At 38.0% G+C, this 72,089-nt stretch overlaps 1 protein-coding gene and 1 pseudogene across 1 annotated transcript; both read left to right on the top strand.

The window, feature by feature from the left end:
• Positions 1-25,115: 25,115 nt before the first annotated feature.
• On the top strand, positions 25,116-53,078 carry LOC121434676 (zinc finger protein 239-like; the record flags this gene model as incomplete). Its single annotated transcript, XM_041633600.1, has 4 exons — positions 25,116-25,259; positions 48,148-48,208; positions 51,953-52,002; positions 52,272-53,078. Coding segments are annotated over exons 1-4 (1,062 nt in total), but the record flags the coding sequence as incomplete, so codon positions are not given.
• A 163-nt stretch (positions 53,079-53,241) lies between these two features.
• LOC121434675 lies at positions 53,242-60,616 on the top strand (annotated as a pseudogene).
• Positions 60,617-72,089: the final 11,473 nt, after the last annotated feature.

Raw genomic sequence — 72,089 nt, 5'->3', positions numbered from 1 at the left:
AAATGAGTAGGCCCTTCCCTGAGAGAAGGGATGTCATCATTAGAGATAGACTGATGGTGCTCATATACATATGCTGACTGCTGAGACCTTTAACATGACACATAGACTTAGTCAATGGTCTCTTTCTCAAATCACTGAGCTGACATAACTGTGTTAGGCAATATTGATCATATCTGCAGAGGACAGTTGCCTAATTGCAAATTCAATGTTCCTTGACTCAAGAAAAGCTTCCCAGTCAGGACAATCATGCATTCTGCTCTGTGTTCATTCACTTGACAGTAATTTAAACATGGAGGGAAATTATAAACCACTCCCAGTACCACAATTGGGCCCTTTTTATAATGGTGGCTCCAATAGCTGATTGCCTATGCTGTGCCCCCTGCAGTGTACATAATAAAATATACCTCCTATTGTGGTCTGAAGAGAAGGGCTGCTCCATATGCAAATCCTTTCCCTGTTAGTGCATTGGATAGTCAACTACATGACTCAAATGCATAATTTTAAAACTGTGAGGTGCTGCACTCATTTAAGAATTTTGAAGGTGTAATGTAGGGGACACCCAAGGTCATTGCCTTGGAAAGCAAAAAACAGGGACTGAGGCCACCTGAGTCAACATAAGAGAAGTTGTCTGAGAAACAATTTTTCTATCAGGATGGAAATTCAGCAGTTCTAGAATTAATATGACTTTCCCCTGAGAAAACACTTCACACCCTTAAGAGATTAATTTTAAAAAAGTCTCTTTAATGATGGCATGCATCAATCTCTGGCCACTGATCAAGGGGAACCAGGTTAGACAGATTTTGCATTTAATATATGCTGTTATCCTTAAGTATCCTTTAGGTTCATGATCCAGATTACACTTTGAACAATTGAAATAGAAACAGGCAACTTGCCAGTCTAGACATTTAGGGGAATGGTAGAATTACACAGCAAAAATATTCCCAGAATATTTTAAGTACACCAGGGACATGTTACATCAGTTCATTCTGAACTAATAATGAAGGACATGGGGGATGAGAAAGACAGGACAACTAAAAGGCAAAAACATAGGGTGGGGATGTATTGCAGAAGATACGTCCCATGCCTAGTAAGCTTCTGAAGAAAAATAGCATTTTGCAAGGTGGTGGTGGCACACACCATTAATCCCAAGACATAAGGGAAAGAGCCATGAGATTCTCTATGAGTTCAAGGCCTGTCTGGTCTACAGAGTTCCGGGATGTTCAGAAATGTCCCAGAGGATCTCTGTCTCAGAAAACCAAAAAATAGAAGACATCAGCTAGCATTTTATATACTACTTCCAGAGGAAAACTGAAAAAATTTTATAAAGTCAGTAGAAAATATCATCCAATGAGACAAATTTAGAAGGAGGCTAGTCCAAAAATTCTACACAAGGGGAACATGGGGTATTTCAAAAACTTTGTTTAATGCAGAGTGGCCTTGGTACTGATATCCATAGCTCTGAGTTGGGGTCTCCAGAGCTGAGGCAACCCCTCCACAAAGTCCTTAGCACCAGACCAGACCATTACCAGCTGCAAAGAATATTTCTGGTTTTTGAGAAGAATCTATGTTTGATTATCAATACATCAGGTCATTAGGGAAACTCACAAGGCTCAGGTCCTAGGCTGTTTCTAGATCTTCCAAGAGTATCCCTCCTCCCTGCCTGAGGTCCTAAATGGAAGCCTTGATTGATCAGGTCAGTCATTCACACAACAATGCTTTACATTTCAAATATATATCATTTGGTGTCATATTGCCCATTTGGCAGAACTGTGCTTTTCTCAAAAAGGAAACTGGAACTTTTAGACACACCAGGTCTTAAGGTTGGTTGTGACCCTGTAATACCTCCTTGAGCAGCTTGGTAAGAGGCTTGTTATTTGATATGTGGATGGGCCTAGTGAATTTTTTTTAAATCAGTGATATCTTCTTTGAAATGGTTTGGATCGAAGTGTCTGGGCAATCATGGTGACCAAGCATCTAATCTCTACCAGCCATGATTAGCATATTCTTAGCTTTTGGGTGTTTTAGACACAGTCCTCCCTCAGCTAAATTCTACTTTGTGAGACTTAATTACTCACTAAGCATTGGTAAACCCTTTGTGTCACCAATTCTTCTCTTCTGCATTATGGTATAGTAGTGGCTTCTACCCAACACATAAGAAGCCTTTGATAACTTCCAAAAATTTAAATATAAATTCATATTATTATTAAGTTGGGGGCATAGCCCCAGCCCCTGGCCTGGGAGTTGCTTTGCTCTGGACTCCTAATCCCAGCTTGTAAAGTCCTGACCCCCAACACAGGGAAGGGTCAGGACCAGTCCTACAGGATATTTAAGGGGCCTCCTAGAGGAGGAACAGGTGGTTTGGGGGTCTGCATGAGCTCCTTGCTGTCCTGTCTCCCCACCATGCGTTTGGCCACCTGAGATCGTCTTACTTAATAAAACGATGGGCATTTTGATTTGGTTTGATTTGACCAAATTGGATTTCTTGTACCAGTGGGGATTCTCTTATTCTTATCCATTATATTTAAAGGCTATATGCAACGGGTTCAATATTGAAAAGACACTGGTGTATGTAGGCCTGAGTTTGTTTCCATGGATGCAACAAGCCTGTTGAAGTTGACTAGAAAGGTGTTTGTACACACAGCTTCCTGTTCCCAATATTTTAAGCAGATTAAGTCAGAGTAAAGTTATTCAGAAACCTGCCCCTAGGCCCATGAGTGAGCAGGGACCACGTGGGACTTAACAATACAGAGAATATGGCGGCAGTTTCTCATCCAGATCCCGGGAGGACACACCATACTGTTTTCCGCACCTCACCCTCTCTTGTTCCCACCAGGAGTCAGCATTTCCCTGCTCACCATGTTGTCGTTCTTCAGGTCACCAAAGCTCTCAGTTCATCATCGCCAAGCAGGAACGACTGCTCCACAGGACAGGAAAGCACTGCTGCCAGCTCCCCTTCAAAGTCAAGCCTGAAGGCGGCTGCCCGGAAGAGACCTGCCCTGCTTTGACTGGCAGGTCACCTGGAGGGTATGATTGGCTAGTGAGCCCTGAGTGGAGGAAACACCTCCCATAGAGCTACAGTGTACTTAAAGAGACAGCATATGGATTCCTGGTCATTCCTCTCACCCCATCAAAAATTCTTTTCCAGTTCTGAGAACATATGCATGACTTGTCCCTGGCTACAAAAGCACTCACTGTCATCTTTTTGCACTCCATAGGAACTTTTCCCTTTACCTCCTGGATGCAAAGTAGCTAGCTAGTTTGTACAGTTTACCAAGCTAGCTGGGTGGAGTAATTTCCTGTCCCACAGGGAAAAGGATGCCCAGAATATTAACAACTAGAGAGAGTTTTTAAGTTACAAAAGGAGATGCTTGTTCTGTGGATTCATGCTGAGGTCAGATGAAATGAAGGTACTTTTAACATGGTTTTCACAGGATTTTCCAAGAGAAAAAAAAAAAGAAAAGCAGGAACTAGATCACAAACAAGATGATAGGTCAGGCCAGGTGTTGTTGGTGCATGCCTTTAATCCCAGTTCTAGGAAGGAGGCAGATGCAGGCAAATCTCTGTGAGTTCGAGGTCAGCCTGTTCTAAAAGAGCTAGTTCCAGGGCAGGTTTCAAAGCTATAGAGAAACCCTGTCTCAAAAAAAAAAAAAAAAAGATAGGTCTTTCCCACATTGAAAAGCTGGATGATGGCTCCATTGCTTTATGGGTTTTATTCCTAATAATAAAAGCAACCTCCAGGCAAATGAATAATAATAAAGAGGGTAGTATTCATGAAAATCTGAATACATAGAGATAATGGAGCTAGGAAAATTGTCTTCACAAGCACCATTGTTAGCTAGCACATCTCCCTCCAAGATCGGGTGAATAAAATATACAACTGCAGCTTTCAAGATTCTCGACATGAACAGTATTGATAGAATGAATCTCACCATTTAAGTAGGAAGCGGGCTTATCATAATGTCTCACAAGCTGTGATCCTGATCACCTAAAAATAGCTGCTACCAATGGCAATTGAAGAATCCACTAGATTACTACTCAGCCTCTTGTCTAAGATCAAGTGAAGCATTCAGTTGTTTTTCAATCCATGAGACTCGATGTCTAAGTTGGTTTTCAGTATTCACCAAAATTCCAAAGAAGTGGACTCTAATGCTAGTAAAGAAATGAACTTGGTAGGCAGAGGTAGAGTAAAGAAGCCAAAATAAGAGAATTTTCTTCTTCAGTATACTTTATATGTGACTGCTGATACCAGATTGTGAGATCCTGGTTAAAGTTAGATCATAGTCTTTGTATTATTTGGGTTTATTTTTATTTATTTATTCAGGTGATTTTTATGGCAGGGTTTATCTGTGTAGTTCTGAAACTCATTCTGTAGGCCAGACTCGTCTCAAAATCAGAAAGTCCCACTGTCTCTGCCTCTCGAGTGATGGTGTTTAAGTGTGCACTGACAACAAGCAGCTAAAGGTCAGTCCTATCATCTCAAGTTTTCCCGATTAATGGAGGGTTTTCCCATTTCAACACCTTTAAGTAAAATCTCTCAGGTATATTCAGTTCTATGTGTATTAATTAATCCCAGATATAGTCAGTTTGACTACCAATAACAGACATCTCAAAAGCTAAGACAGTAGAAATGAGAAAAAATCTAGCGTGCATGAGACAGGAAGAACAAGGGAGTAATTTTCAAGCAAACTCTTTGTCTGCAGTTCTGAAGCCATATTTGTACTTCAGTGATGGGGCTGGAGAGATGGTATTGTGGTTCAGAGTACTGATATCTCTTCAAGAGGAACTTGGCACAATTTTCTGTACCTACATGGAATCTCACAACTATCTGTAGCTCCAGTTCTTGATGACATGACACAGTCACACAGACATGAATCCAAAGCATAAATACACATAAAATAAAAATAAATAAATTTAACATATGGGATGAAATTCAACATTACTTTCCAAATGGAGATATCTTATATTAGTATCATCCGTACTTAATGAATTTTCAGATATATGTCTGTAATGAATTATTAAAATTCTGTGAGTCCCCAGCAGCTTGCTGTGAGATGCTCACGGTGGCAGATAATGGGTCCTGGGATGGCACACAAGATAATGCGGCAGTTCTTCGATGAGGCATATGGGTGGTGGGTGGGAGACAGACAGATAGACACACCATACAATGTGGAGTTGGATATTTATATAGTGATTATCGAAGAGAGGGGAGAAGGGGAGGAGATGAGAGAGAGAGAGAGGAAGTGGAGAAGTGGGGAAAGGCAGTAGTTGCCTCTTCGAGAGAAGGACAGAAAGAAAAAAGAGGGGCTAAGACTTCAAGTAGGAAGGGAGTGTGGATGGCTCATCTCTTAAAGAGATAGAACATTACATTCTCATATCTTTTTTATAATAAAAGCAGGAATCATGGATGTAGGGATAGAATAAACATAAAATTTTGGTGTTCCTTTTGGGTGAATGTGTATATTGCCTCTAGGCTTTACTAGCTTTTGATACTATGAAACCCTGAAGAAAGAAATCTGCAATCTGTATGGAAAGAATCCGGTATTACTGGACGAGTTGGAGGACAAAAATTGCTGTCCTCTAGAAATGACATCGCTACTGCATTCATGAAATATTTGTAGTTGTTACCTGCTTAAGACCTTAGGAAGATCAATCCAACTAGGTCAGTCAGCATTCCAGCAGATAGGGGGTGAGGGAGGGAGGAAAAATAGGGAGAAAAGAGAGCATGCATAAAAGTTGTGAAGAAAATATAAATTAGATACATTGTGTCTACTTATGGAATTTTCAAAACAGATACAAGTCAAGAAATCTAAATTTTCTGGAACAGAGGAGCAGATCTTGTTCTATTAAATTTATTATTCCACATTATTCTCACTCCTGTTTCCCGATACATGAATCCAGTGTGACATGCATGCTAATCAAGTGTTCCAGCACTGAGTTAAACAGCCAGCTGTGGCAGAAGTCATATACAATAATGTAAACCCTGAGATATAATTTCACTTTTATGAACTAGGATGGCTTTTCCTAGCAGTAAACTCACAAATTAGAAAACTTTGTCCCAAATTTGGTTCAGAAAATAAGCTCTTGCCGGGCAGTGGTGGCGCACGCCTTTAATCCCAGCACTTGGGAGGCAGAGGCAGGCAGATCTCTGTGAGTTCGAGGCCAGCCTGATCTACAAGAGCTAGTTCCAGGACTGGAACCAAAAAAGCTAAGGAGAAACCCTGTCTCGAAAAAATATATATATATAAAAAAAGAAAATAAGCTCTTGTATTGCCAGCACTGGTCTGCTGACCTCACACTGTTGAGAGCTTTTCTGAAGAGATTCAGAAAGTAGATTTTGTACATGTTGATACAAAGTGAGATTCCCAACACAACTGAAAAGCAAAAGAAAGTGCTACCAGCCAGCAAGAAAGACTGAAGATCTCCTCAGAAATGACAATCAGAAGAAATGGGATTGTTGGGAAAAACCACTGTGGGAAGGTGGAAGCCACTGTGCTAATCAAGCAGGTGGTTCTCACTCTACTAAGTCTAGGACATTAGGAACAGGAAGTGCCTCAGTTGCTAGAAGGTAACTAACTTGCCAGGTACTCCAAGGAATGCAGACTCCTGAGGCAGGTTGGACATTGTCAAAACTTTCTTAGACTCAGAGAATATCTGGAATATTGGAGAGTGCAGATGATACCTCAGCACCAGATAATTCCTCAAGTCCCCCCTCATGATTTCTGGTCAAAATACATGCACCTCATAGATAAGATAAAAAGATACCTTGCCAATAAGGAAAAACACACCTCGAAAATATAAGCACCAAAGAGGAAGAAAATAAGACCAAAGAAAGAATTAGCACTGAAAACATTAAACAAACTGAAGACATTGAAACATGTGCGATTGGCATATCACAGTGATTACACTAGATCACTCATCCACAACCTACTAATAAATCAGCATGAAAGAAAAGGCAAGGAAAGAATCTAAATCATGATATGGTGGTACACACCTTTAGTTTTGCTACTTTGGAGGTAGACTTAGATTAATTTCTGTGAGTTTGTGGTCAGTCTTTTCTACTCAGAAAGGTCTGGGACAGTTAAGTCTACATAGAGAGACAACGTGTCAAAAAAAAAAGAAAAGGAAGAAAGAAATGTTTTCAGCTGATTGCTACAATAAAGGTATAACAGGGGAAATCCAAAATCCTACAATGGATTGGGTGCATGTGTAGAGACACATATAAAGAGCAGTTGACCAATTCAGAAGGCACAGTTGAGGAATACTCCCAAATGAAAAGGACTGTAATGACTGGGCCTGTAAACTCAGCCCTTGGGAAGTCAGGCAAGAAGAGGGCCAGGTGGACTAGGCCAAACATGGGCACATAAAATAAAGAAAAAGGAGGAGTGACAGGGAAGTGAGATGGAGGAAAGTAGTTAAGAAGGAAATAAAGAAGGATGATAAAAGAAAATGAGAGTTCGAGGCCAGCCTAGTCTAGAAAAGCTAGTTCCAGGACAGGAACCAAAAGCTATGGAGAAACCCTGTCTCAAAAAGAAAAGAAAAGAAAAGAAAAGAAAATAAGAGGAGAACTGGAAAGGAAGGAAGACACATAGGCAGAAAGATAAAAAAAGGAAGAAAAGAAAGAGACAGAGATAGAGAGGGGGTATTTGTTCAGCAGGTAAGCTGTTTGCTGTAGGCAAATGCTGATTTCCATTGCTGACACCCACATTGTGGACAAAGTTTAGGTTGTGCTCTAACCTTCCCACATAATACAAGTTGTATTATTCTTGGCTAAACTGTAGAGAAGAATTTTAGGATATGCTCTGTTTGACTGATTGGACATTAGTTTGTACAGTGCCTGTCTTTGAGTCATTATGAAAAACATTGCCAAAAACCAATAAACAACAACAAAAACTACCAATATTTCTGCTTGATGTGTTTAATCATGTTTCCCTTTTTTGGCCTTTCTTCTAGAAAAAGAGGTGCAGAAACTATGGTATCTCTTTGGTTTATGTATTGGAGAACTACTAGGCTCTTTTGCAAAGCAGCTGCCTAATTTTCCAACACAGAAGCTGTGCATAAATGTTTTGGTACCCTGGAATTCAAAGCAAGATCTGTTCTTTTTTTAATTATAGCAGTGCTAAAATAAAGGATTAATGAATATCTCCTGAATTTCCTTTCTTCCCAATGAGTAAGGACATTGGACATTTCTTCAAGTACTTATCGATAATTTTTGTCTTTGAAAAATTGTCCTAGCCGGGCGGTGGTGGCGCACACCTTTAATCCCAGCACTTGGGAGGCAGAGGCAGGCGGATCTCTGTGAGTTTGAGACTAGCCTGGTCTACAAGAGCTAGTTCCAGGACAGGCTCCAAAACCACAGAGAAACCCTGTCTCGAAAAACCAAAAAAAAAAAAAAATCATCCTAAATCCTCGTGTGAAAATTGTACTACCTATCTTTCTGCAAGAGCTTTGCAAGTGGAAGGCCTTGTCAGATAAGTTCTTTGAAAGCACCTTCTTCCATCCTTCATGTTGTTCTGAGCTGCCGTTTTACTTTTAAAGATGTCTTTAAATATCCCCTGGAACCTTTCTTCCTAATATTATGAGGGATTGGTATTGTTTAATTGTTGAGTAAACTGACTAGAAAAGTGACTGGCCTCCTTTTTCTATTGTCAAGTCACCCTTTTTATTGAGGATAAGTTAGCCTGGTTTGCTCCCCACTGCTGTGAAACAACATGCCCACAAAGTACATGGGGAAGAAAGAACTTATTCTAAGTCTTAGAAGCAGGAGAAGATGCAGAGGCCATGGGAGTGCTGCTTACTGGGTTGCTCCTCAGGGCTTGTTCAATCTGATTTCTTAAAGCACCCAGGGACACCAGACCAGCAATGAAAACACTCACAATGGCCTGGGCCCTCATGAGTCTTATTCAAGAAAATGCCCTACGGAATTGTCTACAGTTCATCTGGTGCAGGTGTTTTCTCAATTAGGTTTCTCTTCCCAGATAATTCTAGCTTGGGTCAAGTGGATGGACAAATAATCAGAACAAAATTCTTCTCAGAATTTCTATTTTCTCTGGGTGAGTTTGAGTGTGTACAGAAAGCTTACATACATGTGCATAAGTGTGATTGTGAATGCTGGTGTATGTGCACTGCAATTGTTACAGCTCCAGAGGGAAGGGTATCATGACTTGTCAGGAAGTCAGGCTATACTTCAAAGTGTTACAACTCTGGCAGGAGTATCCTCAATTTCGGGGGAGTTCAGATATACCTAAAATTGTTATAGCAATAGAGGTAAAGGTATTTTAACTTCTCAGGAACTCAGGCTATACCTACAGTTTTGAAGGTAATGTAACCTGGTTACATACAGTCACAAGAAAAAAAGTGTCCTGAATTCATGAGATGTCAGGCTATACCTGAATCTGGGGTCCTGTATGGGATGGTCATTCACAAAATAAGACAACCCTGCTTTTCTCCGAGAGAGAGCCATTAGAGCTAATTTCCTCTATGCTTCTCAGAAAGATTCACAGCAGAAATATCCTTTTAATCTCAACTACTCCCCAAGTAGTTATTATTTATGCTTCACTCTGCTAAGGAGAAACCCTGCAGAAATGGACCAATCTGCTGCTTATGAAAATAAGTTATTATTTGGTTATGCCACCCTGTTGGAGCTTCCAAGAATAGACTCTGATCTTTGTCAGCAAAAGATCTTGACACAAAATTCCTTCAAGATTCATCAGCGAAGGAGGAATCCAGGAAAGTGGCTGACTCAGGAAGAGTGGAGAATGGCAGTTCCCAACTGAACATGAGCAGGGGCTTTTCTGGAGCTCCTTAGGAAGGGATTTTTCCAGGGAGAAGATTTTTAGGGAGGAAATTGGTCAGGTTTCAATCTCCTTGAGCTTAGACAATCTCAGATTGGTTAGATTTCATAAAATTGGGAATTAGATGGTTTTATATTCAATGGTTGGTTGGTTTTCCTGCATAGGGATTGTTTAGTTTTATGTTCAGTTGGTCAGAGGCCAATTTGGTTTTGGTTCCAGGACCAAAGTGTATCCTTTGGCTCCAGTTTTATGTCAGGTTGTGTTCCTTTTGTTTTGCTTTCATGGTTAGGGTGTGTTTCTTTCTCTGAATCAGCTCTCCCCTCCCCTTCTACCTTCTCTCATGATCTGCGTGCTACCAATTTACTCATGAGATTTTGTCTTTTGCTACACACCACAGACATTAGATCCATGAATGACTCTGTTAGGGTCTTCTTTGTTGTCTATGTTCTCTGGGATTGTGCCTTGTAAGCTGGTTGTCCATTGCTTTATATCTAAAAGTCATTTAGGAGTAAGTACATTATTTGTTTTTCTTGGTCTGTTAATTTATTTTATAAAATATTTTATAGATCCTGCCATTTGATGGAAATTTCAAGAGGTCATTATTTTTTTCCACTGTGTACTACTCCGTTGTATAAATGTACAACAATTTCTCTATCCATTCTTCAGTTGAGGGGATGTTTCCAGGTTCTGACTATGACAAATAATGCTGCTGTAGATACAGATGAGCACTTGCCCTTGTGGTAAGATCGAGCATCCTTTGGGTATATATAAAAAAAAGTGTTATTTCCAGGTTGTTTCTTCATATTTTTTTCTTTTCCTTTTCTTTTTTTATCTTTTTTGATTTTTCAAGGCAGAGGTTCTCGTAGCTTTGGAGCCTTTCCTGAAACTATCTCTTGTATAGCAAGCTGGTTTCAAAATTACAGTGATCCACCTGTCTTTGCCTAAAAGGTGCTAGGATTAAATACATGCACCACCACCTCCCAGTTTGCTGCCTAATTTTCTGAGAAATCACCATATTGATATACAAAGCCACAGTACCAGTTTCCACTCCTATCAGAAATAGAGGAGTATTCACTTTATCCCATAACCTCTCCAGCTTAAATTATCATCAGTGTTTTGATATTGGCTATACTTAAAGATGTAAGATGGAATCTCAGAATTGTTTTGATTTGCATTTCTCTAATGACTAAAGATGTTGGGCATTTCCCTAAGTGTCGCTTAGTCATTTTAGATACATTTGTTGAGAGTTCCCTCTTTAGGTCTGTACTCCAGTTGTTACTGGAATTTTTGATGACCAATTTCTTGAGTTGTTTTTAAGTTTTGGAGATCAATCCTCCGTCCAATGTGCAGTTGGTGAAGATCTTTACCAATTCTATAGGCTGCCATTTTCTCTTGATGATGTGCTCTTTGCTTTAAAGAAGCTTCTCAGTTTCATGAGGTCCATTTATTAATTGTTTCTCTCAGTGTCTGTCCTACTGGGCTTATATTTAGGAAGTGGTCTCTTGTGCAAAGCATTCAAATGTACTTCCTACTTTGTATTCTATGAGGTTCAGTATGTTTTTTTTTCTATCTGTCTTCCTGACGACCTTTCCCATAATTATGTCCCCAACTACTAAGGGAACTGTTAAGTACAAGTGAACTCATGTGAATTTTGTCTCTTCATGCCTGACATGTTTGACTTTATGGTATCCATTAGTCTCAAATACACTGTTGAACATTGTACATTTTCATCTTCTACAAGATGTTACAGATATTACTCTATGATCCTTATTCTGCAACATTGGGAATGGTGTCTTCCATTTATTTTCTGATTTTAAGAACATAAGTATTTTTCTTCTAAAGATTTACAATCTGATCATGGTTTTCAAAAGAATAATATTATGGTCTTATTGATTTCTTTATTATTTTTCTGTGTTATATTGTTTGTTTCTGCTCCTTTCTTCTTCCTTGCTACTGTAGAACAGGGCAAGGCAGGTTAGGCCAGGAACAGAGGTGGGTTTTTTTTTTTTTAGCACTGCCTTGCTTTTACATAACAAGAAATTAAAAATACCTCAGGAATTCCCTATCTCTAGATTTTAGATCACCTCAGTTCCAACTCTATATCCTGACATCAACATGACTTGAGTTCCTAGGATCCACCTCTATGTGTTATGGAAGAGACTCGGGTTCCTTCTGTAGTCTCTGACCCATCCTGCACCTCTATGTGTTATGGGAAGAGACTCGGGTTCCTTCTGTAGTCTCTGACCCATCCTGCACCTCTATGTGTTATGGGAAGAGACTCGGGTTCCTTCTGTAGTCTCTGACCCATCCTGCACCTCTCAGTGCTCACACCCTTACCAGTGCTTTAGCCAAATCTTCTTATAGTCTGGTGAGCTTGGGGAACTCCAAATACATAAATCAAAGTTTTAAGGTTCATCTGCTCATACTTCTCAGCTCGCACAGTCTCAATCCCAGAGCATTCTTAGTCATTTTCATTGGGTTCTCACCCTGGAACAGTTATGCTGCTATGGAAAATCAGGCTGAGTTCCAGGGACAACTTCCAAGGTCAGTAGACTGTGATAATTGAACATTGCTTTTTGTGTTTATGATAATCTTACAAATGTCCTGTTAAGAAGCAAACTTTCACCTGACTGCCATCAGTGTTTCTCATACAAATTGGGTGGCGAATGTGACTAAATTCCAGGGAATATCCTGATCTTATCATAAATAAACAAAAACATGTTGCTCAGTATAGAATGTAGAATAGGATTCAGAGTCCTTAAGTAGGAGGCAGATGTGTATTGGCTTTTCTGAACCTTCTAGTTTCTCTGCAGCTGCACCTGTGATACTTTGGAGAAGACCAGTCTACCTTCTTTGGGACAGACATAACTTTGTAGGATACTCAGCTATATGTGATTCTTGAACACTCAGTGTGTGCTCTATCATACTAACAAGTTCAAATGTACTGATATTTCAAAGTGTTGTCCAACAAAGTGAATATTTCTGATCTAAAGAAATCAAACCATATCCTCAGCTAGGCAGTCACTGTGATTCACAGCAGCACAAATCATCTGGTGTTCTCTTCTCCACTTTGGCTTGGTCTAGGATTTTAAGCTGGCATCAGTGAATGTTAGATTGATCTTTCATTTCTCCAAGACATAAGACAGTTTGGAGCAGTAGGAATGAAGTGTGCTTCTGCCCAATAATGTGCCATTTACTTTTTCACCTCTGTGATATAATTTACTGACATCTGGAAATAAAGAATTTCAACACAAAAAAGTCTCCAGTAGATCTCACTTATAAGGGACATCTTATGATTAGTGATTTAAGTGGGAGCACACAGACCACTGTGAGTTATGACACTGTCGAGCAGGCTAAGCAAGACAGCAGAGCAAGGCACTAAGCAACATTTCTATACCTTAGTTTTTGCTGGGATTTCCTCAAGGATGGACTGTGATAGGGAAATTGAAGTCAAATAAGGCCTTTCCTACTCAAGCTGCTCCAAACATTGTGGCTGTATCACAATAATAGAAAACAAACTGGCATGGGTAGAAGTGAGATCAGACTCACATTTCAAGCAATTTGGCAGCCATAACAGATATTCAGAGAGAAGAAATATGAATAACTTCAATGTTGAATTTATATTTTGCTTGCTAAGTGTATTAACTTTGATTACTAAACTTTGCAGTAAAGAGGGCACACAGTACTTAAAGGATCTCAACTGAATCAAGCTGTCTCCTTAATGATCATGTAGTGCAATATTGGAGAATATAAGAAGTTTCTCCTTGCCTATCCACTTTTCAACAATTATATACATTTCTTCTAGTTTTCCCTTTGCTTTCTTTCTTTTTCATTCTTTCATTTCTTTCTTTTTTGTGTATGCATGAATCTTTTCAAATATAAAATTAAACCTTAAGATAAATCTAAAATAAATTGCTGTGTTGGTTCATTTACAGTGCCTGTGACTAAGATACCCATGAGAACAACTCAAGGACAGAAAGTGACCAGTGGTTCATTAGGGCCAGTCATTGATCATGTCAATGCAGAAACACAACCCCACCATGAAAAAGATAAGAGATGGTTCATTCTAGAGAAAAATATGATCAGTTTCCCAGGTAAAGGTTCACCACCTTCCCTTCTGCAAAAATGTAAGTTTTATGAAGTTTTTTAGAAACAGAATAAAGGACATTAAGATACTTTTAAAATACTTTGGTGAAACTGTGGCTATGAGTCATGTATCTTAGATAATACTTTGGAAACCTCTGTTCTAGGCCATTGGATTGGTAGAAATAAGGGTTTGTAAACTAGTACATTCCAAAGATTTCTATTTACAATTAAAGGATATTAAGTAAGAAATAATGGTGGGTAAACAATATCATGGTTTGTTTAAATAAGAATTTCTCAATTGGTTTATATATTTGAATACTTAGTTCTACCAAGGATTGGCAGTGAATGGGAGGCAATAGGTGTGATGTTGTTAGAGTGGGTGTGGCCTTGTTAGAGGAAGTTTGTCACTAGTGGCTGGCTTTGAGTTTTAAGAGCCCTACCTAGGCCCAGGGTCTCTATTTTCCTGCTAGCTGCAGAGCTGGACATAGAAATCTCAACTTCTTCTGTAGCACCCTGACTAACTGTATGCTTCCATTTTTCCCACAATGAAAATAATAGACTAAACGTCTGAAACTGTAAACAACTCACAATTAAATGTTCTTTTATAAAATTTTATAAAACAGTTCCCATGGATCTTGTGTCTCTACACAAAATAGATCACAAAGACAAATGGCTATTAAAGGTGCTAAACATAATCAAATAATCAAATGTAAAAGACAATCAACTGTAAAGTAGAATTATGCTCTGATCCCATATCATTCAAATGGCTTTACAGTCACTGAAGTGCTAATCAGTTAATTAGACTTGTGGAAGGCCCAGTAGAGGTGTAGATTTCTTCTGGGTTCAGTTGTTCACAGTTGCTTAGTCCTGTGCCCTTGGGCAAAAATCACAGTGCCTGGATCAGGTTGTTGAGGAATTTCTTTATGACATGGAGACCAGAAAACAAAAAGAATACTGAAAGGACAAGGAAAATATATAACTTTCAAGTCACATGTCCAGTGGCTATTCCTCCACCTAGAATAAAATGATCCCACAATCCCCAAATTGTGCCACCATCTAGGAAAACCAGTCATTAAATTATGAGGAAATTTCATGTTCAAACCGCAACAATAGCAATACACTCCTAAACTCCACATTTAGACTTCATAATTGATAGGTATTTAATGTTTGTCTTCTCATATATCAATCTGTTTATCTAATATCTAACCATCTGTTCATATTGTTTTTATACCATGCTTTTTAGGAAATATCTGTGGAGCTTTGGGTGTTAAAGAACTGTGTGTAAGAATTGGGTGTTTGATTTTGTATCCCTGTACCCATATAAAATGTCAAGTTGTGGATGGCTATGCCTGTGATCCCAGCTAAGGTAAGATGTAGAAAAGAAGATCCCTGGGATTTGTTGATTAGCTAGAGTAGGAGAATCAGAGAACTCCAGTGTTAGATCCTGTCTCAAAATGGGATATAGATAAAGAGAGAGAGACAGAGAAAGAGAGATGGAGATAGAGAAAGAGACAGATTGAGGAAGCCCCTTCATATCAACTTCTGGACTTCACATACACCTATTACACAGCACTTGGGGACCCAGACTCTAGGTTACATGGAATTGTATCAAAAACTAAACCAAAACCAAACAGTGAGGACAAAGTCCTGGAATTGAGTGGGGCTGAGAAGACAGGTGAGCTTGTCTTGTGAGCTTAGGGAACTCAATTTGAGGCCCAGAATTCATGCTGAAGAGAAAAAAATTATGGCCACAAGGACTTTTGACACAGTACTGTGACATGGAGAATAATGGGTATCTAGGGCTTGTTTGGCAGCTAGCCTAGTCTACTTGGAAAGTTATAAAGCAATCACAGACCCCATCTCAAAAAAAAATAACAAATAAGTTTGGGAAAATCAGAGAAATAACACCAGAGTTTCTCCTCTGTCTTCCACACATACACATGTATACACAATTGCACACATCCATACATCTCCACAAATATGTATACACACTCATGCACAAATATACACACAAAGTATATACACTGGCACATACATATACATACAAATCATTACTAACTTTGCTTGTGTAGCTTTCCAAATGTTTATTTATTCTATTTTATATTTGTAATATAAACATTCCCAGCTATTGGGTAGGTTTTACATAAAAATGAAGTCATAGTTTCATGAGTAGCCAGGTTTTGAATATTTGGTAAGCCAAATCCCATTTCCTAGTAATTTTATTGTATACTCTAAAGATTTGTCACTCAAATTGGTTGAATAAAACACTGACTGGCCAGAAGCTGGGCATGAGGCAGAGGGAGGAAGACATGAATGTGCCATGCTGATAAATGTTCTACCAGTGGAAGATACTAAATGGGGAATATGGGTTAACTAAAATGTAAGAGCAGGTTAGTAATAACTATGACCTTTTGGGTAAGCATTTTCAATTCTTAAAATCTTAAAAGCCTCTGTGTGGTAATTTTGAGCTGACAGTTAAAGAAAAAATGTCTGTTCACAAATGGCATTCCAATGTGTAGCCAGATTTCCACATAAAATCTGAAATAACTTGGAAAAAATTCTGAACGCCCAAAAACATAGTCAAATGCAGCATCTTTGTAATGCCTTTTCTTTGGCAGGCTATGTTTTCTAGCAGTGACCAGAGGCTTGCCTCCTTCAACCAAGGGCTTTATGACATTAGCAACAAATCAATCAAGCAGCTCTCTTAAGAGAACCTAGGGGAGAGGGGGAGAGAAAAGTGAGAAGGGGAGGATGTGGGGAACTTGGGGAAACGGGATGATTGGGATATAGGAGGGTTGGATAGGGGAGCAGGGAAGCACATATCTTAGTTAAGGGGGCCATCTTAGGGTTGGCAAGAGTCTTGAACCTAGAGTGGCTCCCAGGTGCCCCGGGCGATGTCCCCAGTTAGTCCCTTGGGCAGCTGAGGATAGGGAACCTGAAATGACCCGATCCTATAGCCATACTGATGAATATCTTGCATATCACCATAGAACCTTCATCTGGCGATGGACGGAAATAGAGACAGAGACCCACACTGGAGCACCGGACTGAGCTCCCAAGGTCCCAATGAGGAGCAGAAGGAGGAGGAACATGAGCAAGGAAGTCAGGACCATGAGGGGTACACCCACCCACTGAGACAGTGGGGCTGATCTATTGGGAGCTCACCAAGGCCAGCTGGTCTGTGACTGAAAAAGCAAGGGATAAAACCGGACTCTCTGAACATGGCAGACAATGAGGTCTGATGAGAAGCTAAGGACAATGGCACGGGGTTTTGTTCCTACTTCATGTTCTGGCTTTGTGGGAGCCTAACCAGTTTGGATGTTCACCTTCCTAGACCTGGATGGAGGGGGGGGAGGACCTTGGATTTTCCACAGGGCAGGGAACCATGACTGCTCTTCGGACTGGAGAGGGAGGAGAAGAAAAGTGGGGGGAGGGGGAGAGGGGCGGGAAGAGGGGGAGGGAAATGGGAGGCTGGGAGGAGGCAGAAATTTTTTTTTCAATAATAAAATAAAGAGAGCCTTTTCTTTGGTGGGCTATGTTTTCTAGCAGTGACCAGAGGCTTGCCTCCTTCAACCAAGGACTTCATGACTCAACATTAGCAACAAATAAGCCGCTCTCTTAAGAGATCCTAAGTTTACTGTTTGTGTGTCTTCTTTCTCTATCTGACCCTAGAGCACAGGTCAGACACCTTCTGGCTGCTTTCCCTATATTTCTGTAAATCAAAGAATGTGTGGAGCCTAGATTTGATTATCTAGGACAGACACCCACAGTTGTCAAGGTCATGCATTTGTTTGTGGCTACAGCCTACCTGTGGTCTGTTATTCAACATGGCTGCCTCTTGAATAGTTTCTGGGAAGCATTACTGGGAATTACCTCCTACTTTTTCCCGGAAATGTCCTTTCTTAGTCAGTACACTGATACTTGGTTACCATGTACTATATCCTATAGAAATTTACCATGAAGTTATGGGGCCAAATATGATTACTGACTTATACTGTGGAATATCTTTTACCCATTTTTAATTGTTTCAAATTTATTGAAAGTTCAAAATGATGAATTAGTTAAATGCATGATGGTTAATTGTGGTCTATAAAGAAAAGTAGGCATAAGAGAAATTTATGATGTGTAAGCATACAAAAGTGATTTTATTTATTTATTTTTAGTTTTACTGTGGCCACTAGGTGGTGCCAACAATAAATGAAAACTATGTAGTTGTTCTTGCTGACCAATCAAGAACCACCCACAGCCTTTGTGGTACATGAATGAACAAGTGCATATATCCAAGAATGTGTGCACATGAAAGAAATGATTTCACTAATCCTAAAATGTAACATAAAATGTAGTTTTGCTTATAAAGACATTAAGGAATTTGAAGCACTCTGGTAAACAAGGGATTGAAGAAAGACAGCAAGAACTTGCAAAGGCTTGCAAGTCAGCTGGTAGTCTGAAATGACTGCATAAGAAAGCTTCAAGTGGAGTACCGCAAAAGTTTTAAATGCAGGTGGAAATGCAATCAGCTGAAACATGTTTGTTTATTAAACATGGGGAATGTTATATCTCTGTACAATTCAGCAATGTAAAAGTTAAATTATACAGAAAACAAACCCAGGCCATTTTCTTGTGTTCTCTTCCACTAGTTTGAACTGTGGAATATTACAGAGGTCCGTGTTCATTTAATTCCAAAAGAATGCTCTTGTTTCTCTTTAAGGAGAAATACCTTTTGAGTAATTATTTAATAACATGAAAATATAAGTAATGTTATAATGTTTTGCTATGCTAATTATGTATTAATCATATATTAAGAGATATATTAAAATATTAATTCTTTAAGCAGTATGCAAAGCAAAAATGAAAGTGTTACTTTCTAAGGTTGGTTATTTCAACAAAAGAAAACACTCAATTGTCTAAGATTATCACATTTTTGTCAAAATACAATTTATTGTCATAATTTAAATTCATACAAAACAAGGCAACCTATTTCTTCACTTTAATTTTACTTTTTGTGTAGTATGACTCATTGAAAAAGTTCTCACACTAACCAAATAAAGCATTTTTCTGCATTTTATGCCATAGTAGCACATTTGCATCTAATCTCCATAATAATCCTTGCTTTAAAAAGCTTGATATTTTTCCTCTCCACATACCAACTAAATGAACATTAGAAAAACCATTTACCAGTGATTGCCTCAACTAGATTCATTCTTTGTCTTTCATTTTACATTGCTACCTTAGTTAGATTCTCATTTTTTATTGCTGAAGCTCTCACTTCCACGTGATTTATGAGAGCACAATAGTGATTAGAAACAAATGAGAGAAATAGGTGGGTTGACATACCCTAAGCTGTAATTACATTTTTTTTATGATGGACACAGTACTGACTGTGACAGTCCTTTAGGAGTTCATGAGCTTTTGACCATTGTTATCATCCTCATTCATTTGTTAGCACACTGGCCTCATGAGACACAAAACTTTTTCTCCATAAGTGAACATTTAGGTTGATTTTATATTTAGAACACCATAGCATGAGAATCCAATACTTCTAAATTCTTTTTTTTTCTAAATTCTAATTCCATTAATATGGAAAATATACTGAGGAGATTGCTGGGATTTATAGTAATTTATGTCATTTTATGAGTACTACTCTGTATATAATGAAGACACATCAACACATGGATATAAAGAGAATGTCTGGGCATGACACTTTACTGTGTCCCCTATGGTAATGGTGCTGGCCCATGGGAGTATTATGTCCAAATGAACCTGAATTCATACACTAAATATGTGTAATTTTACATCAACTATAACAATGCAGCATGCTGTTACTTAATTTTAGTTGACCTACTGCTATCAGAGTTTATTTCCCATGATACTACACAATCTCATGTCATATTTAGATTCATTATTAAATCCTGGAACACGCATTATTTTCACTGTTTGTCTTCTCATTTAAATCATACTAAGAGTTGGATCTTTTAGGTGAAAATAACAATGTATTCTTTGTCACTATACCATTCTATACTGCAGTCTTCAATGTCTCTGTCCATTATTTTCCAAATGAACACTCAAGAATATTTAGAGTCCTGGGTACATGGCCTAGGTCAACACATGAATGAACAGAAGCACAGTCTACCATATGGTCCATCAAACTCCCAGAAGATCTGACAGCACAGCAAACCTGCTCATCCTATTCAGAAGGCAATGTACCTCCACTTCTCATGGCATGACTTATGGTCTCCTTCACTTTTGCCCAGAGCATCATAAGAGAAGAAATCAAGAAAAATTCAAAAATCTACCTCCCAATGTTGCCCTGTAGAATCACCCAGCTGGGCCTCGGGATAATAGCAGCCCCCCTACTAGATGAGCAGAGATTAAAGATTAGATTGTATAGGCCTTCGCAGCTATGACCTTCCACCCTAGGGAAAGACTCTCATCAATAAAATATGTATTTTAGTAGGAACTCTTCCAGTCTCTCAGTGCACTTCCTGTTCCTCCTCCAAGATACAGTTTTCCTTGTGTGCATTTTTCATTACAGACTTGATGTCCTTTGAAGACAGGTAGAGGTATCACAACTTATAAATTCTGCTGCCAAACAAAGGTCACATTAACTGCTGTTAAAGCAAAAAGAAGCCATGAATTTGAAAACAATGAAGAGTCTATGGAAAGGCTTAGAAGAAGAATAAAGAAGGAAATTAAGGAATTGTTATCCTCAAAAATTATTTTAAAAAGTTGAAATAGACTTTATGGCCATATAGTCCAGAGTCAAAACATTTATAATAGAGCACACCAAGTTTCAGTCATTTTCTCTCAGAATGTTCATCTTAAACCTGTAAAATACCAGTTCTTTTAGGCACTGCCATACCATTTTATCCAGTTATATTTTGTTCAAACTAGTGTATTATCTGTAATTGGGTTCCATATTAAGTTCCCTTCTTAATCCAGATTCTAGATTTCCTGGTCTGTGGATGTGAGAAGTGACCAGTCAGGACATTTATCAATTACTCCATGATATTTCATGTTTATTCCAACAAATAAAGCTTCTCTGGAGATAAGAAGTGGGGGGTAACCACTAGTGAACCAGAGGTTTAGGCAGTAAGTGGCTCATGCCTTTAATTCCAGCATTTGGGAGATGAGGACAAGAATTTAAGATGGGTGGGGACGGGATCTCTTCCCTCATTAGATCCAAAAGTTTAGAGATCTAAAAAGTGAATGTGGCTGTTGGATTGCTTCTCTGTTCTGACAGCTTTTACCCAATATCTGACTCAGGAATTTTATTAATAATACTAATTAGGATCATGCTTCAATCAAACAAGTTAACTGCATAATTTTAATGTAGCTGCTTGGTTTCATCTGTGTTCTGTCAGTTTTACCCCAATATCTGAATCTGGAAATTTATTAATAATACTAATTATGATCACACTTCAATCAATGTAACTACATATTTCTAATATGCACTACTTTCAAAACAGGGGAGTTTTTATGCTCCTTCATGTCTATGCCCTTTTAAACTGGGACAACATATGCTTTAAATTTGACCATTGAACTCAATTCTTACACGGGATCTACTGGTCTATTATTTCTTCTCACTGCCCAGCTAAGGCCTAGCCTTGAAGCAGTAGCAAGATTTTTTTTCTGGCACTGGGCAGAAGAAGCAGGATTATGAGTTCAATGGAATTATTAACTACATAGTGTAAGGCAAGCCTAATCTACAGAAGACATTGCTCGAAACAGAAATAAACAATCAACATACTTGAGAAAAGAAGAAAGAAATTCTTATTGACCTGGAAACAATGGGAAACAGAAATAGGGTAAGGATGAATTTAAAAGAATTGAAATTTAAAAATTGAAACTCATAATTGCTTTAAAAAAAACAAACAGCTGGTTCTTTGAAAAAAATCAACAAATTGACAAGCCCCTGTCCAAACTAATAAAAAGGCAGACAGAGAACAAACAAATTAACAAAATCAAAAATGAAAAAAGGAACATAACAACAGACACTGAGGAAATTCAGAGAATATTAGGACATACTACAAAAGCCTGTATGCCACAAAGTTGGAAAATGTAAAAGAAATGGACCCTTTAAAGATAAGTACTATATACCAAAATTAAATGAAGACCAGGTGAACAATTTAAATAGACCTATAAGTTGTAAGGAAATAGATGTCATAAAAAACCTCCCTACCCAAAAAAAAGCCCAGAACCACGTGGTTTTAATGCAGAATTTTACCAGAATTTCCAAGAAGAGCTGATACCTATACTTCTTAATATGTTTCATATAATAGAAACAGAAGAGTAATTGCCAAACTCTTTTTATGAAACTACAGTTACCCTGATACCAAAACCACACAGAGACTCAACCAAGAAAGAGAATTACAGACCAATCTCACTCATGAACATCGATGCAAAAATTATCAATAAAATACTGGCAAACTGAATCCAAGAACACATCAAAATAATTATCCATTATGATCAAGTAGGCTTTATCCCAGTTATGCAGGGCTGGATCAACACAAAAATATCTATCAATGTAATCCATCATATAAATAAACTGAAAGAAAAAAACCATACGATCATTTCATTAGATCCTGAAAAATTATTTGATAAAATAAAAAACCCCTTTATGATAAATGTCTTAGAGCGGATAGGGATACAACGAACATACCAAAATATAATAAAAGCAATACACAGCAAGCCGACCGCTAAATTCAAATTAAATGGAGAGAAACTCAAAGCCATTCCATTAAAATCAGGAACAAGACAAGGCTGGCCACTCTCTCAATATCTCTTCAATGTAATGTTTGAAGATCTAGCAATAGCAATAAGATAACATAAGGACATCAATGGGATTCGAATTGGAAAAAAAGAAGTCAAATTTTCATTATTTGCAGATGATATGATAGTGTACATCAATGACCCAAAAACTCTACCAAAGAACTAATACAGCTGATGAACACCTTCAATGATTTGGAAGGATACGAGATCAACTCCAGAAAATCAGTAGCCCTCCTATACACAAAGGATAGAGAAGCAGAGAGGGAAATCAGAAAAACTTCACCTTTCACAATAGCCACAAATAGCATTAAATATCTTGGGGTAACACTAACCAAGGAAGTGAAAGATCTATTTGACAAGAAGGTTAAGGCTTTGAAAAAAGAAATTGAAGAGGCCACCAGAAAATGGAAGGATCTTCCATGCTCTTAAATTGGAAGAATCAACATAATAAAAATGGCAATTCTAACAAAAGCACTCTATAGATTCAATGCAATCCCCATCAAAATCCCAACAAAATTCTTCACAGACCTTGAGAGAAAAATAATCAACTTTATATAGAAATACAAAAAACCCAGGATAGACAAAACAATCCTGCACAATAAAGGTCCTTCTGGAGGCATTACCATCCCTGACTTCAAAATCTATCACAGAGCTACAGTAAAGAAAACAGCTTGGTATTGGCATAGGAACAGAGATGTTGAACAATGGAGTCAAATCAAAGACCTGGATATTAACCCACAAACCTATGAACACCTGATTTTTGACAAAGGAGCTAAAAGCATACAATGGAAGAAAGAAATCACCTTTAACAAATGGTACAGGCATAACTGGATTTCAACCTGTAGAATAATGAAAATAGATTCATATCTATCACCATGTAGAAATCTCAAGTCCAAATGGATTAAAGACATAAATATAAACCTTACCACACTGAAACTTATAGAAGAGAAAGTGGGACGTAGACTGCAACACATGGGCACAGGAGACCACTTCCTATGTAAAACCCCAATAGCACAGACAACAAGAGCAATGATGAATAAATAGGACTTCCTGAAACTGAGAAGCTTCTGTAAAGCAAAGGACACTGTCATTAAATCAAAAAGGAATCTTGATGAATGGGAGAAGATCTTCACCAACCCCACATCAGACAAAGGTCTGATCTCCAAAATATATAAAGAACTCAAGAAACTAGACTTTAAAATTCTAAATAACCCAATTAAAAAATGGAGTACTGAACAGACACAGAATTTTCAACAAAAGAAGCTCAAATGATCAAAAGATACTTAAGGTCATATTCAACTTCTTTGGCAATCAGGAAAATGCAAATCAAAACAACTTTGAGATACCATCTTACAACTGTCAGAAAGGCTAAAATCAAAATCACCAATGATAGCCTATGCTGGAGAGGATGTGGAGTAAGGGGAACACTCATCCATTGCTGCTAAGTATGCAAACTTGTGAAACCACTTCGGAAATAAGTGTGGCAGTTTCTCAGGAAATTGTGAGTCAACCTACCTCAGGATCCAGCAATACTACTCTTGGAAATATACCCAAGCATACTACAAAAACATTTGTTCAACTATGTTCATAGCAGCATTATTTGTATTAGCCAGAACCTGGAAACAACCTAGATGCCCCTCAATGGAAGAATGGATAAAGACAGTGTGGAACATATACACATTAGAGTACTACGCAGTGGTAAAAAAAAAATAACACCTTGAATTCTGCATGCAAATGGATGGAAATAGAAAATACTATCCCGCCGGGCGATGGTGGCGCACGCCTTTAATCCCAGCACTCGGGAGGCAGAGGCAGGCCGATCTCTGTGAATTCGAGACCAGCCTGGTCTACATAGCTAGTTCCAGAACAGGCTCCAAAGCCACAGAGAAACCCTGTCTCAAAAAAAACCAAAAAAAAAATACTATCCCGAGTGAGATAACCCAGACCCAAAAGGATGAATATGGTATGTACTCACTCATTAGTAGACTCTAGCCATCAACAAAGGACATTGAGCCTATAGTTTACAAGCTTAGAGAAGCAAAATAATAACTTGAACCCAAAGAAAATCATACGTAGATCCTCCTGGAAATCGGAAGCAGACAAAATTGCCAGGCAAAAGTTGGGAGCATGGGGGTGGGGGTGAGGGTGGGATGGGGGAAAGGAAGAGTGGGAGAGAGAAGGGAGAAGGGAAGGTTTGAGGAGAGCTTGGTGGAGTGGGAGGGTTGAGATGAAGGAAGGGTGGATATAGGGGCAGGGAAGAAGATATCCTCATTAAGAGAGCCATTTTAGCCTCTTTCGGGACTTGGCTCCAAGATGACCAAAAAAAGGAGAAACAACGGTCGTGCCAAAAAGGGCCGCAGCCATGTGCAGCCAGTTCGCTGCACTAACTGAGCCCGCTGTGTGCCCAAGGACAAGGCCATTAAGAAGTTCATCATTCAGAACATCGTAGAGGTGGCTGCCATCAGGGACATGTCTGAAGCAAGTGTCTTCGATGCCTATGTGCTCCCCAAACTCTATGTCAAGCTGCATTATTGTGTGAGCTGTGCTATTCATAGCAAGGTAGTCAGGAATCGATCCCGGGAAGCTCGGAAGGACCGAACACCTTTGATGTTGGTACCAGAGTTGCTATAAATGACTGCTGCTTTAGGGGTTAAATATTTTGTTAGTGGAGATACAACCAATCCACTAAATTATGATAAGACTTTCTGACTGGATAATAGGTAAATATAGTTGGGCTATATTCAAAATTATTTTATTACCAAAACTATATCATTTGTTTTACTGGAAAAAGGAAAATGGTTTGTTTTTACTGCTGGATCATGTTTTGTGTAGTAAAGAAGAAATTCTTTGGTCAAATTGTAATCTTTGTATATCAATGTTAAGATTTCCTTATTTGTATTATAGTAAATCAATGGTTTTGAGAAAAAAAGAAATGAACAATTTTCTGAATAGGTATCACATACCATAATTAAATCAAGATCAGGTGAATAATTTAAATCAACCTATAACCTGCAAGGAAAGGGAAGTCATTCCAACCAAAAAAAAAAAAAAAAAGCCCAGGGCCAGAGAGTGTCAGGGCAGAATTCCATCAGAACTAAGACCCAATAACAATACTCCTCAAAGGGTTCCACATAATAGAAAGAGAAGGAACATTGCCAAACCCCTTTAATGATGGTACAGTTACACCTCTACTAAAACCATGCAAAGATTCAACCAAAAAAGAAAATTACAGACCCATCTCCCTGATGAGCATAGATGCAAAAATACTCAATAAAATACTAGCTAAAATCTAAGAACACATCAAAAAATCATCTACCATGATGAAGTCAGATTCATCTCAGAGATGCAAGAATGGTTCAACATACAAAAATTTATTAAGAATCCTGCCCTCTTTAAGTTCCTTTCCTGACATCCTTTAGTAGTGAACGACAATATGGCAATATAAGCCAAATTAACCATTTTCTCCCATTAGTACTCTTGATTGCTAAGACTTTCCAGAATCCCTCATTGGCTAGGGCCACCCAGCTGGGACTCACAATATTAACAGCTTCTCTACTGGAGGATCAGAGACCAAATGACTCAGACAGCACAATCCATCCAGTTCTTCCCTCCCAGCCCAGCAGACAGGGCCCCAGTTTAAAAACTTTGTATTTAGTACACATTATTCTACTCCCCTAGATCACATCCTATCCCACATCCAAAGTACAGGGTCCTTTGTGTGCACATTCCATTGTACACTTACTTCCCAGTGCAGCCATCCCATTGGCTCAGAGATGGGAAATCCTGAAGACAAACACAGGTCACATTCATAAAGTAACTATTGTTATTGTGCATCTGTGGTTACTTTGTAACTGTTGTTAAAGAAAAACACACCATAAATTAGAAAACAATCCAGGCATATTTGGGTTTGGAGGCAACAAGGAGAATGTAAATATAATGTGGATTTCATCTCTAAAATTATTTTGAAAACTTGAAATAGACTTTATGGCCATGTGCTCCAGAGACTAGGGATTTGTGTTAGAGCACATTAAATATTTCTCATGTATTTTCTCTAAAGATGAACAACTTAATGCAGAAAGGTAACAGTCCTGTTAAGCAGGGCCACAACATTTCCCCCAGATTTTGTATTTTAGATGAGCTACTTTAAATATAGCAATTAGGTTTAAAGATAAGGTCAGTTTCTTTCCCAGATTCTTGATTGCCTTGGTCTGTGGACTGCAAACAATGGTCAATCTGGACATTCATGAAACATCTACAATTGACTACCTGATTCCACAATGCTAATTTCAACTACTGTTGAAGGAGGAAAGCTTTCGCCCTCAGTACAACTTCTCCCTTTCTGAACTGTGTCTCCACCAGCTTCATGTTGGTCAATGACCTCAACTCTTGCACAGGTCTCTCTTCTTCTAAGTCCCCAATAAAGGCCAGAAAGATCAGCAGACACTCAGTAACTACTCTACATTTCTTCTTCATTGACAAGTCAATGCCAAACCTGTAAGAAGTTGCAGGACTGTTTTCCCAGCACTGGGCAGCAGAGGCAGGATTAGGTGTTCAAAATGATTCTCAATTATATAGTATGAGGCAAGCCTAAACTATAAGAGACAAAGAAATCAATAATTAACATCACTTGAGAGAAATAAAATGCAACTATTAATGACTTGAAACATTGGAGGACAGAAACAGAGACAAGAGGAGCAATACACTTAAAAAAATATCTGAAAATTACACCAATAAGATTTTAAAATGATAAAAATATTGCACTCTTGAGATTAAATAAAACTTTCTATATTGACTTTGAAACAGAGTTGGCCTTTCTATAGGAGAGGGAATGTCACTAATAAGAGATAGATTAATGGTTTCTATATACATATGTTGGCTACTGAGATCTGTAACCTGACACATAAAGTTAGTCAATGGCCTGTTTCTCAAATCTCTGAGCTGACATGACTGTGTCAAGCAAGATCAACCATGTCTGCATAGAATTGTTGCCTAATTGCCTTTCCTGGAACTAGCTCCTGTAGACCAGGCTGGCCTTGAACTTACAGCCAGCCTTTGCCTCCCTAGTGCTGGGATTAAAGGCCTATGCCAACTCTGCTCAGCCAGGAACATTTTCATAATGGTGACTCCAATCCTAGGGTAGGGAAGTCTTGCAGATGCCTAGTAAACTTCCTAGGAAAAACTGCATCTTGCTGGGCATTGATGGCACACACCCTTGCTGCGCCAAGTGATCTCTTTGAGTTCAAGGACAGCCTGATTTACCCAGTGAGTTCCAGAATAGTCAGGACACTCCTAGAGACAAACCTTGTCTCAAAAAATTTTTTAAAAGGAGAATAGCATCTTGTATAATTCCAAGGGAGAAATGAAAGATATTAGAGAATTATAAGTACAAATTATCACATGAATTTAGGAGGAGACTACTCAAACAAATCTATACAATGAGAACACAGGGTATCTCAAGAACTTTACTATGAGCAGAGTGGCCATGGGACTGATAACTAAATCTCCATATGGTGGGAAGAGTTGGGTTCTTAGAATCTGAAGCAACCCCTCCACAAAGGCCTTGTCACCAGACCATTACCAGCTCCCCTAAGCATATTTCTGGTTTTAGAGAAGGAGCTTTGTTTTATTATCAGTAGATCAGATCCCTAGGGAAACTCAAAAGGCTTAGGCACCAATCTATTACTAGGTCTCCCAAGATTGTTCTTCCTTCCTCAAGAGGGCATAAAAAAAAAGCCTTGATTGATCAGGTAACTCCTCCAGACAACAATGTTTTGCATTTCAATTATATGTCACCTGGTGTCATATTGCCCATTTGAAAGAACTGTGCTTTTCTCAAATAGAAAACTGGAACTTTATACCACATCCTCTGTTCCTCCCCATCTGGAGACAACATTCCCTTGCTCACAATGTTGCTGTTTCCCAGCTGGTCAAACCTCTCAGTTCTTCAACTCCCAGCAGCAACAATTACACTGCAGCATAAAAAACCACTGAAGGCAGCTCCTCTGCAAAGCTGAGTCTGAACATGTCTGCCCAGAAGAGGCCTGCATGACTTAAAGGGCCTGATTAGCTAATTCGGTCTGAATGAAAAAAAAAACACTGTCCACAGGGCTATAGTGTGCTTAAAGACACAGCACAGTGGTTCCTGGCCATTGCTCCCACCCCAGTCAAACATCTTTTCTAGAAGGGCCAAGATATGTATTTCATAACACTTATCCCTGGCTTCCAAAAGTAGACACTGTCATAATCTTGCACTCCATAGGAACTTTCCCTTTTTCTTCCAGGACACAATGTGGCTAGCTAGCTTGTACAGTGTACTGTGCTGTGCTAGGTGGGTGCAGTGATTTCCTGTCCCACGGTGGAAAGAATGCTCAGAATATTATTAACAGCTAAAGAGAATTTTAAGGTAATAAATGGAGAAGTTTGTGCTGTGGCTTCATGCTGAGATCAGATGAACTGAAGGTACTTTTTATGGTGTTGGTAAAGTTATCTTTTAGAATAAGAATCAAAATTGATAATTGACTTTTCACAGTGTCATCCACTTGAATTTCAACTAAAACCTTATGGTACAGTATGAACATGCCAGAGGCATTTCTTTCCATCATTTGTTTAATTTACAATTGTTCCTACATGATTTTGAGGAAAGAATGTCACTAAATGTCTTTGCTTTTACATTGTGATTATCATTAAAGTGGATTTGTTAATTGAGCATGCTTAAGGAAAGGGAGAACATTGCATGAGCATGTTCAGACTCCCTACGTAAAATCTCCATGCTTCATTCGTTGAGGAAAAACAATTTTGAAAACAACTTTATAAACATTCTTTATGCCTCCTACAGGCAAGAATTTTTTCTCATTTCATCTGTCTTGGCTGTTGAAATGTCTGGCTATTTTTGGCAGTTAAAATTGACTACACAAAGAATTGATTATACCTGAGGAGATTTTACTTAAAGGTTTGAAATGGGAAAATATTCCTTTAATGTGTATAGTTTGAGATGATAGGATCCACATTAAGCTGCTTGGTGTTTGTGCACACTTAACCAGTGAGCTATCTCTCTCACTCATGTCTGTGTGCAGTTTTAACACCATCACTCATGAGCAGTGGGATTTTCTAAATTTGAGACCAGTCTGGCCTACAGAATGAGTTCTACAACTACACAGAAAAATCCTGTCTTGAAATCACCAAAAAAATAAAAACGAACCTGAATCCAACAAAGACTATGACCCAACTTTAATCAGCATCTCCCATTCTGGTAGCAGCAGTCACATATAAAGTATTTTGAAGAAGAAGAAAAGTCTCTGTTTTGCCTCCGTGCTCTAGCTCTGGCTACCAAGCTCATTCCTTTACTAGCATTAGAGCCTACTGCATTGTAATTTTGATGAATACTTAAAACCAGCTGAGTCACAGAGCCTTGGGGGCAGAACAACTACTAGAATCTTCACCTGACCTTAGACAAAAGGCTGAGAAGCAAGCTATTGGATTCTTCAATTGCCATTGGTAGGCAGTTTTTCTTAAGTTACCTGGACAATAGCTTGTGAGACATTTTAATAAGCCTACTTTTTACATACATGGTGAGATTCATTCTACAAATCCTGTTCATGTAGAGAATCTTAAATACTGCAGTTGTATATTTTATTCACCTGACTATGGAGTGAGATGTGCTGGCTAACAATAGTGCTCATTCTTTCTAGCTCCATTATTCTCTACATATTCAAATTTCCATGAACACTATTCTTTTTATTATTATTCATTTACCTGGAATTTGCTTCAAATTTAAGGAACAAAACCCTAAAGCAATGAGCCATTATCCACCTTTCTGATGGGGGAAAGACTGATCATCTTGATTGAGATCTGTTTCCTGCTTTTCTCTTTCCTGTTGTATAAAATCCCTGTGAAAACCATATAAAAAGTACCTTCAGTTCATCTGACCTCAGAAATGAAGCCACAGAACAAATATTTCATTTAGTAACTTTAAAACTCTCTTTAATTGTTAGTATTCTAGGCATCCTTACCCCATGGGACAGGAAAATGCTTGATCCACCTAGCACAGTGCACCCTACAAGTCATATAGTGTGCTGGAAGAAAAAGGGAAAGTTCCTAGGCATGCAAGAAGATGACATTGATTGCTTTTGTAGCCAGGGGCAAGTGCTATTGAAATGTATATATTCTCAGATCTGGAGAAGTTCTCTATTAGGGGCAATGGATTGCACAGGAATCAGTATTCTGTGTCTTTAAGCACACTGTATCCCTATGGGAGGTGCTCTTGTCACTCAGGACTCAGTAGCCAATCATGCACTCCAGGTGACCTGCCAGTCAGAAGCAGTGCAGGTCTCTTCCTGGGAAGCCATCTTCAGTCTTGGCTTTGAAGTGGAGCTGGCGCCAGAGAATTCCTGTTCTCGGTGCAGTTGCTGTTGCAGGGAGACGATGCACTGAGAATTTTTGCAAAATGGAGAAGCCCAACATGGTAAGTGAGGAAATGCTGTCTCCTGATGGGGAGGAGCAGAGGGTGAGGTGCAGAAAACACTATGGTGTTACCTCCATGGGTCTGGGTGGGAACCTGCCATCATTCTCCCTGTATGTGAAGTCCCTCATGGTCCCTGCTATCTCCTGAACCTAGGAGCAGGCCTCTGAATAACTTTGTTCTGTGGCTTCATCTCCTTAGAGTATTGGGAGCAGGAAGTTGTGTGTAAAAACACTTTCCTAGTCAACTTCAACAGTGTTCTTGCACTCATGGAAACAAGTTGCCAAACTCAGAGAAGCCTAGATTCTCCAATATCTTCTCGGTATCGAGCACTTTGCATTTAAGCTTTAAATATGATCTGAATTGAGATTTAAATTTGTAGAGGTTATCAAAGGCATCTCATGTGTTGTGTAGCTTTCCACTACTGTACCATAATGTTGAAGAGTAGAATTGGTGATACAATAGATTGACCAATGCTTAAAAAATAATTAGTCTCACAAAGTAGAATTTAGCAGAGGGAGAACTTCATGTAAAACACCCAGACTTTAAATATATGCTAATCAGAACTGGAAGAGATTAGAATGCCCTGGTACACATTGTTTACCAGGATTGTGCAGATATTTGACTCCAAACCATTTCAAAGAAGCCATCACTGATTTAAAAATAAAAACTCACTGCCAGGTAGTAGTGGTGCGTGCCTTTAATTCCCACACTCTGGAGGCAGAATCTGATGGATTTCTTTGAGTTCAAGGCAAACCTGATCTACAAGAGTTCCAGGACAGGCTCCAAAGCTACTGAGAAACACCTCGAAAAATCCCCGAGTACAGGGATTAAAGGCGTGCTGCACCACTGCCCGCCTAAGATGTTATTCTTAAGAAGCTTACTAGACTTGCCTGGATCTTCTGCAACACCTCCTCACCTTATCTTTTTTATCTTTTACTTGTCCAGTCCAGTCTTTCTTTTCCCTTGTGATCGTCACCTTAGAACCCTGTCTGTAACTGGTAACTGGCATACTTAAGAGAATATTCTGAGAATACTTTTGCCTAAATATTTAGACTGGCAAGTTTCCTGTTTCTATTTCAATTGTTCAAAGTTTAATCTGGACCATTATCATAAGGGATGCTTATGGATAACAGCATATATTGAATGCAAAATCTGTCTATCCTAGCTCCCCTTGAGCATTGGACAGAGATCAATGCATAACATCATTTAAGAAACTTTTCTTTATTAATCTTCTAAGTGTGTATTGTGATTTCTCTGTGGAAAGGCATATTAATTGTAGAAGAGCTGCATTTCTGTCCGGATAAAAATATTGTTTCTGAGACAACTTCTGTTATTTTGACTCAGATGGCTTTGGTCCCTGTCTGTTGCTTTCCTGGACAATCTTGAGTGTCCTCTATATTACACCCTCAAAGTTCTTAAGTGACTGTACCCATTCACAGTTTTAAAATTATGTATTTGCCTGGCATTGATGGTGCACTCGGGAGGCAGAAGCATGCAGGTCTCTGTGAGTTTGAATCCAGTGTAGTCTACAAGAACTAGTTCCTGGACAGGCACCAAAGCTCAGAGATACCATGTCTCAAACAAAACCAATAAAATAAAATAAAAATGCATTTGAGCCATGTAGTTGACTGTCCAACACAGTCACAGGAAAAGGATTTGCACATGGAGCATTTCTTCTGTCCTCAGACCACAAGAGGAAGAATAGATTATTGTGTGCACTGCAGGGGGCACAGCATAGGCAATCAGCTGTTGCAGCCACCACTATGAGAAAGGGCCTGATTGTGGTAGCAGGAGAGGTTTGTAATTGCCCAGCATGTGTAAATTAATGTTGTGTGATTGTGTGGGTGTCCAGATTAGGAAGGTTATCTTGAGTCAAGTAACATTTAATTTGCAATTAGGCAACTATCCTCTGCAGATATGATCGATCTTTGTTTATTGATATTTACTGAGCTCTACAATTTCTTTGCTTCATTCCCCGCCTCTCCACTCCCGCTTCAACACTCTCCCAAGGTCCCCATGCACCCAATTTACTCAGGAAATCTTGTCTCTTTATCCTTTATTCTTCCCATGTAGATTAGATGTTTGTCAGTCTCTCTTAGCATCCTCATTTTTGTCTAAGATCTGGGATTGTGGTTTGTAGGCTGGCTTTCTTTGCTTTATGCTTAAAAACCACCTATAAGTTAGTACATGTGATAATTGTCTTTCTGTGTCTGGGTTACCTCACTCAAAATAATGTTTTCTAGATCCATCAATTTTCCTGCAAAATTCAAGATGTTGTTATTTTTTTTCTGCTGTGTAGAACTCCATAGTGTAAATGTACCACACTTTTCTTATTCATTCTTCTATGGAGGAGCATTTAGGTTGTTTCCACATTCTGGCTATGACAAACAAAGCTGCTATGAACATAGTTGAGCACATGTCCTCGAGGCACGATTAAGCATCTTTTGATTATATACCCAAAAGTGGTATTACTGGGTCTTGAGAAAGGTCATTTCCTAATTTTCTGAGAAATTGCCACACTGACATCCAAAGGGACTGTATCAGCTTGCATTCCCACAAGCAATGCAGAAGTGTTTCTATTTCCCCAAAAGCTCTCCAGCATAAGTTGTCATCAGTGTTTTTAATCCTGGACATTCTTTCAGGTGTTAGATGGAATGTCAGAGATGTTTTGATTTGCATTTCTCTGATTAATGATATTGAACATTTCCTTAATTGTCTTTCAGCTATTTTAGATTGCTCTGTTGAGAGTTCTCTGTTTAGGTCTGTACTCTATTTTTTATTGGATTATGAGTTCTTCTGGTGTCCAATATCTTAAGTTCTTTGTATATTTTGAAGATCGGACCTCTGTCTGATGTGGGATTTTGATCTTTTCCCATTCTGTAGGCTGTCATTTTGCCTTGTTAACCTGTCCTTTGCTTTACAGAAGCTTTTTAGTTTCAGGATGTCCCATTTAATTTTTCTTTTAGTGTCTGTGCTACTGCGGTTATGTTTAGGAATTGGTTCCCTGTGCCAATGCATTCAAGTGTACTTCCCAATTTTTCTTCTGTAATTTTCAGTGTGGCTGGCTTTATGTTGAGGTCTTTGATCCATTTGGACTTGAGTTTTGTGCATGCTGATAGATATGGGTCTATTTTAATTTTTCTACATGTTGATATCCAGTTATGCCAGCGCCACTAGTTAAATGTGTTTTCTTTTTTCCATTTGATATTTTTTCGTTCCTTCTCAAATATCAGGTGTTTAAAGATATGTGAGTTGATATCTGGGTCTTCTATTTAGCTCAATTGGTCCTCCTGTCTGTTCTAATGACAATACCAGGCTGTTTTCAGTAATGTATCTCTGTAGTAAAGATTGAAGACAGGGATTGTGATGCTTCCAGAAGTTCTTTTATTGTATAGGATTGTTTGGCTATCCTGAGTTTTTTGTTTTTCAAATGAATTTGAGTGCTGTTCTTTTGAAATCTTTGAAGAATTTTGCTGGGATTTTGATGGGCATTGTATTCAATCTGTAGATTGCTTTTGGTAAGAAATATGATCGATCTTGCTTGACAGAGTTATGTCGGCTCAGAGATTTGAAAAACAGTCCATGGACTAACTCTATGTATTCGGTTACAAATCTCAGCGTGAACATATGTATATTTGTACCATCAATCTACCTCTTGTTAATGACATTCTTTCTCCTAGGGAATGGCCTACTCCTTTTTAAAATCAATATAGAAAATTTTATTTAATCTTAAAAGTGCATTTTTTTTGGTGTGTTGAGACAAGGCTTCTCTGTAGCTTTGGAGCCTGCCCTGGAACAAGCTCTTGTAGACCAGGCTGGCCTCAAACTCACAAAGATCCACTTTCTTCTGCCTCCTGAGTGCTGGGAATAAAGGCCTGAGCCACTACTGCACAGTTAAAAGTGCATTTTTATCATCACTTTAAAAATCACTTTTTGGTTTCAGTTTCAAATACTTTCTTTAAGTAAATTGCTGCTGTTATCTCTATTTGTTTCTGTTTTCCAAGGTTTCTAAGTCATTGGTAGTTTCATTTCATTTCTTTCAAGTTATGTTGATTTCTATGTAGAGCAATGTCTCCTATACTTTAGGCTTGCCTCATGCTACATAATTGAGAATTATTTTACACACCTAATCCTGCCTCTGTTGCCAGTTCTGGGAAGACAGTCCTGCAACTCCTTCCAGGTTTGTCCTTCTCTAGTCAGTGAGAAAGAAAAATAGAGCAGTTAATGAGTGTCTGCTAATCATTCTGGCTTTTATTGGGGACTTAGAAATGAAGAGGGATTGGTATAAGAATTGAACTTATTGACCAACTTTGAAGCTGGTGGAGACACAGTGCAGGAATTGAGAGGTTGGCCTGAGGGTAAGAGCTTTCCTCCTTCAACTGAGATTACTTATGTGGAATCAGGAGGTCAATTGTGATGCTGTATGATTATCCTGATTGACCATTGTTTGCAGTCCACAGACAATGGTAATCTAGGTATGGCACTTACCTTATCTTGAAATCTAGTTGTGATATTTACAATAGTTCATCAAAAACAGATAATCTGGGTAAAATGTTGTGGCCCTGCTTAACAGGACTGTTACTTTTCTGGAATAAGGTGTTCATCTTTAGGGAAAATACATGAGAAATATTTATTGTGCTCTAATAAAAATCCTTAGTCTCTCGAGCACATGGCCATAAAGTCTATTTCAAGTTTTCAAAATAATTTTTGAGCTTAAAACTGCATCATATTCTCATTGTCTTTGCTCCCTCCGAGCCATAACATGATCCTGATTGTTTTCTAATTCATGGTCTGTTTTTGTTTAACAACAGTTACAAAGTAACCACAGTTACACAGGAACAGTGATTCCTTTATGAATGTGACCTGTGTTTGTCTTCAGGATTTTCCTTCTCTGAGGCAATGGGATGGCTGCACTGGAAAGTGAGTGTGCAATGCAATGTGCACACAGAGGACCCTGTACTTTGGATGTGGAACAGGATGTGCTCTAGGGTAGTGGAATAATGTATACTAAATACAATCTTTTTAAACAGGGGCCCTGTCTGCTGGGCTGGGAGGGCAGAACTGGAAGGACTGTGCAGTCTGAGTCATTTAATCTCTGATCCTCCTATAGAGGAACTGCTAATATTGTGAGCCCTAGCCAATGTGGAATTACGGGAAGAGTTAGCAATTGGGAATACAAGTCGCAGACAGTTTGTGGGTTCTTTCCATGATTCTATTCTGCCTCTGCAGTAGGTGTAGGCAGGAAGATCACAAGCTATATCGTGGTGAGCGTTGGGTGAAGCTTTGATCACTTCTAGCAATCATATAGAGAGTATCATACACAAAAATATATACAAACATACACAAAAAATAGCAGTAACCTTAATTTCAGAAGTGGTTGGAACTCCAAGTAGTTAGAGTAAATCAAGTTGATTTACATGTAAACTGATTCTTTAAAAATCTGTTCTCTTGAAATTCCATTTAAAAAGATTTCATTTCCTCACTGTGATGCAGACTTGGATTCCATCACCAATTGTAGGAAACATGGTAAGTGATCCTAACAGACATAATTTTCTTTATCACAAGAGAATGAGATGCTTTCAGTAATCAAATCTATTTTCTGTAAAGGAAAAACATCAGAAGACTTCAAGTGAATATTGTAAATTTTGGTGAAAGAGCCCTTCTCACCGAACCCATTTTCTATTATTGGTAAAGGAGAGAACAGGAGTGTACAGCATGTGTGATGGCCAGTGATTCAGTGAATTAGATTAGAACCTTGTTGTTCTTCTTTAAGAAACAATTATATATATATATATATGTGTGTGTGTGTGTGTGTGTGTGTGTGTGTGTGTGTGTTTGTGCATGTGTGTGTATGTAGATTTGTGTTTGTGCCTTGTTTTGTCAATGGTGTCATCCATATTGTTGATTTTGTGAACCATAATTTAATTATATCATTCATTGTTTGTGAAAACGATGGACCTTCCCCAGTTTGTACTCAGAATATTTTTTATATTTTTTGGTGATAAACAGTTTTACTTTTCTCTTCTTGATCTCAGATGCTTGCTTCTAAGTATTTTATTTTATTTTTTCATTTATATTTTAATAATAAAGCTTGCCTGAAGATCATAAAGTAAAACAGATGCCATGGCCCGCCTTACACCCCAGGCAATACTGACACACACCTTTAATCCCAGTAGTCACACTAGTTTGTTGTAGAGTCAATGCTGGTGTCTCATATCTTTAATCCTATCACTAAGGAGTTGCAGATAGGAAGTGGCATGCTTGGGAAGAGAGAGGAATATAAGGTGGTATGAGAGAAGAGCTGAGGATTGAGTGTTTTGTAGAAACAGCATTCACTTTGAGGATTTATAGAGACGGGATACCCCATTTGGTGAGTCTTAACAACATTTATCTAGGGCTTCCCTTGGAGGGAATGCTGAGGCTAAGGAAAAGTTAGATTAAGAGAAATGAAGACAGAAACATAGGTTAGACTGAAAGGATGAAAGGTCAATAGAAAACAGCCTGAGTTTATTTCTCAGCCAGCATATGTACTAAACACAGTCAAAATGCAGATCAAAAAGCAGTACAGTCAGCTCTCCACCTTCCTGCACTGTGCTTGGAGGCAGCTCAAACCTGTGCATTATCTGATTCAGCTAAGCAGCTTCTAATCATTAACTAGGGGTGCCCCTGGCTGGCCTCCACTAGCCCAAATATTAATAGAAAAAAATGGACTCTTATAGCTGGGCAAAATGCTTTTTCTGTTGGCTAACGCAGATGTTATTCACAGCCCTCAAGGTTACTAGAACAGCAGGTATGCTTGGACTCAAATAGAATCTTTAAGTCTGAAATGACTCCAGATGGAAACTGAGTCACATGTGGGCTCCCACATTGGACTGGGAACTTTATAGAGCTAAGATCTAGTGGATGGATGCTGTGCTTCATTGATCTTTCAGCTTCCCGCCCTACTAACTGATTACAGGATTTATGAACAACATCAGTTTGCACTACATCTAAAATCTAATTTAAATAAAAGGCTTCTTTTTAATTCCTGTTCATGATTTTGGGTCTAAATCTCTATCAAGTAACTTAAAAGTAAGTTTTTCGATTCTGTATATAAATAAAAAACTATGCTCCTTTAACCTCTTTGAGCTTTACTACATATAGCACTTAAAAGGTTTTCTACAGTAAACCACGATCATTCTTAGCAGTGACCATTAAAATCTTAATGATTTTACATTGATTCCTCCTAGAGTGTGGTAATGCCACTAAACTGACTACCCTCCTCCAAAGGTCAGCTTTGGGCTATAAATTATTCAGGATGATTCCAAGATTACTATCTAATATGGTCCTCATGCACTACACTAGACAGAACTTGAGATAATTCCTATACTTTCCCATTACACAAAGACTGGACAAGAAATAATACAGGTAATTCTCCCATAAATTGAAATTTTCTTAGGTTTATTTCAGGGACCCTTATAGATGCCGTTGCTCACAGACATCAAAATATAATTTCAAAAGCATGGTTCCCATATTCCTAAGAGTTGGGGTTTGGTCATTCATTAGGTCATGAATTATGCCATCATTGAGGTGGAGGAGGTAACAAGTTACTATGGGTAATGGTAAAATATATAAACAAAGGAGAAAATACTTAGTTATCTTGTTCTGAAAAGAAACAGGGAAGATATAGAAATCATAGGATAAATGATAGATTACTAATTTGACCTTAAATAAAAAACTATTTTTATTAAATATTTTATATTAGTATGGATTTTTTATATTAATACATATTTGAGATTATTTTTGTTATATTGTAGATGTTTCTAATCTTATTTAACATATTTTTGTATATTCATGGAAATTTAAGGTTATTTTTGATAAAAGATACTGTACATACATATCTACTCTTATGTAAGGTTTTCTGCCGAACTTTATGATATAAAATAAATCTCTAGTCCTGAAAATTACTATTACAAGCTATTTAAATTAATAAAATTACAAGTTAATGTTACATGTTATAATCATACTTATAGTCCTGTTAGGTAGGCTTTCAAGGTGAAGCCAAAAGATATTTCATTTTCATTTTTTTCATGATAGGATTCCTTTGAATTACTCTGGTTGTTCTGGAAATCACTTTGTAGAACATACTGGCCTTGAGCACACTGAGATCAACCTGCTTTTGCCACACAAGTACTGGGATTAAAGACATGCCCCATCACTCTCTGGCCAAAAATACATTTTCAATAAGTCATCAAATATTTCCTATTCAAAATATGGCACTTAAGATGTTATGATTATATAAGGCATTTCTGTTCCTGACAACACCAATCTACTTCAGAGAAATTATGGATATCATAGAAATGACTAAATGTAGTTAACTTTCTTGCTGTCAAGACTTAGGCACTGGCAAGAAACTGCCCTTTGAGTTGACTACTGACAGTATACTGTCTAAATTAGATAGGCAGGACATGAAAGAAAGTGACAGCTGAGCATTGCCATGGCAAAGAAGGACAATCCTTCAAAATTCCTGCTTCACAGAAACTTGGTCAGATTTTCTAGGTGTATAGGCTAAAGTTAAAATTCCAACAGTACAGTGGAATCTTGGGTGACTGTCCAGGCAGTCAGTAGTTTATGTCATTTCTTGGATTTTTAAAATTGTTTTCATTGAGGTATATATTTTTCTCTGCTCTCCTCCCTTCCTGATTTCTAAAGTGATTGTGCCAGTTTGCATGCCCACCAGCAATGGAGAAGTTTTCCCATCACCCTACATCCTCTCCAGCATAAACTATCTTCAGTGTTTTTGATCTTGGCTATTCTTACAGGTGTAAGGTGGGATCTCAGAGTTGTTTTTACATTTCTTAATGGCTAAGGATGTTGAGCATTTCCTTAAGTGTCTTTCAGTCATTTTATAGTCATCTCTTGAGAGTTCTGTGTTTAATTCTGTACAATTATTTTTCTATTGGCTTATTTGTTCTTCTGATGACCAGTTACTTGAGCTCTTTATATATTTTGGATATCATCCCTCTGTTTGATGTGGGGTTGAAGAAGACCTTTTCCATCCTGTAGGCTGCCGTTTTATTGAACATTTCCTCTGCTTTTCAGAAAGTTCTCAGTTTTAGGTGGTCCCATCTATTAAATATTGCTATTAGTGTTCGTGCTGCTGGGGTTATATTTAAAAAGTGGTCTCCTGTACCAATGTGTTCAAGTGTATTTCCCACTTTCACTTCTATGAAGTTCAATGTGGTTGGTTTTCTCTTTTGATCTATTTGGACTTGAGATTTCTGCATGGAGATAAATAAACACTATATTTTCTGTTTACTCAGGGAGTACTATAACCTTCACAGGTCTCTAAAGGACTTAAATACTAGATAATTGTAGTTTTCTCTGTTACCAAATTGAAACAACTCAGAAACTAGAATGAAATATGTAAGGTTAAGAGATATAAAAAGTTTATTTTAGGGTGGGACAAATAATGATTTAGGTACAACACTTTGGACTTACCTAGATAGGATATATAATATAGTATTTTCTCTAAATGTCACGCCCACCTTGACCATCAAGGAAGACACAACACCCGAACTCTTCTTGCAGGCAGTTTTATTCAGGACTTTCTTACAGAATCGTGATCTCTCTCTCTTTCTCTCTCTCTCTCACCCCGGGCAAACCTCTCCTAGCCCTTAAAAAGGCACAAGCTGCCAACCCTGGATTGCCACATGGGCAGTGCCCATAGGTCCACACATATGCAAGCAGCTGACAATAATTGTGTGATAATAGCATGAGTCAGGCCTTAGCCATATTAGAAATTGATTATCACAGAGAGCACTCACTTTCGGGATCACGGAGGGCAGAAGCCAGCACCATCAGGTGCGGCTCCACACAGCTCTCTACATCTAAATTTACCAAATACAAATGAATTGGTCACTGTTTCCTATATATATTTGTACATAGTTGTTGTATATTTTGTATATAGCTTTACTGTGTTGGTTGAATCCTTCACTTTTTATTTAGTAAGAAAGGGGAAATTATGACATTTTGATGATGTTCTCATAATACAGTTTGCTTGGAGTCAGGACAGAGCTAACAACAACCTCACTGTAAATTACCCTAGAAGTTTGGATGTTGTTGACCAGGTAGGAATCAGGATTATTAAGGCAGGCTTGAGAGAAGATATGGGCTCTTTTCTTGCATGGATAAATTGAAGAGGTAGTAGTCACCAGTGGCTGATCAATTGATTTTCTGATCTTTCAAGTTCTTACCCTGCTATCTGACTCCTGAGTTTTATTTCATTTTAGTTTGGTTTAGTTTGGTTTAGTTTTTCTGAGACAGAGTTTATCTGTAGCTTTGGAGCCTGTCCTAGAACTCATTTTGTAGACCAGGCTGGTCTTGTACACACAGAGATCTGCCTGCGTCTGCCTCTTGAGTGCTGGAATTAAAGGTGTGTGCCACAACTGCCTGGTCAAGGCAGTTTTAATTTTAAATATCAATTAGATTACTGCTTCAGTAGGGATAGAACTAATTAAGTAAGCCCTTGGAAAGTGAAGCCTCACCAGTCACTGGTGGTGCATTTCTGTGAGTTCAAGGCCAGTCTGGTCTACAAGAGCTAGTTCCAAGAAAGGCTCCAAAGCTACAGAGAAACCCTGTCTCAAGAAACACAAAACAAAAACACAAAACCAGCCAAACAAAATATGTAGCCCCATGTACCTGAGAGAGAACCACGGGGTTTGGCATTTACTCTGCTGAATTTTCATCTTTCCTTGACACAATCTTCCCTCATTTGTCCTCATTCCTCTCTTTCATTAGTCTTTTGTTTCTTCTTCTTTTTTACCTTGACTGCAGTGCTTCCTTCCACCATTCATCTCAGTCTCATATTTCCCCCAAATCTCTCTTCATTGTTTACCTTTAGAGTCTCTGTGAGCACCAATAACTCCTGCTTAGTTGATTCTGTGGGTTGTGTTAACCTAGTGTCCTCAACCAAGGTGGGAGGCAGTTGCTATGGTACTTCCTCCCCATTGCCAGCAGGGTCTTCTTATCTCCTCTTATTGTTTGACTGCCTGTGTCTGCTCCTGCTGCTTTGAGTTCCTGGATTAGGCCAGTTTGGTAACAATTGTCTGAGGCACCATTCTATAAGAATAACAGAATATTATGAGAAATCATTTCTTGGACTTTTTTCCTATCTTGTTTGGTTCTATCACAGACCTGTAGTGAAGTGAGCTTCAGGTCTTGGACATCCAATTAGGATGGGCATTGTCTCCTTCTAATGGAATGGGCCTGAAGTTTCACGAGTTATTTGTTGTTTACTCCTACAAGTTATGGGGAACAAATAACTCAACACATGTTACAATCAGGACTAGATGTAGATGTGACTGTTGCTGGGTTGGTGTTTCAGTCCCAACATTGAATACTTTGCCTGGTTAGAAAAGACTCCACAGGCTTTTTATCCCTCTTTCCTAAAAGTCCTTGCTAGTGGCATTTTTATACAACCTAATGAGTATTTACTCTACTAGGTACCATACCAACTCCTAAATGTTCCCCAATTCCTGTAGTCTTTCCTTATTCTCCCTACATCCAACCACCCTGATCCTGATTTCTCCTGTTTCCATACCCAACTACCGCCATTCAATTCAGAAGACCTATTCTAGTGCCCCTTTCAGGGAGATTGATGTATCCCTCCCTTGATCCTTTGTTGTTAACTAACTCTGTGTCTGTGGATTATAGCATGAATATCCTCTACTTTAAAACCAATATTAATGTATAAAGGAGTTTACACTATTGTCATTTGTATTGTTGGGTCTTGAGTTACGTTGAATCCTAATTTTCAGAGAAACTGACATACTGTTTTCCAGAGTGGTTGTACAATTTGCATTTCCACCAGCAATGGAAGAGTCTTCCCCTTACTCCCACATCCTCTCCAGCATAAGCAGTTATTGGTGTTTTTGATCTTAGCCATTCTGACAGGTGTAAGGTGGTATTGCAGAGTCATTTTGATTTGCATTTCCCTGATGGCTAAGGATGTTGAACATTTCCTTAAGTGTCTTTTGGCCATTTGAGAATATTCTATAGAAAATTCTCTGTTTAGTTCTGTACCCCATTTTTAATTGAATTATTTGAAATTTTGATGTTTAATTTCTTGAGTTCTTTATATATTTTGGAGATCAGTCTTCTATCTTATATGGGATTGGAAATTTATTTTCCCATCCAATAAGCAGCCTTATTGTGTTATTGACTGTGTCCTTTGCTTTGCAGAAGTTTCTCAGTTTCAGAAGGTCCAATTTATTTATTTTTCCTCTCAGACTCTGCGTTTCAGGTGTTATATTTAGGAAGTGGTCTTCTGTTCCATGCTTGTTAAGCTACTTTTCACTTTCTCTTCATATTTATCATTGTGAGCCTAGCCTTTAACGGCTGAGCCTTCTCTCCAGCCCTCACTTTCTCTCTTTTCAGTTGCAGTGTGATCAGATTTATATTAAGGTCTTTATCCCCTTTGGACTTGAGCATGGTGATAGATATGGATCTATTTGCATCCTTACATGTTGATATCAGGTTATGCCATAACCATTTGTTGCAGATGCTTTCTTTTTTCATTGTATAATTTTAGCTTATTTGTCAAAAATCAGGTGTTCATAGGTGTGAGGATTAATATCTGGGTCTTTGATTCAATTCTGTCATTCAATCTGTCTGTGTTTTTGCCCATCATCTCTTCCTCAAACCTCCAAAATGAACTGTTTGCTTAATTAAAACATATGTTCCCAGGTGTCTCAAATATCTCAGTGTACCATTTTGATACTGTCCCGAGCAGTGTGTAGTCCAAACCTGGTGTTTAGATGGTGAAACAATTACATAGTGCAGTTGAAATCTTCCTTGTGTGACTCACACTTCTTTTGGAGACTTCAGAGTCACTGTAATGCATGCTCATATTTCATTGCAAAAAAACTTAATCATTTTAATTGTCATATGCAGCAGATCTGTAAGAGGTTAAAGATGAGTATTTGTTATGTATGCGTAGATATCAGAGAGAGACTCAAACCCAAAATTAAATACAGGAAGCTAGATGAAACCTTTCCCTAGAAATAGTTATTTCCCTGTATGATCACTAATATTATGGCTAAAGAGATATTTGTTGTTAATTTCTCCCAAGAAATTACTGTAAGCTCTTTGCCAATGTTCACTTCCTGTCCATAATGATTCAATTTCAACATTAGTAAAACATGCTAAATTTTTTTTATTGAGAAAAGGAGGAAAAAAAAACAAGTTTCCACCTCCTCCCAGCCTCCCATTTCCCTCCCCCTCCTCCCACCCTTTTCCCCCTCCCCCCACTCCTTTCCCCCTCCCTCTCCAGTCCAAAGAGCAGTCAGAGTTTTCTGCCCTGTGGTAAGTCCTAGGTCCTCCCCCCTCCGTCCATATCCAGGAAGGTGAACATCCAAACCGGCTATGCTCCCACAAAGCCAGCACATTTAGCAGGATCAAAACCCCGTGCCATTGTCCTTTGCGTCTCATCAGCCCTCATTGTTCGCCATGTTCAGAGAGTCCAGTTTTATCCCATGCTTTTTCAGTCACAGTCCAGCTGGCCTTGGTGAGCTCCCAATAGATCAGCTCCACTGTCTCAGTGGGTGGGTGCACCCCTTGTGGTCCCAACTTCTTTGCTCATGTTCTCCCTCCTTCTGCTCCTCATTGGGACCTTGGGAGCTCAGTCCAGTGCTCCAGTGCAATAATGACGAATATCTTGCATATCATCATAGAATCTTCATCTGGTGATGGATGGAGATAGAGACAGAGACCCACACTGGAGCACTGGACTAAACATGCTAAAATTTAACCTTGGTAAATTCTTGCTAATAGACGAAGTTTCAGTTTTCTTTTTAAAAACAGCTCAGTTTCTTTTTCCACATAACTTTTTAGTCTTTCAGTATGTTTATATGTTTAAAATATCGATTATAAGATAATATCTTTCCTCTGCAGTAAAATACCTATAGGGAATGCATAGAGCATAAAATGTCTAGAATGACGGCCAGGAGGTGGTGGCTCAAGCCTTTAATCCCAGCACTTGGGAGGCAGAGGCAGGTGGAGGTCAAGGCCAGTCTGGACTAGAAGAGGTAGTTCCAGGACACATTCCAAAGCTACATAGAAACCTGTATCAAAAAAAAAAGTCTTGAATGTAACCAAACTCCAGATCCAAACAATCCATAAGTACCTTTTATAATTTTATTTCTACTAAACCATTTTTTCTGCTTTAGATGATAATTCTCTTTGACTTGTCCCCTTTTATGGTTTGGTTCTAATTACTATTTTCAATTTTTTACTCCAATAATGGGATATAGATGGTCAATGTCTTGCAACAATTTCTGAAATTTATTAAGATTCCACATATAACCTCTCCTAATTTTTAACTTTTGGGCTCAAATTTTTATAACACTATTTTATATGCTGAATAATTAATACAATCACCTTTTTGTATATTTTCAGAAGTAATTCCCAAGGAGACAAAGTTTGCTTTACTTCACCAACCATTTTCTCTAAAGTATTTACATTTGAATCAGCTAATGACATTCCATATAATGTTGAAAACATACCTAACTTGAGTATAATTTCCATTGTAATAAATAACAAAGTACTAACATCCAGTACTTTATATCCTAATTGGTTTATAATAATAACTTTCAAGGACTAGAAATTTTCATTACATGTTTAAGTGAGTTAAATTAGATAAAATGGTTTGAGTAAGAATATAAAAATCATAGACAGTATGTTTTGATAAAAATGTCAAGTTTATATCAAAAGGGAGCATCCATATCTATATCAATATAAAATATATAAATAAGTAGTTGCCTTTTTAAATTAATTTTAATGATCTATACTTTTACATCATACACATATATGCCCCTTTATTTTTTTTTTTTAGATTCAGTAATGTACACTTTTATCCTATCATTTCATTGGGTGCCTTTTGTAAGTGGATGTATATTTATGAATATATAGAGCTGGTTTTGGAGAAAGACACTGGCTCTGTCCCTCTATAAATCCAAGCATGTCATTAAAATAAAAATTCAGAGTTTCTCTCTCAATGTCAGGATCATGGGACAGAAAGAAGAATTTAGAAAAATTTTCACTTTTCTACATTTCTACTTTCAAGTCTATTGTACATGTCATTGAATATATATGTCTGTATATGACTATAAATAATGTTTCAGTTTTCCACAATGCACAATGAATTTTCCTGCAGTAATTTCTGAAGTTTCAGGAAGAAGTTGGGGCCCCACAACAACAACTCAACCTGGTTGATACAATGGCATGATGATGATAGTGCTACTACCAGACGTGTTTCGCATACCAGCTGCTCAAGATGGTTCCAACTTGGTTAGCTGAAATGGTCCACTTTTTACAATGTTCTGGACAGACCTTATAAGAAGAAGATCAGAAAAACTTTACATAATACTCAGAGACTATTTGCAGTTATACCAGACAGTAATCTTGGAACTTAACCATCATTTTAGTTTCGCAGGATCCCATAGAAAGAACATCGCCCCCATGACAGCTGGAAGTAATTCTAAAAGACTACATCCCCTCTCCCAACAAAGTTTGTCCTAGGGTTAGGGACATCATTTAGGGGTTGATTATAATTGGTATAGGGTTGTGGGTTGGAAGGGAAATTTTATGGGCTCAGGGATTTCTTTGAAATAAAAGGGAAAATTGGATGGAATAAGATAGTGTGAATTTACATACAATAATAATAAGTAAGTAATAGAGTGAATTCTTGTGAGTTATAATTTATAGGCAATTGCCTTGATATAGATTTTTGTATGTTGATATAATGTTAAATATTGAATATTATATGCATTCATGCTTCTACCAATGCTTAAAACATTTTATATATTAATAAATATATTTATCAAATTGCAATGTACATTTCTTCCACTGATCAAGATACCTATTCATTGGTTACATTTTGAGCCCATTGTCCTCATTTGTTGTACAATTGTTTATTGTACAATATTCTAATATGAAGTCTTAGTCTTTAAGTTATATAGGTATTAGAATTATAGATCAATAGTCATCAATGTTTGTCTTACTTATAGTTAGAATAATCAGGTTTTTCACACACATGAAGAATAAATGTTGAATAGATAGGTAAATCAGCCACTTCAAACAGCTGTAAAATCTGGATTTTACATAACCTAGGGTACTGTTGAAGTGAGACACAATTACTACTGGTAGCATTGTCTATTTCCAGGGAATGTTAAGCACCGGAGACACTCAAAGCTTGTTTTCTTGTTGTCAAAACTAGCCTTTGGGCAAAGACATGCTCATGCCTCAACCTCTGACAAAATACATGGTATCCAAAAATGGATAAGCAGTTCTGTTAAATCTTGACTGGCATTCATCTCAGAAACAAATATACCTACCTCTGTTTGCTGAGCATTGTGGTAAAGGCAAAATACACCAATAAGCCCAGTTTGCCCATCTTTTTTTTCCTTTCTGTAGGCATTAATTTTCTCATGCATACAACATACTGTTGATCTTTTCTCTTTTTCTTTCCCCATGAATAGATACTGCTCATATAAGGAGGTATCCTATACAAATGACACAGAAATAACAGAATTGATTCTCCTTTTCAATTTCCTTCTAAAGTGACTGTCTATGTCATGGAACAAGAATGGGGAACACCAGAATCGTAAAACTATACTGTCAAAGAAGTATGCATTTCACTCTCATACTTACACTGTACTCATATATGGTATATTTTTGAAGGAAGTGACCTATGATGATGTGCACATCAACTTCACTAAGGAAGAGTGGGATTTACTGAATCCTTCCCAGAAGAATCTCTACAAAGATGTGATGCTGGAGACCTACTGGAACCTAACTACTATAGGTGAAAATGAATTTCTTTCATGTTTCAAAATATGGAGACAACTTTTCCTTGGTTTATAATTTTGTTCTGTAATTTGTTTTAGAGAAAGAATAATGGGGTGAATAACACAGTCACAGTTTTTAGGTGCACTTAAGATAATAAGCTAATTGTTGCACATTCTTAAATAATATAACTTCTATTCTGGTACTGTATTTTAGGATACTTTTGGGAAGACCTTAACACCAAAGAGCATTGTAAATGTTCTAGAAGACATGCAAGGTAATTTTCTTGGGCAAGTTCATAACAATTTCCCTTAAATAGTTTGTAATGTGTTCTGGAACTTTAAAACAAAAGCAAAAGTGTAAATAAGCACAGCTTTAAATATATTGATGGTTTTTAAGTTCTCACAAATCCATATACCTCAATTTCTTGTATATGAATTGCATCTGCAAAGCCTTCATTTAAGAAAAAGTCTAGGTAGCAATGCCTAAACAGATATCACCTTTTGATTCATAGCATCATGAGAGCTATGTTGTAGAACTGCTGCTTCATTTGCTTCTTGCTATTCATGACAGAAAATGTATACATATTTCAATGATGATGAGTATAACTGCAAAACTTTCTACTAATTCAATAGCCCATGGTAAGCCTTGTATCACTCATATACTTTTTGTGACTGTGCTAAGTTTAGTGAAATCAGATTAGTCAAGGGTCAAGGGGCAGTGATGTGGAAAAACCTTAATATCTATACCTCAAGTCTGAAAGTTGAACCTTGTGGATTCATTTTGGAAATCTTTTATACACTATTCTTTTTTCATATATATATATATATATGATTTTTCATATATATATATGATATGTCACTCTTGACACAAGTGTATGAGCATAGGAATATGGAATAGGAATATGGAAATATTTAGCTTACCTCTCCTTAAGAACAATTAAGAAGATAAACTGTAGTTCCCATGTAGAGTATACATGTTTAATTTGATCCACAAATACAAAGTTAATTTATTTTCTATCATCATGGTTAATACATAAATACAAACTCACATTACAACAAAAACAAACAAACAAACATGAGCTCTAGGTCTATGCAAATACTTCTGGGTGTCTTAGTTCACTTACCAAATGTATAATGATTCACAATATAGTAAAATTATGAATGGAGTAATGTTTGTAAATGTTGTAATAAGAGTGGCGGGCTACATTCCTGGCACCCGGCCACCCGCATGGCTAGCATTATCCGAAATAATTACACGGAAATTGTATTCTTTTAAACACTGTCTGGCCCATTAGTTCCAGCCTCTTATTTGCTAACTCATACATATTGATCTAACCCATTTCTAATATTCTGTGTAGCACCTTGGGCTGCTGGCTTACCAGGGAGGATCTTAACCTGTGTTTGTGTCTGATGCGAGAATCATGGCGACTCCCTGACTGGGCTTCTTTCTCTCAGCATTCTGTTTTCTTTACTCCACCCACCTAAGGGTTGGCCTATCAAATGGGCCTAGGCAGTTTCTTTATTAATTAACCAATGAAAGCAACAGATAAGATACAAGACCCACCTCCATCATTTCCCCTTTTTCTGTTTAAACAAAAAAGAAAGGCTTTAACTTTAACATAGTACAATTACATATAGCAAAACAGTTATCAAGCAAGAATTACAGTTACAATATTTATATCTATTTTATCTTTTATCATAACTAAGGAAAACTATAACTATTTATTTATTCTTCAACTCCATCAAGACTCCAGAGTGATATAATATTACCTAAGTAAACAAGAAATCCAAAACTCTAGAAATGACAGAGACATCTTGCTCCCTGTACAGTCACCCAAAGTTCTTTTGTATCGTTGGGGCATCCGTCTTCGGCCTTCAGACCCATAGTGTTCAGCAGACATTTCCATGAAGCAGGAAATTTCAAAGACAGTTCAGTCACTTTCTGCTGTGTCCTGCAGAATGTCTTGCAGACTCTTTCATGAATCAGGAACCCCGAAAGAACATCTTGCCTTTAGGCAAGTTCAGCTGTCCTTTCTCTGCAGGTTCTCTGTGTCCAGTTTATGCAACAGTCCAGGCAAGAGCAGTTTCTTGCCCAAATGGCTATCAAACTCCATAAGGAGCCTCTTCGATGCCCATCTTCCTCTTGAAGTAGCTTGATGCTGCCAGGAGCAGATGTGTCTCATTGTCATGAAAAGCCCTAAGGGATTAAAACATTTAAATGCCATATTCTTATTCTGCAGTCTTTAAAAGATATAAAGAATACCTATCTAACTGAAATATATCTCTATATATAACCTGAATATCTAACTAACATGACTAATATTTATGATTATCCATCAACAACCTGTATTTCCTAATTATACATTACATTTTAAAAATGAACTACACAATCACAATACCTTAATCAAGATACTGAAATACATATACGTATAACAAAATTGACCTTAAAATCCACACCAATGCAAATTATTCATACCTATATCATATCCCACTTTAAATGTAAAAGAACATTTATAAACAATATTTGGGAACATGGGCACAGTTTTTTTCTCTCCAAACTGCTTCCTGCTGAATGGGGGTGCTGTTATTCAGGTCTTTTATGGGATAACCTGTCTGCTAGGTTCATCTCAGTCGGCAGTTGAGTGAAGTAATTTTCTGAAGGTGTTCACAGCAACCTCTCAGGAGGGCATGATCATACCATATTGGGATAGACACAATCCACAGGGTCTCATCCTCTGTGAAAACAAAAGAAGAAACTCCATTCCAAAGCATCATATCCTTAAACCAAAATTCTGAAGTCATAATACCCTTATGAAATCCATTCTGGTTCAGCTTGGTAGCCCATGTAATAAAATGTCTCTCTGTACTTAGCTCCTGTACAGTCAAAAATTTTAAAGAAAGCACAATAATACAAAGAATCCAGACTCGCTGTGAATTTTCCATTTTTATGTGTCTTATTTTTACTCTATCAGTTTACTTTATTCTGTCTCTTTAAAGATTTTACCCTTTTTTTAAAGACATTAACTTTATTCTTTATATTCTTTTTCTTCTCTCTCCCAAGCCTACATACATTCATTCAACACTGTGACTCATTTAGTGGTCTTTTATGTCTGAATCTGTTTTATTGTGAATCTGTAATTTTTTTTACTATCCAGGAGCATTTCTTAAAATGTTAAGCAGTTCTTAAAAACTTAAGTTGCACCATGTACAGGTAATATGGTACCACCTGAGTCCTGCCTAGTCTAAACCTTAACCATGCTATTATTATGGTAATTACGGTAGTTCCTGCTGAGACCAGCATAGTTCAGCATGGTTGAGCTGAGCCTCTCCTGCCTCAGAGCCATTTGGTGCCCCTGAGCCACTCACAGTTCCAGGCACACAGCAGTCCACATCGCCATCAAGCGAGGTGTACCACTTTACTCCAAATGCTCCATTCAAAAGCTCTGTCTCCAGCAGGAGCCAGACAGAGATGGTGATGGCGGCACAGCCCAGAAAGCCGGCATTTTAAAACAGCCAGTTTTTTCCTGCTGCTGAGTCAGGAAAACTTCTTTGTGGCAAGCCACCCACAAAAAGCCAAAGCTGTATTAAACTCTCTCCCTTTTCTAAAGACCTCTCAGGTTTTTAAGTGGATGTAGTCCATCACGTTAGAGAGCCACTCTGTCATAATATGAGTGCGTGGGTGCCAGGAACGTAGCCCGACGCTCTTATTACAACAGGTAAAGCACTCAGTATATGCAGTTCTCTTCAAAAATGTAAAAAATACCCTAGAAAAATATAGGTAGTGTTATAGATGAAAAGATAAACCATGACACAATGGAATTTATCATCACAAAAATTTTTTCTAGATGTAAAATGACCCCCAATGAGAGAACAAAACATGATTTTAAACAAAGCTATAAAACCTTGATATTAGATTCCTTTTTACAATTTGAAAAAAATATGAAGTTAATTCATATAGGTATAAGGTTCAACTGCATTGAATGTGGTAAAGCTTTTACATGTGTAAATTTTGCTTGCAGGAATGAAAGAAATCAAACTGGAGAAAAGTTTTCAGTATATTCTCACTGTGGTAAAGTCTTGTCTTATAACACTCATCTTCTAAGGAATGAAAAAACACATAGCGGAGAAAAATGCTGTGAAATTAAGCAATGTGATGAAGTCTTTTCTTGTCACAATCATTGTGAAATGCATAAGAGAACACACAGTGGAGAGAAACCCTATGAATATGGTCAAGATAATAAAGACTTTCTGTATGTAACTCATCAAAGTCATAAACGAAAACATACTGGAGAGAAAACATATGAATGTAATCTGCATGGTAAGGTCTTTGCTGATCAGAGCCATCTTCAAAAGATTAAAAGAATATATACTAGAGAGACACCCTATGAATATAATCAGAGTGGTAAAGACATTACTCAATGTACTGTTTTTCAAACACATAAAAGAATACAAACTGGAGAAAAACCATATGAATATAATCAGTGTGGTAAGGCCTTTGCACGTCATATTCATCTTCAATTGCGTAGAAGAACACGTACTGGAGAGAAAACATTTGAATGTAATCGGTGTGGTAAGGCCTTTTCACACTACAGTAATCTTCAAAGCCATAAAAGAACACATACTGGAGAGAAACGCTATGAATGTAACCAGTGTGGTAAGGCCTTTGCACAACACAGTCACCTTCAAAGCCATAAAAGAACACATACTGGAGAGAAACCCTATGAATGTAATCAGTGTGGTAAGGCCTTTGCATGGCACAGTGATCTTCAAAGACATAAAAGAACACATACTGGAGAGAAACCTTATGATTGTAATCAGTGTGGTAAGGCCTTTACACGACATAATCATCTTCAAATGCATAAAAGAACACATACTGGAGAGAAACCCTATGATTGTGATCAGTGTGGTAAGGCCTTTGCATGTCTCAGTCATCTTCAAAGGCATAAAAGAACACATACTGGAGAGAAACCCTATGAATGTAATCAGTGTGGTAAGGCCTTTGCACAACACAGTAATCTTCAAGTGCATAAAAGAACACATACTGGAGAGAAACCCTATGATTGTAATCAGTGTGGTAAGGCCTTTTCTCAAAACAGTGTTCTTCAAACACATAAAAGAACACATACTGGAGAGAAACCCTATGAATGTAATCACTGTGATAAGGCCTTTGCATGTCACAGTGATCTTAAAAGGCATAAAAGAACACATACTGGAGAGAAACCTCATGAATGTAATCAGTGTGGTAAGGCCTTTGCACACCACAGTAATTTTCAAAGCCATAAAAGAACACATACTTGAGAGGAACCCTATGAATATACCCAGTGTGGTAAGGCCTTTGCCCTTCTCAGTCATCTTCAAAGGCATAAAAGAGCACATACTGGATAGAAACTCTATGAATGTAATCAGTGTGTTAAGGCCTTTGCTCAACATGGTGCTCTCAAATGTATAGAAGGACATATACTGGAGAGAAACCCTATGAATGATATCAGTGTGATAAGGCCTTTGCAGACCCCTGTACTCTTCAAAGGCTTAAAATGTAACATACTCTAGAGATACCTGTGAATGGAATGTGGTAAATTCTTTTTCACAATTATCTCCAAATACATAATATGAGCCCTTCTGTAGAGAAACCCTGAAGATAATTTGGATACTTTTCAAAAATATGAGAAAAAAATCATACTGTAGTGAAACTATAAATGAATTCAGTGTCATAATGTTTTGTGTTTTATATAAGAGTAAGACTTAGTGTGTAGTCATCTGAGAAAGCTTGTGCATATTATCATAATCTTTTGGACCTGATGAAAAAGCTGGGTGCTTCTTTTAAATTGTTCTTTTAGATGTCAAGCCACTTACAGTCAGTTAACAAAAATCAGTTATTGTGTAGAAAAAAGTTTGAAAATGTCAACAATTTGTTCATGCATCATTATAACTCTCTTTATTTTAGTTTGAACCAGCAAAGTAATGGATAAATCCTTTTCAGTTACAGAAAGGGTATTCCAACTTTGGTCTTCAAACCAGAGCCAAAGGAAAGAACTTTGTCTCTGAATTTAGAACTAGATAATGAAACAACATCTCCCTGAAAACAGCCAAAACATTAAAAGGCCCAGTGAAAGAAACACAACTTGGCTCTCAAACCAGAACCATAAAATCCCAAAAGTTTCAACAATGTTTTTAAGCTCAAAGGATATCATTAACTGAAATATGAGAGGCATCAAGAGTCAAATCACTCATACGCTTACTTGTAGGTTTTGTATAAAAGTATCCTTAGAAGTTGGGAATATAATTATAGTTATCAGAAGATTGGGAGTGGTCATCAGGAAGGTAGGTAGAAGGTGGTTACAAGGAATATTTTCTGAAAAGGAAAGATGGTTTGAAGTAATAAATGATGGAAACATCACTCTTAACAGTAGCCACAAATAATATAAAATATTATGGAATTACCAACTAAAAAAGTGAAAGGACTGTAGGAAAAGAACATTAAATCTTTGAAGAAGACACCAGAGAATGGGAAGATGTCCCTTGCCCTTGTTAGGTAGAAATCAACATAGCAATCTACAGGCTCACTACCATTCCCATGTGAATATCAGAAAAATTCTTCACAGATCTCAAAATAAAAACACCCAACTCCATATATAAAAGCCAAAAAAATGCGGGATAACCAAAACAATCCTACATAATAAATAATTTCTGCAGGCATCACATTCCCTGACTTCTTCAGATGAATACAGAGCTTCAGTACTGAAGAGAGCCTGGTGTTGGCACAAAAACAGATAGGAGGACTAATGGAACTGATGCTAGCTAAGACCCAGACATCACTCCACTCACCTACTACACCTGATTTTTGACAAAGCACCAAAAAATATAAAATGGAGAAAACATATTTAACAAATGGTGCTGGCATAACTGAATATCAATGTGGGGAAGAATGAAAGTAGATCCACATCTATCATCATGAACAAACCTCAAGTCCCAATGGATCAAAGACTACAACATAAAGACAAACACACTGAACTACATAAAACAGAATATTGGAATTACACTTGAACACATTGGTAAAGAGGACCACTTTCAAATTATAACCCCAGGCATCACAGACACTGAGAAAAATTATAAATGAGATTTCCTGAAGCAAAAGTTTCTGTAAAACTGTAGTATGGGAAAAGATATTCACCTAAACCACATTGGATAGAAGACTGATCTTTAGAACATACAAAGAACTTAAATAATTGATCATCAAATAAAAAATGGAGTACTCCAATAAAAATGGAGTACAGACCTAAAAAAAAATCTTTTAACATATGAATCTAAAATGACTGAGAGACACTTAAGGAAATTTCCAAACTCCTTAATCATTAGAGAAATGAAAATCTAAACAAATTTGAGATTCCCTCTTACATCTGTAACAATAGGCTTGATCAAAACACTGATGACAACTTAAGCTGGAGAGGATGTGGAGTTAAGGGAACACTCCTGCATTTTTGATGGGGTTACAAACTGAGTCACCTACTTCGGATATCAGTATGGTTATTCCGTAAATTAGAAAGTCACCTGCCGGGTTGTGAGGCATGGCCTTAATCCCTGCACATTGGGAGCCAGAGATAGATCTCTGTGACTTCAAGTCCAACCAGGTCTACAAGAGCTAGTTCCAGGACAGGCTCCAAAGCTCAAGAGAAACTGTGTCTTAGAAAACCAAAAATTACAAAAAAATGAAAGAAAATTAGGAAACAACTTATCATAAAACCCAGTCATGCCCTTTGTATATGTACTCAATGGATGCTTAATCATACCACAAGGACAAATGCTCAACTGTGTTCACAGCAATATTGTCAGAGCCAGAACCTGAAAACAACCCCTCCTCAGAAGAATGGAAAAAGAAATTGTGGTATACTTACACAGTAGAGTACCACAGAGTGGATAAAAACAATTACATCTTGAAATTTATGTGCAAATTTATGGACCTAGAAAACATCATAAAAGAGTGAGTTAACCCAGAACCAGAAAGAAAAAATATATGTACTCACTCCTAAGTGGCTTTTCAATATAAAACAGGGGACAGTCAGCCTACAATTCACAATGCCCAGAACATATACAACAAAGAGGAAACAAACAGAGACATACATAAATCTATTCTATATAGGACATAGAGAAAGACAAGATCTTAGTAAATTTGGAACATGTGAATCATGGGACAATGGGATGGGGGAGGAAGGGTGAATAGTGGATAAATATAGTTGAATAAAAAACAATTAAAAAATCCTTGATTCACAGCCGTTTGTGGGTGAATTAAACAAAGTGATAGTATAAAATGAATAGCTGAAATATGGAACTTTTCTTAGTTTTGTAGCTGAATGAAATACTTCCTCTTGCTAAGGCAGACTGATTTATGATATTTAATTAAAATCAATCCACACATTTTCCAAAAGAAAATTAAAGATTTATACCATATCTCCCAATCTTCCCAAACCAATAATCACACATGAAACATTTGAGACGGAAGTGCTTGATTTTACCTAATGTAGCTGCATTCATTCTAAGTTCATCATGTAACACTGAGTTCATGTTTTAATGATGAATTTTGAAGGCTGTACAAGTCAGAGTGACAGACCCTGAACTATGTGAGTACTAATTGAATCTTTGACTTCTGAAAACACCAAGTTAGAGTGTAAGAATACCTTGGGCTTTTATAGGTCAGATGAGCACCTACAGAGCAATGGATCTCATATACAATATAGCTAGCATCCAGAATCAAGAACTGGATTCAAGAGAGCAACTATACCCTTTATAGATTCATTCATACTGTAAGAGACCATGCCCAAGTGCATTGATATTTTAAAGCTGTTGACTGAAGGAGCTCTCACAGCACCTACCCATTTAACTTAATACGAAATTCCAAACCCTATACAAAACTCTGTACACAAGATGTCAAAATTAAAGTTAGAATTACAATAAGCATAATCAATATTAAGGAAGGAATACATCCTAATGGTTTGATAAGCATTTTATCCTAAGGAGTCCATGTTGTAGTAGAAATGGCTTAACTAGATCATAAGAGGATGGTAAGTATGATTATCTCATCTTCAACCCCATCAAAGACCTGAGAAGAGCAATAATATTACTTGAGTAGGCAGGTAGTGCAGTCTAGCAGCTTCCAAAAAGTGTAGTAGTTGACAGACAACTGACTGACCAATCAACCAAAGTCTCATCACAGTGTTGAAGAATAAGACTTCATATCAGAATATAAAACAATCTTTAAAGAACTATGCAGTAAAGCAGGACAATGACTTCAAAATGTAAACAATGTATAAAAATCTTGATCAGAGGTAGAGTAATATAATGCAATATGATAAATATATCATAAAATTGCATCAATAAAAATATGTTTTAAACAGGTAGAATCATACATTTATACAATCTGACATAATAACCTTATATAGTTGTTACAAATATTCTAAACAAAAATCAAAACAGTCTATATAATAAATATAATTCGAATTTGTGTCAGTATACAAAAGTATACCAATGTAAATCCATAAAAAATATTTCACAAGTATTCCTTCTATTACAAACTTATTAGTAGGAGTAAGTAATCTACCTATTATCCAATTCCATTTTCGCTCATTTTGAGATCTCTGGGTGTACATCATTTCACCCAATCCTATGACCCACCCAGCAGGTCCTAAGTTACTCCAGGGTCTTGAAGAGGCACTATCTGAAAGACTTGGGAGGAAAGAGAAACGGATGCCAAGCAGTATTTTGTCAAGGAATCCGTTTATTGAAGCAAGTTTCATGCCTTAAATACTCCTCAGAAAGGGACTCGGGCAGGGGGAACTCAGGAAAGGGGGAAGGGAAGGAGGGGCTTGGTAGCTAGGCAACTAAGTGGGGCAGTTTGAGAGCTAAGCAGGGCAGTTGCAAGGTCAGTGGCTAGAACACCTGCTGTTAGTGATAGCAGCAAGCCCTGAAGACACTTTGTGGTACTTTCCAGAGCTTGAGTCTCCACGATCAGCACATAATGATTTGGCTAACTTTAAGTTTTCTGTCTCAAGATTTTTACTTCAATGCCCTGTGAGAAAGGAGAAGCCTGAAATGGCTCCTGACAATCCTATATTAGTAATAATCAACTCGTAAATGTTGTTCCTGACTGTGACGACAAACTTTGTTGGGAGAGAGAATGGCATCTTCTAGAATTGCTTCCAGGGACGATGTTATTTCTATGGGATATTATAAACGCAAAATGATGGTTAAATTTCAAGATGGCTGTTTTGGATAATTGCAAATGGTTTCTGAGTATTTGATAGGGTTTTTCTGAATTTCTTATTTGGAATTCTGGCCAGAACATTGTAAGAAGGTGCACCATATCTGCAGCTTGTACCCATAAATTGGTCTCGTAGTGCTATCAGCATCATGCCGTCATATCAACCAGGTAGAGACATTGTGGGGCCCCAATGTCTTCTTCTTGGAAGCTGTTCTTTGATGAAAATGTAAGCATTATTCATGTAGACATATATTCATTGAAAGATAAGATAAAGACAAAATGGGCATGAAGGAAAGTAAAATATTCCTTCAAAATTGATCTTCTTTCTGTTCCATACCAGAAGACTGTTGACATGAGACAGAGTTTTGAATTTTTCTTTTAACATCATGCTTGGATTTAGAGAAGGATAGACATTGTCTAATTCTAAAACCATTTCTGATTCTTAAGTAGAGATGGAAACACAAAAGGACATCTTATAAAGCTGTAGCCCATACAAAGCACCTAACAGATTATCTCTCTGGGGGTGTGCCTCCTCACAGGTTTACAGGTCAGTATCTGCCCCCTTCCTGAGATATAAAGCATACAGTGTGACAAACAGAACCAGAAGAGACAGATCAGCTACTACAGGTGAGGAAAAAATGAAAATATTCCAGATAGTGAGAACAGTGTAAGCCATGGCTTAGAGGCTGCAGCAAAGTCAGCAGGACCTTTAGAGACATTCATTCCTATGCCATCAAAGCAGCAACAGCACACATCTGCCCTAAGCCAGAAACTCTGGAAGGAACACACACTGTGTTTTGACAGTCTTCCAAATAATTCCAGTATGTGTGTAAGTTTTAGGACCTCTTATCCAGGCTACCAGCTCTCAAATGCTGTTTTCAGGTCACTTCTCTGTGATAGGATAAGAGGTGAAGTGGATGTAACTTCAGGTAAGTTTGGAAGTGCATAGTCTACATTGCTTTTGGAGAGCTTCCAATAAACATTAGCCATTGAAACGTTTTAAGAATCCTACAGTAAAAACCTTTATTTCTCATTCAGCTTTGGCTCTCTGTGATTCTGCCTATTGATACTTCCATAAATACCCTCTTAGGGATGTTTTTTTTTAAATTTATTTATTTATTTATTATGTATCCAATATTCTGTCTGTGTGTATGCCTGCAGGCCAGAAGAGGGCACCAGACCTCATTCCAGATGGTTGTGAGCCACCATGTGGTTGCTGGGAATTGAACTCAGGACCTTTGGAAGAGCAGGCAATGCTCTTAACCGCTGAGCCATCTCTCCAGCCCCCCTCTTAGGGATGTTATCCTCACTAGTCACATGGATGCGATGTAACCTACAGAAGATAAGGAGACTGTCTTCAAGTCACAGAATGTGTATTCATGTTGGAAAAGACCTTAAAATTTTTTGTGTTCTCAATACACTGCATGCTCTCTCCTTCCACTCTACTGTGTATCCAGGCATAACTCTGCATTATGTAGACCAGAAGCAGGACAAAAGTCTCTGCATTTATCTTGAAGGAATTTTCTGACTACTCATCCCTGGAAGATCTATTCTTTCCTCTGTGCTCAGTTATGAACCTGGTGACCCTGCTCCGAACACTGCCTTCATGACTGTGTGTATGTTTGATCCCTGCCTACACACACCATATACAATTTCTGAGTAATATTTCCATTTAGACAATCTGCTACACATCTACTTTTGTGCCTCTGATGCTGTTCCACCTACTGTCATCCCAGAAGACCATCTCTCTGATGGCTGTGACATCCAGATGCATCTGAGACTTTCCACAGGCTCCACAGAATGCCTGCTGCTTGTCATCACAGCCTGTGATTACTACCTTGCTATTTGTCAGCAACTCAGGTACCTGTGCACATGAGCCACAGCTTTTTCTCAATGCCTCCAAGAGCCGTATGGGTATTCTATGTCATCAGGTAGTTGACAGAAACAGTCATTGCCATGAGACTGTCATTGTATGGCCACCAAGTATTTAGAAAGTTCACCTGCAAGGTCCTGGGTGTGCTGAAGCTGGCCTGTGGTGACATATCAGTTAAAAATGACTTTGTCCTTGTGGATGCCATCCTTCTGTTACCTCTACTCAAGTACCTCATTAGCCTTTCTGACATGCCAATCCTGGTCACCTTCCTAAAGGTGCTCTCAGCCAGCAGGCCCTGCAAATGCTTTTCCACCTGCTTGGAGCACCTTGCTGTGGTCCTATTTTTCTACAGTATCATCATGTTTCATGTACATGAAACCTATGAACACAAATGGTTATATCTCTAACATGGTCTTTACAGTCCTCTTCATTGTGGACTTCACACCCATCAAGCAGGAAGTGATCTGCAAAGATAGGGATCTTGACTTTCTGTTTGTGTCATCAAATGCCAATACCAATGCAGAGCAGATTATAGAACTATGGGGACCTCCACTGTAGAGACACAGTCTGTCTCACTAAGTCTGTCAGTCTGACTCCCCAGTTTTCTCCTGTCCTGAACTTGTCTGAGCTAGTGTCCAGCATTTTAATGTGATCTAATCTCAAGACTTCAGCCTTCGCTAGGTTCCTTCATTCACAACTATAATACCAGCATGTGTGGGGCTAAAGCAGATTGATGGTTAAATTAATGTCATCCTGTGCTACATAGTGTGACCAGTACCAAGAAAATAAATAGATACTAGACATTAGTATTTCCTTCTTAATGTGTCCTCAGTGGGCACTGGGAGTACCATTTTAAGTACTACTTCAGAGTGCATCATTTCCTGACTGACAGTCACAAATGGCTTCTCACTGCTCTCAAAAAGATGTTCATCAGCAGGACCTCACAGCTGCCTGCCTGACGGCCTGCCTAGTTCCTAGCCTTCTCCCAGACTTTCAGTCACACACAATTGACAAATGTGAGTTTCGATCTTCCCTAAACTCCCTACCCCACAAACTCTTGTGTTCTTCTTGTGAGGCAGTTATTATCAGCACTCATTCAAGAACACTTGAACTTTCTTTCCCTTTAGGCTCAAAACTGTTTTCTCCTCTCATTATCTCCCTCCTGTATCTTTGGTTTCTAATATTGTTTATGGCCAGATGGCATTTTTAGGAATGTATTTTTTATTGATTTTTATTGAATTCAACATTTCTCTCTATTCTCCTCCCTGCCTCTTCCCTACCCCCTTTAGCCTTCCCACAAGGTCCACAATGGGACCTTGATCTAAATTTGGTCAGGAGATTCTGTCTTTCTCTACTTCTCCTGTAGATTAGATCTGTGTAAGTCTCTTTTAGTGTCCTCATTTTTGGGTAATTTCTTTGGGATTGTGGTTTGTAGGCTAGTTTTCTTGGGTTTATGTTTAAAAACTACCTGTGTGAAGGCGTAAGTCACAAACAATGCCACACCAATTCGGGGTTATGATTATTAGGGTGGTATTTATTTAAAGGGGAAAAAACTTACAGATCACTGTCCCAGGCAACAGCCCTCTTCGCAACCAGGAAAGGAGTCTAGTCGCAGGCGGAGCAGGAAGTGAAGAGAGAGAGAAGAGGGAAGTGGCCGCTTTTTTAAAGGGAGAGAAACCACGCCCCAGTGGGCTGGTACCTCAGCGGTGATAGGCTGGAGGAGTGGGAGGACCTCCCGCAACACCTCCCCCTTTTGTTTAAATAAGAGAGTTCTAAACCTACTATGAAATTATATACAATAAGTACAAATATCCTATTCTAACTAGCTTAGGTCTTGTATAATAAATAACTTGGCCAAGTCATGAGAGAAAGTAACTACATTTATATAGTCTTCAACCCCATCGAAGATCTGAGAAGGGAAATAATGTTACCTGGGTAATTAGGAAGTTCAGTAAAACAACTTCCAAAACATGCAACAAATTACAGAGACAACTAGCTACCTGGGCAATCACCCAAAGTCACATTAGTAGCGTTAAAGCAACCAACTTTGGCTAAGGCCTAACATAACTGACATACCATTTTCTAAGGCAAGCAACTTTTCAAAACTATCTTACCCTGTCTTGGCAGGATATGACAGTCCTGTTTTATCCATTGATGCATGCTCTGTATCTTTGTCAGTTGTTGAGGTATGGGCATTTCTTTGCCCAAACGCCAGTTCTGCCAAAAAGAAAGGCTCCAGGTGGAGTGTCTTTGGTGCTCAACATTCTCTCGGGAATAGAGTGGTGTTGCCAGGAGCAATTGTGTCTCACTACCACAAAACTCTGAGTTAGATTAAAGGCCATTTTCTACAGCTCTTTGAAGAAGTTGAAGATTATCTATCTATACTGAGTATAATCTCTATATATCTAAAGAACCTGATTAGTCTATTATAAATGACAAACTTAGATGACTATTAGTCTATATAATTCTCAATATCTATCTAACTTAAAGACTAAGACAATAAACGACTGTGAAACAAATGAGGACAATGACCTCCAAATATAAACAATGTACAAATAAACATTGCAGTAGGTAAATATATATCAATACACAATCATTATATAAGTATCTTAATCAGAGGTAGAAATGTACACTGCAATATGGTAAATATATACAATACATATATATATATATCAATACAATATATGTCAATACATAAAAAAATGTTTTAAACAGAGGTAGAAACATGCATGCGTACAATAATCAATATAATTTAACTTTGTATCAATATACAAGAATCTATAGCAATGTATTTGTCTAAAAACAGTAACTCACAATTACAAATCTATTATCCCATCATCCCTCTTTTTTATTCTTTCAAAATGATCCCTGAGCTTATAAAATTCCTCCCCCAACCCTCAATCGTATACTAATTATAATCGACCCCTAAATGATGTCCCTAAACCCAAGGGCAAGTTTTATTGGGAAAGGGGACGTCGTCCTCTAGAATTACTTCCAGCTGTCATGGGGGCGACGTTCTTTCTGGGGGATCCTGTGAAAGTGAAATGATGGTTAAATTTCAAGATCAATGTCTTTTAAAATTGCCAATAGTCTCTGAGTATTTTGTGCAGGTCTGGCCAAAATGTTGTATAAGATGTGCACCATTTCAGCTAACCAAGTTGGAACTGTCTTGTGCAGCTGGTACCAAAAGCAGGTCTTGTAGTAGCGCTATCAGTATCATGACGTCATATCAACCAGGTGGAGTTGTTGTTATGGGGCCCCATCTTCTTCCTGGAAACTTCAAATGTCACTTCAGGAAAAACTCATTGTTCATTATGAAAAACTTAAACATTAATCATATAGACATATATAGACATATATATATATATTCAATGAAAGACATGATAGATATATTCAATGAAAAGTATGATAGATATGAAGAAAAGCAAAGATGTTTTCTAAACTCATATTTCTTTCTGTCCCAGATCATGGCTCTTGACATGAGACAGAAACTCCAGAAACTCTGGGTTTTTCTCTTACTAACAGGCTTGGAATTGGAGAGGGACTGAGCCAGAGTCCAACTTCAAAACCAGCTTTATAAATTTAGAAATATGGTTTAATATTACTTACACAACCCATTCAGTTTTCTTGATATTTCCTATTGGGCAGGTATTTTTCCATCTGTCAGTATCCAAACATCCAGGGTCCCTTGAATTTCTCAAAGATGAGTGTTTTCCTGTGGAGATAAGAACAGAACCCTGCCCCCATTCTATGTTTTTCTTACCACCTGTATGAATATCATCATTGTGGATGAGTTGTCATTTCTCCTTTCCAAGAGGTTTCTCCTCTTCAAATCGAAACTTTATTAATTTTGATGGTATCCACAATTTTTCTTCTCCTGTGGAAACAAGAGCAAAACCCCTTCCCCAACGTAGCACATCTCCTGGCTTCCACTGAGAGGTCAGCACATCTTTGAAATAAATCGGTTGATTTAGTTCAGCAGACTTTTCCATTATCCAATGTCTTTCTGCTGCTGTCGTTCCTTTCTCATTAGCGTTAAGAAAATTCAAGGTTAATAAAGCATTATGTAATCTATTTCTGGGGGTATTTTCAGTCCCTTTCTGTTTGTTCAGCATATCCTTTATAGTACGATTTGATCTTTCTATAACTGCCTGACCTGTAGGATTATTTGGTATACCTGTAATGTGTTTTATATTATAATAATCAAAAAAGCATTTCATTTTCTTAGATACATATGCTGGACCATTATCTGTCTTTATTTGCGCAGGTATACCCATGATGGCCATAACTTCCAATAAATGTGTGATTACTGAATCAGCCTTTTCTGAGCTCAGGGCTGTAGCCCATTGAAAACCTGAATACGTGTCTATGGTGTGGTGTACATATTTTAATTTACCAAATTCCATAAAGTGGAACACATCCATCTGCCAGATTTCATTTCTCTTAGTACCCTTTGGGTTACTCCCTGCAGGCAACGGTGTTTGATTATAGAAAGAACAAGTAGGGCATCTCTTTATAATGTCCTTAGCTTGTTGCCAAGTAATGGAAAATTCTTTCTTTAGGCCTTTACTATTGACATGATGCTTCTTATGAAATTCCGAGGCCTGCAACACACTTCCAATCAATAATTGATCAATCTCAGCATTGCCTTGGGCTAGAGGACCAGGCAGACCTGTATGGGACCGGATGTGTGTTATGTACATCGGACAAAGCCTGTTCCTGATTATGTCTTGTACCTGGATAAACAATGAAGTCAACTCTGTGTCATCTGGTATAAATTCAGCGGTTTCAATATGCAAGATAACTCTTTCTGCATATTGTGAATCTGTAACTATATTAAGAGGTTCTTTAAAATCCCTTAGCACCATAAGAATGGCATATAATTCTGCCTTCTGGACAGAATTATAAGGGCTTTGTTCCACCTTACTCAATTCATCTGACTTGTAACCTGCTTTCCCTGATTTATTTGCATCAGTATAGAACGTACGGGCTCCAGTTATTGGAGCATCACGTACAATTCTAGGAAGAATCCAAGAAGTTCTTTTTATGAGATTAAGTCTATCACTTTGGGGATAGTTGCTATTAATTTCTCCCAAAAAGTTAGCACAAGCTCTTTGCCACGGTTCATTGTCTTCCCATAACTTTTTTATTTTTTCAGTAGTAAAAGGCACTATAATTTCTGCTGGGTCTATACCTGCTAGTTGACGAAGTCTCAGCTTACCTTTTATAATTAATTCAGAGACCTTTTCCACATAAGTTTTTAATTTTTTACTTGGTTTATTAGGTATAAATATCCACTCTAAAATAATATCTTCCCTCTGCATTAGAATCCCTGTAGGAGAAATTCTGGAAGGCAATATGACTAGGATGCAGCTAAGATTTGGGTTCACCCTATCCACATGTGCCTCCTGTAATTTTTCCTCAATCATTGTCAGTTCCTTTTCTGCTTCAGCTGTCAGTTCTCTTGGACTATTCAAATCTTTATCACCATCTAAGGTTTTGTTTAAATGAACTATTAGATCAGGTGTTATCCCAACAGCTGGTCGTAGACTGGAAATGTCTCCTAACAATCTTTGGAAGTCATTAAGAGTCTTTAACCGGTCTCTCCTAATTTGTGCCTTTTGCGTTTTAATTTTCTCTAACCCTATTCTGTAACCTAGGTAATTAATAGAATTTCCTCTTTGAATCTTTTCAGGGGCAATTTGTAATCCCCACCTAGGCAAGACTTTCTTTACTTCTTCAAACATCCTTTCTAAAGTATCTTTATTTGAATCAGATAATAAGATGTCATCCATGTAAAGATAAATGATGGACTTGGGGAATTGTTTACGAATTATTTCCAATGGTTTACTTACAAAATATTGGCACAGTGTAGGACTATTGAGCATACCCTGTGGGAGGACAGTCCACTGATATCTCCTATTAGGCTGAGAATTATTATAAGTAGGCACTGTGAAGGCAAATTTTTCTCTATCCTTTTCTTGTAATGGTATAGTGAAAAAACAATCCTTCAAATCAATAACTATAAGAGGCCATCCTTTTGGTAACAGAGAAGGCAAAGGAATTCCAGATTGTAGTGGGCCCATAGGTTGAATTACTTTGTTGACAGCTCTTAGATCTGTCACCATTCTCCATTTACCAGATTTCTTTTTTACAACAAACACAGGAGAATTTCAAGGGCTGGTTGATTCTTCAATATGGTGAGCATCTAGTTGCTCTTGCACCAGCTGTTCCAATGCCTGTAGTTTATCTTCAGCTAGAGGCCATTGTTTGGTCCATATTGGCTTCTCAGTTAGCCATTTTAAAGGTAGGGCCGTTGGTACCTCTAAAGGTTTGGTATTTGCTGTATGTTCTTGTACAGCCTGAATGGCTGGTGACCTTTTTCCATAATACCTCATCATATCCTTCCCAGAATTATGAGTTCCTGGAAATACAGGAATGTTAATCTGGGTATTCCATTGCTGTAGCAGGTCACGGCCCCATAAATTTATGGCAATATTGGCTATATATGGCCTTAGTCTTCCTATTTGCCCTTCGGGCCCTATGCATTCAACCCATCTTGTGCTTTGTTTTACACGAGATAGGGTTCCAATTCCCAGGAACTGAACATCTACCTCTTGAAGAGGCCAATTCGGATGCCAAGATTCTGGGGTAATGATACTTACATCCGCACCTGTGTCTAATAAGCCTTCAATAAAAGTGCCATTTATACAGACTCTTAGTTTTGGTCTTTGATCATTAATAGAAGTCTGCCAAAATATACGTTTACTCTGTCCTATTGGGTTTTTTGACTCATCCTCCACACGTAATTCTTCATTTAGACCAGTATTACTTTTTACAGCAGAAATTGGAGCTTTTAATTTTCTTGGTGAGGCACGTTCTCCACTGTGACTGGGAATGACTGGGCCACTGTTGGCTTGGGGGCCTGCGAGAGGCCCCCCAAGGAGTTTCCCGATGATATCGGATTGCCCCATCTGTCTGTTGTTGACCTACATTCGTTGGACCAATGCCTGCCTTTACCGCATCTCCTACATATACCTGAAGGCCGAGGTCTCCTATTTTTGTCATTCCCAGAAGAGATATTATTCCTAGAAATTCTTTGCCTGCAATTCCTTTGCAAATGTCCTAATTTACCACAATTAAAACACCTGGCAGTTTGATGTCTCCTCATTGCTTTGGAAATCGCTTCTCCTACAGAAGATTCATCTCAACATTCATCGTATGCTGAATCCATTCATCCATAGGTGCTGATCTAGACTTTAAAGGCCCAATTATCTTTTTGCATTCTATGTTTGCATTCTCAAAAGCTAGAGATTCAAGAAGTATTCGTCTAGCTTCTGGGTCTGTTACCCCCATGTCCAGAGCCTTAATTAATCTTTGCAAAAAGTCAATAAAGGGTTCTCTCTGTCCCTGCCTAATTCTGGTATATGATTCAACTCTTTTTGCTGGATCTTGTATCCTATTCCAAGCATTTAAAGCTGCTTGGTGACATAGACACAGTACTTCATCGTCATAAAGAGCTTGGACCTGTGGATCAGCATATTCTCCTGCACCAAGAATTTGATCTTGGGAAACCTCAATACCTTTTGTTCTTCCTTGCTGTTCCATATGTTTGGATTCTTCTCTGAAATAAATTCCAAACATCAAGGAAGGTCCATTATCTAAAACTGCAGACACTAACTGATGGAAATCATGGGGAGTAGCTCTAGCATTAGAAGTCCTTATCATTTCCTTGACATATGCATTGTGCAAGCCAAAATTAACAACAGCTTGCTTAATTTCTTTCAGATCATTCATTGCTATTGGCGTCCATCTAGCTTCTCTGACTCCCTTTGAGCCTTTAGAAGTTGATGCTTTTTCAGAATTAAGTATAGGGTATGTCGCTAGAACCCTGGGTAAGCCAGTTCTAATAGCTGGTGGAGGCCTTGTATCCTGTCCTTGTGCCTCCTTACTCTGTTCACCAGCTGCAATAATTTCCCCAATCTTTTCAAATCTTTTTATCATTGTCTCTCTTAAATCCTGAATCTCCTGACCTGTATATATTTCCAGTGATTTCACTGAGGTATCAATTTTTTGGTCCCCATTCTGCACCTGTGATTCCAAAACTTTAATTTTTTCCTTCAAAGATAACATGTCCTCCTTAAACTTTTCTTGTATATCATGTAGATTCCCATCTTGGAGGTACATTCTGTCTGTTACCTTATCAAAACTTTGTGATAAAGTCTGAACGTCAAATTCAACAGCCTGAACCCTTTCAGGTAACTTTCTAATACCCTTGGATATGGAATCAATTTTGTCTGTCATAGTATCCACTTGTTCAGATAACCTCTGATTTTCAATAATTTTAATCCTGTCAATTAGTTGTTCATTATTAGTTCGTAAAGATTCTATCATTCTTAGGAGTGCCATATTCTTCTGTTCATTATTAGTACGTAAAGATTCAATCGTTCTTAGTAGTGCCATATTCTTCCTTAATGATAGAATATGGAAAAGAAAACTGAAGGCTAGTAACAAGCAAATTAAGACATCCCCATAATCATATAAACCTTGTATGATGTAATTCATTGTATTAGTAAATATAAATTTACTAATCCATTGTATTAGTGAAAACAAAGCAGTAAAATTTGCGTTAGAAACAAAAACTGCAATATTACCTATTATCCAGCAGGTGGCGCTGTTGCAGAGTCGCGGTGAAAACATGGTCCTGTTTCAGTGCCTTAGTAGATGTTAAAAACTGGAAAATGCAAGTTTCTCAACAAAGTAAATGTAATTAAATCAATTCCTGAGACAGAACCAGAAACCCAGAATCCAGGGGTAGAGAAGAGCAATCTGGAAGCCGCTTATGCCTCCACGTGACAGAGTCACCCTGAGGGGTTGCAGCTTTCAGCAACCACGTGCTCTGGTTCGTGCCACTTAAGAGTTGTACTTGCAAGGGAGATTTAAAAATGACTCAGAAAAGAGCAAACCACGAGGCCAGAGACTACGCAGGCCTGTGGAGTTTAAATCCACGTGGGGAGTCCAAGGCCGCTGGCGGCTGAGGAAGGGGAGGGCTCCCGCCAAGCCGAACTAGAGCCCGCCAAGCCCGCGGCCGCCAAGCTGAACTTGCGCCCGCCAAGCCTGCAGCCGCCAAGCCGAACTTGGGGCCGCCAAGCTGAACTCGCGGCTGTGAGTGGTGAAAGGAGAGGTTCTAAAACCAAACGTTGGGTGCCAAGATGAAGGCGTAAGTCACAAACAATGCCACACCAATTCGGGGTTATGATTATTAGGGTGGTATTTATTTAAAGGGGAAAAAACTTACAGATCACTGTCCCAGGCAACAGCCCTCTTCGCAACCAGGAAAGGAGTCTAGTCGCAGGCGGAGCAGGAAGTGAAGAGAGAGAGAAGAGGGAAGTGGCCGCTTTTTTAAAGGGAGAGAAACCACGCCCCAGTGGGCTGGTACCTCAGCGGTGATAGGCTGGAGGAGTGGGAGGACCTCCCGCAACACCTGTGAGTGAATCCCTGTGATAATTGTCTTTCTGTGTCTGGGTTACCTCACACGAAATAATGTTTTCCAGCTCTATCCATTTTCCTCCAAAATTTAAGCTGTCATTATTATTTTTCTGCTGTGTAGTACTCCATTATGTAAATGTACCACATTTTCCTTATCTATTCATTGGTCAAGGGACATTTAGGTTCTTTCCATGTTCTGGCTATGACCAACAATGCTGCTATGAACATAGTTGAGCACTTGTCCTTGTGCATGTTTGAGGATCCCTTGGTTATATAGCCAAAAGTGGTATTACTGGGTCTTGAGGAAGGTTGTTTCCTAATTTTTTGAGAAACGACCGTACTGACATCCAAAGGGGCTGTACTATCTTGCATTCCCACCAGCAATGCAGGAGTGTTGCCTTTACCCCACAACTTCTCCAGCATAAGTTGTCATCAGTGTTTTTGATCTTGGCCATTCTTACTGGTGTAAGGTGGAATCTCAGAGTTGTTTTGATTTGCATTTCTCTGACAACTAAGGATGTTGACCATTTCCTTAAGTGTCTTTCAGTCATTTTACATTCCTCTACTGAGAGTTCTCTGTTTAGTTCTGTGCTCAGTTTTTTATTGGATCATTTGTTCTTTTGATGAGCAATTTCTTGAGTTCTTTGTATATTCTGGAGACTGTATGATGTGGGATTAGTGAAGATATTTTCCCATTCTGCAGGCTGTCATTTTGTCTTATTAACCATGTTCTTTGATTTACAGAAGATTTTCAGTTTCAAGAGGTCCAATTTATTAATTGTTTCTCTCATTGTCTGTGCTGCTGGGGTTATATTTAAAAACTGGTCTCCTGTGCCATTGCTTTCAAGTGTACTTCCCACTCTCTTTTCTATGAGGTTCAGTATGGCTGGCTTTATGTTGAGGTCTTGGATCCATTTTGGACTCGAGTTTTGTGCATGGTGATAGATATGGTCTATTTTCCTTCTTCTACATGTTGATATCCAGTTATGTTAGCACCATTTCTTAAATATGCTTTCTTTTTTCCATTTGATATTTTTTGTTTCTTTGTCAAAAATCAGGTGTTTGAATATGTGTGGATTAATATCTGGGTCTTCGATTCAGTTCCATTGGTCTTCCTGTCTGTTCTTATGCCAGTGCCAGACAGTTTTCAGTACTGTAGCTCCTTAGTAAAGTTTGAAGTCAGGGATTGTGATTCCTCCAGAAGTTCTTTTATTGTACAGGATTATTTTGGCTGTCCTGGGATTTTTGCTTTTCTATATGATGTTGAGTACCATTCTTTTGAGGTCTGTGAAGAATTTTGCTGAGACTTTGATGAGCATCTCATTGAATCTGTAGATTGCTCTTAGTAAAGTTGCCATTTTTACTACGTTAATTCTGCCTACCCAAGAGTATAGGAGATCTTTCCACTTTCTGGTGTCTTCTTCAATTGCTTTCATCAAGGATTCAAAGTTCCTGTCATACAAGTCTTCCACTTGTTTGGTTAGAGTTATTCTGAGATATTTTATGCTACTTGTGGTTATTTTGAAGGGTGTTATTCCTCTGATTTCTTCCCCAGACATTTTATTGTCTGTGTATAGGAGGGATACTGATTATTTTTTTTAGTTGATCTTGTTTCCTGCTACATTACTGAATGAAAGTCTTTATGAGTTGTAGAAGTTCCTTGGCATAATTTTTGGGATTGCTTATGTAAACTATCGTGTCATTAACAAACAGTGAGAGTTTGACTTTTTCTTTTCTAAATTGTATTCCCTTGATTTCCCATTTGTATCTTATTGTTCTGGCTAGGACCTTAAGAAATACGATGAATAGATATGGAGAGAGTGGACAATCTTTTCTCGTTCTTGATTTCTGTGGAATCACTTGAGAGTTTCTCTCCATTATAGTGTGTTGTTGGCTGTTGTCTTGCTGTATATTGCCTTTATTATGTTTAGCATATTCCTTGTGTCCCTGTTCTCTCCAAGATTGTTATCATTAAGAGATGTTGTATTTTGTCTAAACCTTTTTTTGACATCTAATGAGATGATCATGTGGTTTTTATTTTTCAGTTTTTTTATATGGTGGATTATTTTGACAGATTTTCATATGTTGAACCATCCTTGCATCTCTGTTATGAAGCCAACATGATAATGCTGCCTAATGGTTCTCATGTGTTCTTGGATTTGGTTTGCCAGTATTTTATTTGGTGTTTTTGCATCAATGTTCACTAGTGAGATTGGTCTGTAATTCTCTTTCTTTATAATGTCTTTCTGTAGTTGGAGTATCAGTGTAATTGTAGCCTCATAAAAAGAGTTTGGCAATTTTCCTTACTTTTCTATTGTGTGGAATAATGTAAGGAATATTGGTATTGGTTCTTTGAAAGACTTGTAGAATTCTAAGCTGAAACCCTCTGGTCCTGGGTTTTTTTTTTTTTTGTTGGGAGACTTTATTTGACTATATCTATTTATTCAGCAATTATAGGTGTGTTTAATTTGCTTATCTGGTCTTGATTTAATTTTGGTAAGTGATATGTATCCAGAAAGTTGCCCATTTTCTTTAAGTTTTC

The sequence above is a fragment of the Microtus oregoni genome, unplaced genomic scaffold, assembly GCF_018167655.1.
Source record: "Microtus oregoni isolate MIOR12 unplaced genomic scaffold, Mior012 000044F_ref0000062, whole genome shotgun sequence".
Taxonomy (NCBI): Eukaryota; Metazoa; Chordata; class Mammalia; order Rodentia; family Cricetidae; genus Microtus; species Microtus oregoni.
The sequence above is the reverse complement of the archived record's forward strand: the minus strand, read 5'-3'. Positions and strand labels throughout refer to the sequence as shown.